At 46.1% G+C, this 68,720-nt stretch overlaps 7 protein-coding genes across 7 annotated transcripts; 5 read left to right on the forward strand and 2 right to left on the reverse strand.

Moving 5' to 3' along the window:
• Window positions 1-14,615: 14,615 nt before the first annotated feature.
• On the reverse strand, window positions 14,616-17,645 carry LOC147099562 (ferritin heavy chain, oocyte isoform-like). Its single transcript, XM_085969321.1, has 4 exons — window positions 17,474-17,645; window positions 16,605-16,751; window positions 15,742-15,867; window positions 14,616-14,907 (listed from the first exon to the last, which is right to left on the reverse strand). The coding sequence occupies exons 1-4, from the start codon at window positions 17,573-17,575 to the stop codon at window positions 14,761-14,763; spliced, it is 522 nt and encodes a 173-aa protein (XP_085825447.1). The 5' UTR covers window positions 17,576-17,645; the 3' UTR covers window positions 14,616-14,760.
• Window positions 17,646-24,311: 6,666 nt separating this feature from the next.
• On the reverse strand, window positions 24,312-25,605 carry LOC147099563 (ferritin heavy chain, oocyte isoform-like). The gene is made up of 2 exons (XM_085969323.1): window positions 25,389-25,605; window positions 24,312-24,581 (listed from the first exon to the last, which is right to left on the reverse strand). The coding sequence occupies exons 1-2, from the start codon at window positions 25,545-25,547 to the stop codon at window positions 24,435-24,437; spliced, it is 306 nt and encodes a 101-aa protein (XP_085825449.1). The 5' UTR covers window positions 25,548-25,605; the 3' UTR covers window positions 24,312-24,434.
• A 5,244-nt stretch (window positions 25,606-30,849) lies between these two features.
• On the forward strand, window positions 30,850-33,675 carry LOC147099564 (ferritin heavy chain, oocyte isoform-like). Its single transcript, XM_085969814.1, has 4 exons — window positions 30,850-31,009; window positions 32,345-32,491; window positions 32,873-32,998; window positions 33,347-33,675. The coding sequence occupies exons 1-4, from the start codon at window positions 30,908-30,910 to the stop codon at window positions 33,497-33,499; spliced, it is 528 nt and encodes a 175-aa protein (XP_085825940.1). The 5' UTR covers window positions 30,850-30,907; the 3' UTR covers window positions 33,500-33,675.
• A 3,553-nt stretch (window positions 33,676-37,228) lies between these two features.
• LOC147099565 (ferritin heavy chain, oocyte isoform-like) lies at window positions 37,229-39,774 on the forward strand. Its single transcript, XM_085969809.1, has 4 exons — window positions 37,229-37,386; window positions 38,588-38,734; window positions 38,976-39,101; window positions 39,483-39,774. The coding sequence occupies exons 1-4, from the start codon at window positions 37,285-37,287 to the stop codon at window positions 39,636-39,638; spliced, it is 531 nt and encodes a 176-aa protein (XP_085825935.1). The 5' UTR covers window positions 37,229-37,284; the 3' UTR covers window positions 39,639-39,774.
• Window positions 39,775-44,969: 5,195 nt separating this feature from the next.
• LOC147099566 (ferritin heavy chain B-like) lies at window positions 44,970-47,822 on the forward strand. Its single transcript, XM_085969815.1, has 4 exons — window positions 44,970-45,157; window positions 46,479-46,625; window positions 47,022-47,147; window positions 47,494-47,822. Exons 1-4 carry the CDS (start codon window positions 45,056-45,058, stop codon window positions 47,644-47,646), a joined length of 528 nt encoding a protein of 175 aa, XP_085825941.1. The 5' UTR covers window positions 44,970-45,055; the 3' UTR covers window positions 47,647-47,822.
• Window positions 47,823-57,140: 9,318 nt separating this feature from the next.
• On the forward strand, window positions 57,141-60,209 carry LOC147099567 (ferritin heavy chain B-like). Its single transcript, XM_085969810.1, has 4 exons — window positions 57,141-57,302; window positions 58,373-58,519; window positions 58,764-58,889; window positions 59,272-60,209. Exons 1-4 carry the CDS (start codon window positions 57,201-57,203, stop codon window positions 59,425-59,427), a joined length of 531 nt encoding a protein of 176 aa, XP_085825936.1. The 5' UTR covers window positions 57,141-57,200; the 3' UTR covers window positions 59,428-60,209.
• A 5,252-nt stretch (window positions 60,210-65,461) lies between these two features.
• Window positions 65,462-68,639, forward strand: LOC147099568 (ferritin heavy chain, oocyte isoform-like). The gene is made up of 4 exons (XM_085969817.1): window positions 65,462-65,648; window positions 66,409-66,555; window positions 67,830-67,955; window positions 68,352-68,639. Exons 1-4 carry the CDS (start codon window positions 65,547-65,549, stop codon window positions 68,496-68,498), a joined length of 522 nt encoding a protein of 173 aa, XP_085825943.1. The 5' UTR covers window positions 65,462-65,546; the 3' UTR covers window positions 68,499-68,639.
• Window positions 68,640-68,720: the final 81 nt, after the last annotated feature.

Below are 68,720 nucleotides of genomic sequence, written 5' to 3' on the forward strand. Positions count from 1 at the left end.
TGATCTTCCCTTGACAAAGCCATGTTGACTATCCCTGATTAATCCTTGCCTCTCCAAGTGGAGACAAATTTTGTCCCTCAGAATTTTTTCCAATAATTTTCCTACCACTGATGTTAGGCTCACTGGCCTGTAGTTCCCCGGTTTTTCCCTACTACCCTTCTTGAATAATGGTACTACATTAGCGGTTCTCCAGTCCTCTGGCACATCCCCTGTGGCCAGAGAGGTCCTGAATATATGTGTTAGAGCCCCCGCAATCTCTTCCTTTGCCTCACCCAGCAGCCTGGGATACATTTCATTCGGGCCTGGGGATTTATCCATTTTTAGGCCAGCTAAAACCGCCAATACCTCCTCCCTCTCGATGTTAATATGTTCGAGCATATCACAGTCCCCCCGCCCTATTTCTATGTCTACATCGTCCTTCTCCATCGTGAAAACAGATGCAAAAAATTCATTTAGAACCCCTCCTACATCTTCCGGCTCCACACACAGATTGCCACTTTTGTCCCTAATGGGCCCTATTTTTTCCCTAGTTATCCTCTTACCCTTAATATACTTACAAAACATCTTAGGATTTTCCTTTATTTTGCTCGCCAGTGTTATTTCATGGCCCCTCCTTGATCTCCTAATTTCTTTTTTAAGTATCCCCCTGCACTTTTTGCACTCCTCTAGGGCTTCCTCCGTCTTTAGCCTTTTGTATCTACCAAAAGCCCTCCTTTTTTTCCTAATCCATTCTCGTATATCCCCTGACATCCAAGGTTCCCTGTGGTTTTTGGAACCACTCTTGACCTTTACGGGAACATGTTGCCATTGTATGATCTCAATCTCCCTTCTGAAAGCCTCACATTGCTCCGATGCGGATTTTCCTACAAGTAGCTGATCCCAGTCCATTTTGGCCAGATCCTGCCTTATCCTATTAAAATCGGCCTTCCCCCAATTTAGAACCTTTATTTCCGGCCCATCCCTGTCCTTTTCCATGACCACCTTAAATCTTACCATATTATGGTCACTATCACCAAAGTGCTCACCTACTAGCACTTTTTCCACTTGGCCGGCCACATTCCCTAGAATTAGGTCCAGTACCGCCCCCTCTCTTGTAGGACTTTCTACATGCTGGCTCAAAAAGCTCTCCTGGATGCACTTTAAGAATTCTACACCCTCTGAGCCTTTCACACTCTGACTATCCCAGTTAATATTGGGGAAGTTGAAATCCCCCATTATTATTACCCTATTATTTGCACATTTCTCTGAGATTTGCCTACATATCTGTTCCTCTATCTCCCCCTGACTGTTTGGAGGCCTATAGTACACTCCCAGCAAAGTGCTTGCCCCCTTTTTGTTTTTAAGCTCCACCCATATGGCCTCATTAGAGGAACCTGCTAATATATCATCCCTCCTTACTGCAGTAATTGACTTCTTAATTAATATTGCGACACCCCCTCCTCTTATACCTCCCCCTCTGTCTCGCCTGAAGATTCTGTACCCCGGAATATTGAGCTGCCAGTCTTGCCCCTCCCTCAGCCATGTCTCCGTGATAGCAATGATATCATACTCCCATGTGTTTATCAACACCTTCAGTTCATCCACCTTATTTGCAAGACTCCTTGCATTAAAATAGATGCCATCCAGCCTTGCCCTCATATATTTGCCCTGTCTACCAAGCTGACTTGTTTTTTTCTCTATAATTGGCAGCACATCACCCCCTATTTCAGCTCCCCTCTGTATCCCATCCCCCTGCCAAGTTAGTTTAAACCCCCCCCAACAGTGCTAGCAAACCTCCCCGCAAGGATATTTGTCCCGTTCTGGTTCAGGTGCAACCCGTCCGACTTGTACAAGTCCCACCTTTCCCAGAAGCAGGCCCAGTGATCCAGGAAAGTAAAACCCTCCCCCCTACACCAACTCTTTAGCCACGCATTCATCTGCTCTATCCTCCCATTCCTATACTTACTAGCACGTGGCACTGGGAGTAATCCAGAGATTACAACCTTCGAGGTCCTGCTCTTTAATCTGTTACCTAGCTCCCTAAATTCTTGATGCAGGACCTCCTCCCCCTTCCTTCCTATGTCGTTGGTCCCAATGTGGACCACGACCTCTGCCTGCTCACCCTCTCCCTTAAGAATGCCCTGTAGCCGCTCAGTGACATCCCAGACCCTGGCCCCAGGGAGGCAACAAACCATCCTGGAGTCACGTTTGCGGCCACAGAAATGCCTATCTGTTCCCCTTACGATAGAATCCCCTACCACTATTGCTCTCCCACTCTTTTTCCTCCCTTTCTGAGCAGCAGAAGCGTCCCTGGTGCCAGGAAGCTGGCTGCTGCTGCCTTCCCCTGGTGAGTCATCCCCCTCAACAGTGTCCAACTTGGTATACTTGTTTGAAAGGGGGATGTCCGCAGGGGTTCCCTGCACTTCCTGCCTGTCTCTGTTGCTCCGCCTGATGGTCACCCGCTGTGCAGCCCTACCCTGAGGCGTGAACAACTCGCTAAATGTGCTATCCATGACCCTCTCAGCATCGCGCATGCTCCAAAATTCATCCACCCGCAGCTCGAGCGCCGCAATGCGGTCTACAAGTAGCTGCAGCTGGATGCATTTCTCGCACACATGGTCGTCAGGGACACTGGCAGCGTCCCTGATTTCCCACATGGAGCAAGAGGAGCAGAACACGGGTCTGAACTCTCCTGCCATGACATACTCCTTTAATTAATCTAAAAAATTATTCAATACCCCAGTTACAGGTATACTCTAGGGCGCTTTATTTACCAACTGTCCCCACTACACCAGAGACCCTAGAAATTTAACACCACACAAGTCAAGCTTGTATTGAAAAGAAATACTCACCAACCAATCACTTACCTGCTCCCTGGTGACGTCACACTCTGATTACTTTTTACCTCTCTCCTCTGCTGTTGCTTTGGTATGCCTCAGTATCTGCAGTATTTTGGTTTGTGTTCCTATCCTGTTGTAACTCTGGTCCAACTGCCAGGCATTTAATAGGACCACAAAACTGTTATGTTCATTAATAACTAGTCGTTTGTATTAAGAGCAGCTAGCTTTTGCTAGACACTTTATTGAGCACATGTGGACTAGGTACAGTATCTGTAGAGGCCTCCATCTTGACTGCTGCCTTGTGGGTGGCCTAGTGCATTCTGGGTAGCCCACTCTTATATACATACAGCACCACCTAGTGTATCATTCCAGAATGACAGGTTACTGATCATTACATCCCCCTTTCTTTGAGGTTAAACCAAATCAGTATCAATCAATATCAATCAATAACAACATAAACATCTTCAACAGTCAATACATTTTCAATGTAGTTTTCTTTGTACTCAAAGATTAAGTCTATCAGGCTTTTTCACTTCACGTGTGGATCTTCTCAGCACAGGTAAGTCTGATGTTTTTTCATGAGAGCCTGTATGTGTATTTGTGTTAGATTGTTCTGGTGGTGAGTGACAAGATTCAGTTGCGGCATTGTCATCGATTTGCTCTTCGATAGTCTCTTGTGTTTTTAGGAGGGAACGGCGGTTCCTCCTGAGAATATGTCCTTCCTCAGTTCTAACAGTGTATGACCTTGGTCCTACTTCCTCAAGAACTGTAGCTTTCCTGTTCCATGCATCTGGATCCTCAATCCTGACAACATCATCCCTTGTCAATGGTTTCAGAGTTTTGGATGACTTGTCATAGTATGATTTCTGTTTCAGCTTTAACAGTTGAAGTCTCTGTCTCAGTTCCTTACTCTGCTTTTCTTTTGCACAGCAGGGTAGCGTGGTACGCAACTTGCGACCCATTAGGAGTTCAGCAGGCGAAGAACCAGAGTCTAAAGGCGAGGCTCGGTAGCTCAGCAGGGCGAGATAAGGATCAGACTTGCTTTCTGTCGCTTTCTTCAGTAGCTGATCGAGAACTTGAACACCTTTCTCTGCCTTACCATTCGACTGAGCGTACAAAGGACTGGATGTGATGTGTTGAAAGTCATAATGTGCTGCAAACTGTTGCCACTCCTTACAGTTGAAGCACGGACCATTGTCGCTAACGGCAATCCTGGGAATTCCATGTCTGGCGAAGATGGATTTCACATGCATTATGACACTGCTTGCTGTGGTGCTTGAGAGCAGCGCCATCTCAGGATAGTTAGAATAGTAGTCAACCACTAGTCGATAGTCTTTACCATTTAAATGAAAAAGGTCCATACCAACCTTTTGCCATGGGGCTGTTGATATGTCAGCTACTACCATTGGTTCCTTTGCTTGTTTGTTTTGGTGTTTCTGACATGTCTCACATTTGCCTATCATGTTCTCAATGTCCTTATTTATACCAGGCCAATAAACAGTGTCTCTTGCTCTCCTTTTGCATTTTTCAATTCCGAGGTGTCCCTCATGAATCCTTTTGAGCATGTCTTGACGTAGAGCCTGTGGAATGACTATTCTGTCCTGTTTTAGTAATAGTCCACTTGCGACACTCAATTCTGACCGTATGTGAAAATATTTTGGACAGGAACCTTTTGGCCAACCATGATGAATGTTCTCTATTACTATTTGTAATACTGTATCTTTTACTGTTTCTTCTGCTATTTGCTTTGATTTTGTGTCTGACACGGGCAGCGCAGCAGTGACCATACTCACATGAACATCCATGTCTTCTTCAGTACAGCTCACATGACTCATTGTGGGTGCTCGGGATAGTGCATCTGCTAACACTATGTATTTGCCTGGTGTGCAGATCAGTTCAAAGTCATATCTTTGCAGCTTCATCATGAGTCGTTGAATCCTTGGAGACATCTCATTCAGGTTCTTTTTCATGACGGCAACCAGTGGGCTGTGGTCTGTCTCAACTGTGAAGGTGGGAAGTCCATATATGTAGCCATGAAACTTTTCTAGTCCAACTACCAAGCCTAGACATTCCTTTTCAATCTGGGCGTATCGACACTCAGTATCAGTCATAGACCTGGAGGCATAGGCAACAGGCTTCCAATCTTCACCCTCTGCTTGTAGCAAGACCGCACCTAGGCCATCTTTTGATGCATCTGTTGACACTTTGATTCTTTTTGTTGGGTCAAAGAAGGTGAGTACAGGTGTGGTTGTCAGCACTGTTCTGAGGTTGATCCACTCTCGTTCATGTCTTTCTGTCCATGCGAACTCATTTGTTTTACGTAGCAGGTCTCGCAGACAGGCTGTCTTGGCTGACAAGTTAGGAATGAACTTTCCAATGAAGTTTATCATCCCCGTGATGCGTAGCACTCCTTTTTTGTCAGTGGGTCAGTGCATTTTGAGTACGGCGTTTACTTTTTCCATATCTGGCTCTATTCCTTTACCAGATAGATTATCTCCTAGGAAAGTGACTTCCTGGACGCCAAACTGACACTTGGCTTTGTTGAGCTTCAGTCCATTCCGGCATATGCTCTGTAGCACTTTAGTCAGTCTCTCATTGTGTTCTTTCAGTGTGGAGCCCCAGATGATGATGTCATCAACATAGACCCGAACTCCTTCCAGACCTTCAATTATGTGTTCCATCGCTCTATGAAAGATTTCAGATGCAGATATTATCCCGAAAGGCATTCTGAGGAAACAATACCTGCCAAATGGTGCGTTGAAGGTACAGTATTTGGTGCTCTCTTCATCCAATTTTAGTTGCCAAAATCCTTGTGAGGCATCGAGCTTTGTAAAGTATCTGGCACCTGACATTTCACTGGTGATTTCTTCTCGCTTGGGAATCTGGTAGTGTTCACATTTTATGTTTGCATTTAAGTCCTTTGGATCCATGCATATTCTTAGATCATTGTTCTTTTTCTTGACACATACCATGGAGTTAACCCAGTCTGTTGGCTCTTCGACTTTCCTGATGACTCCTAGTGTGGTCATTCTGTCCAATTCATTCTTGAGCCGGTCATGCAGGGGTGCTGGAACTCTTCGTGGAGCATGTACCACTGGCTGAGCATCCTCCTTTAGCTGGATCTTGTAAGTGAATGGTAGAACTGCAAATCCTTTAAACACATCCTGGAAATTATTCACTACAGAATCCACCGAGTCATCTGGTCTGCTTATGGCACAGTTTATACGGTAGACTCTCTTGACCAGTTCTAAGTCCTCACAAGCTTTGTCACCCAGTAGTGAATCAAGTCCTTCAGCCACAACAGAAAACATGAGATGATGCACTTTGTCTTTGACTGTCACTTTAAGTCTGCATACACCTAAGCTATCTATTTCTGTCCATTATAGTCCTTCAGTAGTACTGACTTTTCCTGTATTTTGGGCTTTTCTTTCATATTGTTAATGTCACTCATACTGATTAAGTTTGCTTTTGCCCCAGTGTCTAGTTTCAATGTAACTAATGCTCCATTTACCTGCAGTGTGTGTAGTGTCCGTGTGCAGATAAAGACAATGAAGACAGGAGTTGGTTCATAGGTATTTACTAAGCAAGTCGGGGGGGGGTTCTAAAGGATATACACAATACACAGGCTTATATAGCCAAAGTGGCAATTACCGGCATTACGCACACCTGGGGCTCTTAAAGGCACATACACCATAATTGCTCTTAAAGGCACATACACCACAATTCCTCCCCTTCTAGCTAACTAGTGCATCATATTTTAAGTAATTATTAATTACATGTTATATGCAAAATAATATACATTGCTGTATTAATTAATTATAAGTTAGTCTCTCAGGAGGCTTCCTGACTCGGTCCGGATAACGCCTTGGGGGTGTAGTAGTTTGTGGTAGTGTAGTAGGTTCTTCTGGCAAGGATGATTCGGCTTGAAGGCCAGTGTCGGGTTCATCGGGCTCCAGTATCACCGGATCGGAGGTAGATATGGGTATCTCTACTTCATCGTAAGATGTATAGAGTGGTGGTGTAGGTTGTCCCTTTTCGGATGACTTGATGATTTGGTCAGCATGGCGCCTTATTATGCTGTCTCCGATGTCCACGGTATACATCAGTGGTCCTAATCGTGTGCAGATAGTTCCAGGCTGCCATTTCTCGGTACGGTAGTCCCGGGCCAAAACCGGTTGGCCTATCTGGAAGGCCTTAGTTGGCCTTTCATTCATGCCCTGAAACTGCCGGTTCTCCACGTCCCTTTGGATGTTGGGCTTGACCAAATCCAGCCGGCATCTTAGGTTTCTATTGTAGAACATCATGGCGGGAGTTTGGTTAGTAACCATATGCGTTGCATTCCTATATGCAAATAAGAAGTTATCCACCTTGTGCTGAAGTTTTATGTCTTCATTACCCATGGCCTTGATGGCCTTCTTGAAGGTCTGGACAAACCTTTCAGCCAATCCATTGGTGGCGGGATGGTATGGAGCGGACGTGTAGTGCTTTACCCCATTGTTCTTTAAGATCTTTCTGAATTCTTCGGACACAAATTGCGGTCCATTATCAGAACATAGCTGCTCCAGCAGCCCATTCCTGGCAAATATGATCCTTAATACTGTGATGGTTTTTTCCGTGGTGGTGGAGGACATCTTTATTACCTCCGGCCACTTGGAGTGTGCATCAACTGCGATTAAGAACATTGAGTCCATAAATGGACCAGCAAAGTCGATGTGCACCCTTTGCCAGGGAGATGAGGGCCACTCCCATGGATGTAGAGGGGCCTGTGGCGGAGCATTTTGGACCTTCTGGCATCCTAGGCAGCTCTTGGTCATGTCTTCGATGTCTCCATCGATACCTGGCCACCATACAAACGCCCTAGCTAGGTTCTTCATTTTCACTCCACCCAGATGCCCCTCGTGAAGCTCCTTTAGCACTTTATCCTGGAGTTTGGGTGGAATCACCACTCTGGATCCACACATCAAGGTTCCTCGGCACACTTACAGCTGTTCTCTTCTTTGCGAGAATGCTGGCAACAGTGGTTCACCATGTGCTGGCCATCCCTTCACTGTTAAATCGTAGACCCGTGAGAGAGTAGGGTCATTTCTTGTCTCCCTTTCAATGGCAGAATTTGTCACCGGTAGACATTCCACTATGGTAGAGTGGAATATCTCTACTGGGTCTACTGTAGGTGCCTCTTCTATCGTTGGCAACGGTAGGCGTGATAACCCGTCAGCATTCCCATGCTGTTTTGACCCTTTGTATTCAATGTTGTATTGGTGTGCCCCTAGAAAAAGGGACCACCTCTGTAGTCTTTGTGCCGTCATAATGGGGACACCTTTTTTGGGTTGAATATGGAGATGAGGGGTTGATGGTCAGTCAGCAAGGTAAATTTTTGTCCGTGTAGGTAATGGTTGAATTTCTTCACTCCCCATACCAGGCTGAGTGCTTCCCTGTCTATCTGGGCATAGTTACGCTCAGCTGAGTTCAATGAGCGTGACGCAAAAGCTATCGGCCGTTCCGAGCCATCAGGGAATCTATGGGACAATACCGCTCCTATGCCGTAAGGGGATGCATCGCACGCCAGTCTGATTGGTAGTGATGGGTTGTAATGAGCCAAAATTTTCTCGGATGTGATTAAGTCTTTACATTTGTGGAAGGCACGTTTACAGTCTTCGTTCCATTTCCAAATCACTCCTGCCTGTAGAAGATCATTAAGAGGGTGTAGAATAGTTGATAAGTTCGGTAAAAATTTATGATAGTAATTTATTAATCCCAGGAATGACCTTAATTGTGAAACATTTTCAGGTGCTGGGGCTTTTATAACTGCTTCAATTTTTTCAGGTGACTTATGCAACCCTTCCTTATTAATTATGTGGCCACAATATGATATCTGATTTTTGAAAAATTCGCACTTGGGGCGATTTGCTCGTAGGCCCCGATCTTTCAGCCTAGTGAGCACCTGCTCCAAATTGGCAAGGTGCTCGTTGTCGTTTTCTCCTGTTATAAGGATGTCGTCTAGGTAGCATTGAGTCCCCGGAATCCCTTGCAGGACTTGCTCCATAGCTCTTTGCCAGATAGCTGGAGCTGATGCTATTCCAAAAACCAGTCGATTGTACTGGTACAGGCCTTTGTGTGTGTTTATTGTGAGATACTTTTTAGAGGTCTCCTCAACCTCCATCTGTAGATATGCCTGTGCCAAGTCAATTTTTGTGAAACGTTTCCCTCCGGATAGTGAGGCGAAAATATTTTCTATCCTCGGAAGAGGATACTGTACCATGTGAAGGACCGGGTTTACAGTCACCTTAAAGTCCCCACAGATGCGAATTTTTTTCTGTTCCTCAGAGTTATTTTTCAATGTTTTTTTCATGACTGGAACGATGGGTGTTGCCCATTCGCTCCAATCTATTTTGGATAATACGCCTGCCTTTTCCAAATTCTTCAGCTCTGCCTCGACTGCCGGATGTATTGCGTATGGCACCGGTCTTGCCTTAAAAAATTTTGGAATTGCTGTATCTTCCACTTTTATTGAGGCGGTGATGCCTTTCAAGGTTCCTAGTTTCTCTTGAAACACTTCTTTGGCGTTGGCCAAGATGTCTTTTAATCGTTCAGGTATGATGTCATCATTGTTTTTTTCCTTACTGGTCACCATCAGTGCCTGAATGGAGTGCCAGTCTAAATGTATCTTCCTTATCCATTCACGTCCCAACAACGGTGGACCACCATCTTGTAGAATGTATAAATACAACTTTTGTATTTATTTGCCGTTGTATACCACAGGCACCCTTATTTTTCCTTTGGGGTAGACTTTCTGCCCCGTATATGTTTTTAAGATAATGGATGTCTTTTAGAGGTATATGCGAAAATAGCCTCTCGTAATCTCGTCGATTTATTACAGTTAGAGCTGATCCTGTATCTAGCTCCATTTTAACTGGGGACCCTGCTATTGTGAGGGTAACCCAAATGGTTTGGTAATCCTCTTTGGCAAGTACATTATGTAATTTGAGACAGCTTAGTCTCTTGTTTCCGGAGTCGCTATCGCTATTCTGGTCTTCGGAGCTACTGTCCGCCATCATTTGTACCTTCCTGTACTTTTCTTTATTGATTTTTTGTTTTCTGTCAGTGGATTTATTTTGTCCAGGTTGGCATACCTGTGCAATGTGTCCAATCTTACCACATTGCCTGCATGCTTTGCCCTTGAACCAGCAGTCCCTCTGGTTATGGGTGGATCTGCCGCAGCGATAACATCTTCCGAACTCCTGTGTCATTTTATGGGTGCCGAAGTCCTGTGTCTCTTGTTGTATCTCTGCAGCTCCTTTTGCTGCTGCTTCGTATGATACAGCCATACTGAAAGCTTTGTCCAATGTTAAATCTTTTTCAGAAAGCAGTCTTTTTTGTGTTCCTTCACTTAAGAGACCGCAAACAAATTTGTCTCGAAGATAATCCGATAGTCCTGCTCCGAATTGGCAGTACTTTGATAGCTTTCTTAATTCGGTTCGGTAATCAGCGTTACTTTCATTCTTGTGTTGATTTCTCTTGAAGAACTTGAATCGTTCCGCTATCAGCAGCGGTGTTGGGTTTAAATGCTCCTGCAGGGTATCAACAATTTCTTTAAAAGTCTTGTCCATTGGTTTGGCTGGAGTGATTAAATTTCGTAACAGCCCGTATGTCTTCGCGCCCATTAAGTTCAGAAGTACTGAAGCTTTTTTTTCATCTGTTATTCCAGTTGCAGTGCAATAAACCTCTACTCTTTCCACGTATGTGGTCCAATCTTCTATTTCGCCATCAAAGGCCTCAATATTACCAGATTTAGGCATTTCAGAAAAGATATAGCGCTTCCCGCGCTTTAAAAAAAAAAAAATTTTCTCTCTCTGTAGCAACGATATGGCGCTTCCCGCGCTTTCCCGCCGCTGCTACCGATAACAACGCTGTTTTACTGTGGTTTCCGTTTATTCACTGTTGGAGACTCGTTCCCGACGGAGGTCTAAACGCTGACCTGCTTGCCGCGCCGGCCGTCTCTCCAGTGCACCCTCCCAGGCCGTTATTGCTTGCCTCCGATTTCGCTGCCTGTCTCAGCTGTAGAGCCCGCCGCTGGAGCTCCAGCCTGACGCCCAGGAAGGATTAGCGCAGTAACTGTCACCAGCTTGGCCAGCTGGTGAAACCACAGTTTCTCTTACTTCCTTGAGTCTTCTGGACGCTGAAGGAATCGATGTCCTTGAGGTGCTGCCGAATTGCAGGTAAGTCCGTTTCCACTTCGTCGCCACTGTAGTGTCCGTGTGTAGATAAAGACACTGAAGACAGGAGTTGGTTCATAGGTATTTACTAAGCAAGTCTGCTGGGGGTTTCTAAAGGATATACACAATACACAGGCTTAAATAGCCCAAGTGGCATTACCGAAATTACGCACACCTGGGGCTCTTAAAGGCACAGACATCATAATTGCTCTTAAAGGCACATACACCACAGTGGGATCATCCATTTGTCCTCCTTTACTGCATTGACGTTATGTTCAGCATTGTTTATTCCTGAGGGCTGCACATTTTCTGTATCCTTTTCTATATTGTCACATGACACCATTCCTACGAAAAATGTCTCACTTAAATCAGTGTCCTCAATCACATTAACTCGGACTTGTTGCCCTTTCTTTGCCAAACAATGCTTTTCAAAAGTAAAAACAAAGTGATTCTTTCCATGACATTTTGTGCACATTTTCCCAAACGCTGCACATTGTTTTAACTGGTGTTTGTAACCACAGCGTTTACAATTAAAAATTCCTTCCTCCGATTGCTCTTTCACTTCTGTTCTGCCCATGTTTCTTCCCCTTGTAGGACACAGCACCGACAGCAGCACTTACTGCAATCGCATCATCATTGATTTCACTGAAAGTCTTGGCATGCTTTTGAGCGAGCTCGCTAGCTTGGCATGTTTTCACAGCAATTTCCAATGTCAGTTCGGTTTCTCTCAACAGACGTTCCCTGACTTTTTTTTATCATGAATACCAAACACAATCTGGTCACGAATCATGGATGCTTTCCGCTCAGAGAAATTACATGTCTGTGCTTTCAGTTTCAGATCAGTCAAAAAGCTATCAAAAGTCTCATTTTGCTGCTGTGTCCGAGAACGGAAGATGTACCTCTCGTAGGTTTCATTCTTTTTGGGAGAACAATGTGTATCAAACTTCTTTAGCACATCATCTAATTTTTCTCTGTTCTCCTCTGGATTAAATACAAATGTATTAAATACCTCTATCGCCTGTGGGCCTGCAACCGTGAGCAGCAACGCCATTTTCCTTGTGCCTGGCTTCGTACCGTACCCGATGGCAGCAATGTAGAGTTCGAATTGTTGTTTAAAAGTCTGCCAATTGTAGCCGACATTTACTGTGAGTTTCAAACGCTCTAGTGGCTTCAAATTCTCCATGTCGCATTGCACAATATTCAGCAGATCTTACCAATCCTGGTACCATGTTATGTTCATTAATAACTAGTCGTTTTTATTAAGAACAGCTAGCTTTTGCTAGACACTTTATTGAGCACATGTGGACTAGGTACAGTATCTGTAGAGGCCTCCATCTTGACTGCTGCCTTGTGGGTAGCCGAGTGCATCGTGGGTTGCCCACTCTTATATAGAGACAGCACCACCTAGAGTACCATTCCAGAATGACAGGTTACTGATCATTACAAAAACCTCCAGAATAGAGAAGAGTGAATTACATAAACCATACAACACAGAAATAGGATGTTTGGCCCAACTCTCTTCCGCAAACAGCAGTTGATGCTCGGTCAAGTGTTAATTTTAAATCCGAGATTAATAGATTTTTGTTAACCAAAGGTATTAAGGGATATGGGGCAAAGGCGGGTATATGGAGTGAGGTCACAGATCAGCCATGATCTCAATGAATGGAGGAACATGTTCGAGGGGCTCAATGGCCACCTCCTGTTCCTATCCAGCTCATGTTGTTTATTCTCTACACAAGCAGTGGTCCCTAATCCCATGTGGCTGCCCTGTTCCTATACCATAGCATCTAATCTCGTTTAGGTACATCATCGGAGAGAGGTTCAGTTGTAACTACAGTGGTGTTTGAACTTGGCTCCCACCAGCAGTAAAAGTGAAGGTGGTCTCCCCAGAGTGTCAGAACAATCATGGGTGTGCAAGACATGTGACGCATCAATCAGCTGAGCCATTACAAATGTCCAACGAGCTTTCATTTCCCTTGTGGTGTGGAAAACCAATGTATTTTCCAGTTTAACTCCTAGAAACAGCCCAGCCAACATTTTATTATGAATCAGTCTATCCATGTATACTCGCTCAGTGCTGGAGAGAATATTTAAAGTGCCCTTGTCGCTTGGTATTTTCAAATGGAGTTCATTCATTCCCTTTAGATGAACTATTTTTGAACAGCTTTAATGGATGTTTAATTTGTGGATTCTTCAGGAACACTCAGAAACCACCGCACACTTTGTGGGTTAAGGGCAGTCTTTTGGAACAGTTGTGGCCATTAGCAATATACCGAATGAATTATCGAAAATAATCTAGCTACTATTTGATCAGAATTAGCTAGTGGATCCCTACTGTCTTGTTTTGCACACTTTGTACAAAAATAATAAATTGCAGGACAACGGATTATTACAATTTAAACTCTTTTAATGAAGCATCAAGTCTGTAAGTTTTCTCAATCAATACAGCACCGTGTGGACAAGATGGAGTTCGGACCCCTGGGTCTTCGGAACAATAGCAGTCCTTACAGATGCCTGCAGGCCAATAACAACGCAACATGTGATCACGTGAATACAATAGGTATTGCTTCGATGCCTGCGGGCCAATGATAATTCAGTATGCAAATGTTACACCTACAACAATGCTGCTGCAATAGAAAGTAAGCTCGTTTTTGGTAGGATTGATATGATTGTGGCAGAGAGCACATAGGGACAGTCACACAATTCACTATGTATAGGCAATGTTATCGCTCCACGTTATGTACGGAACTTGGTTGGGTTATCGGAGCAGGGTCCCTTTAAGAGTCGTCGATTGTGTGTCGATGTCGTAGCCCTGCGACGAGGCCGAGTCCCTCAGTCCATGCGGAGAGTTAATAAAGCTAACACGTGTTTTTCTTTGCTGCTATGAAAGTCTCGCACTATTTCCAGTGACTCCTACATGATTACTGATTTAGCTTCACTTTACCCAACACCAACAAACTCCCCGTAGGACACACTACTGCTCGATTCAGACTAGTGCTTTACTTAATCCCAGACATCAAGTATTGCCGTCGGTGGGGCTAGAAAAAGAAAGTAACCTGGGAAAGAAAGAGAATGATAAACAGAAATGATCCTGCCCAAATGGAAGTTTCTAAGATGGCCAACGCTGTACTGTGTACACATGTCACACAGCTTTGGCAATCTAGTGCGTGACTTGTGCCATCAGTCAAATGTAAAGACAGCTCAATAGCAGATCATTCCCCCACCTTTACAGGTAAAAGTCTGAAGCAAGACACCAGGCATGTACTCTCCCTTCTCCTGACTGAAGAGTCACTACTGTCAGCACTAATTCAACCCCCTTCACCCTTCCCCATTTCTTTGTTTTAAACCACCACAGCTTAATGACTGTTTGCTGGCAGATGTTATAAAAAACCCTTTTCAGCAGGAACTGTTACCGAGAGCTCAGAAAACCATTAGAATCCTCTCCAGTGATGATTTGAAGATGTGGGCACAGCCATCCTGGGAGTGACTTCTGTATTTTGAACTTGGATCATATTACACAGCTGTGTATTGTGCAGTGGGATCTTAACCAGATCAGCTATTTAATTAAACAAAGACAAACCAGTTCAATGATGAATAACCTTTATTTCCATGTACTGTGACAGTTAGATGAGAAAACTGGGAAATAATGACAACCAAAGTATTCACCACCAGAAGTTGGTCACACTTCATTTGCAACCTGTATAGAACTAATGGTTCAAGAATCCCATTCAACTCAGGCTGTGCTTGTCAAACAGGTACTCTCCCATGCCATTCTCAGGGGCTCCCAGTCTCTTCAAGTTGGTGATGTGATCTCCAAGCTTCTTGATCATCTTCACTTGCTCATCCAAGTAGTGGGTCTCCAGGAAGTCACACAACTGAAAGTGAAAAACAAAGCACAATTAGCTCAGAGGAGACATCATCAAAGGCCTTCTGAGCTTCACCGCCCATGGAGATGGTCCTTTATCTTCTACTGGATGGGGTAACTGGTACAAGTGCTGCAGAGAAATAGGTGGATTGGACGTCAGATTAGATTTACTCCAGGAGTAATGCATTTACCAATTTAAAATTGGAAAGCAGAACCCCCTTCAGTTACAACTTCTCCTTTGCTGTCCCAATTTCAATCTGCTTTATGCACTGGCCTCATCTCAGTGAGATCCTGATGTTGAAGTCTTTTGTGAAAGATCATCAGAAACCTATTGGGCATGGAGATATTGCTAAAGATCAGTGATCAGATTAAGCTCCCCAGATAGCCTTCAACTCACCCAAAACATGGCAAGTGTCAGCCATGGCTTACTGGTACCACTGCCAGTCAGAAGGCCCTGGGTTGTCCCATTTCAGAGAATGGAGTAAAAACCAACACTTCACTGCAGTACTGAGGGAGAGCTGCAATGTCAGAGGTATTGTCTTTTGGATAAAACAGTACACAAGGTCTTGTCTGCCCACATGGTACTATTTCAAAGAAAACAAACTGGAATGTCAGTGTCCTGGCCAATATTGATCACTAACCAACTTAATAAAACAGACTATCTGGTGATTTCTCTCATTTCTGCAGCAGGATCTTGGTGTGCAGATTGACTGCCATGTTGCAAACATTACAATAATGACACTTCAAGAAGTACTGAATTGGCTGTAGTGTTTTTGGACACCGACGACAAGGAAGGCACTGTAGATATGCAAATCTTTCTTTAAATGAGACATTAGGAACTTACATGAGGGTCAGTGTTCCCAGTGGAGAGTTGGTGTAGATCCAACAGACTCTGGTTGACATCCTTCTCCAGCTGCAGAGCTCTCTGCATCACCACTAGGCCATTGCTCCACTCATCCTGCTCTGGTTTCTGAGAGTTTGTAGGGGTGGGGTATAGAGTAACATTGGAAGAAATTAGTTAACAGACTTGAACATTTCAGGAGTTAGTCAGATCACAACTCAATGTCATTCTTGATATTCTAAGCCAGGATTTTAACCAGACAGTTCATCAAGAATTCTCTTTGGAATGAGTTATTTGACTTGAAATCACAGCACTATAGGCTCTAAAGTGAGATCACCTAAAATGGAGCACAATATTCCAAATGAGGTCTATCTAGCAGTAATTGCAGTAACACTTCCTTGCTTTCTATTCTATGCCAGAACATGAAGCCCACCTTTCAATCAGCCTTTTGTCTCTGCAAGCTAGCTTCTAAATGACATCTGTACTGGGACACACCCCAAATCCCTACACTCTTACATCTGATGTGAACATCAACCACTTCCTTCCAGTCAACCCCCTAGCCAGTCTCCAATTTTGCCCTGGAGCTCACTATAGACCCTAGCTCAGCAGATCACTATTTGCACATTTAGATCATATGCACTAGTCACCATCCAGTGGTCTATTTTATACCAACTGCCTCCTACTCCACCCAGTTTTATTGGGGTCACAAGGTTGCTTCTAATGCACTTCCAATTTCTGCCAGCAATCTCCTGCCTTCTGAAAATCCATGCATACAACAACTTCCATGACTCAGATAATCTAGTATGAGGTAACTAGCCTACTTTTCACAAAACCATGGCAATTCTTCAAAGTTTGCTGAATCTAACCTTGACATCCTCCAGGACAACACGCCCCCCACGCATATTCTGGAATTTCAGCAGTTTCTCAGCATGCTCACGTTCCTCATGTGACTGCTCCTTGAAGAACTCGGCAAAGTGACGCAGGGCAACATCATCCCGGTCAAAGTAATACGACTGCAGGTAGAGAGAAAAATGGAAAAGAGACAATTGAAATCTAGATCTGATCCATGGCCAACTCAAATGGTAGCAACACCAATACTTTCCAAATCCTTTTTGAATATGTTGGAAGCTCCTCATTGAAGTAGCTCAACAGAATAGGAGGTTATGTTACTAGAAAATATTAGCGAGCTTTAATGCTTTTTGGAATAAAGCTCTCAACTACACTTGGTCAAAATATCTGTGGTATCTTCTTTTGTTCCCAGATGAAAGTCTAAAAGCAGAGAAGGAAAAGAGCCAAATCTTTAAAATTAAATAGTTTAACACCATCCTCAGGTGAGAAAGACTAACAGGATTCACTCAATTAGAGGGGGATAAAAACTGGCCAGAACCAGCCAATGTTTCACTAACTAGTCACCCAATTCAATCTAATTGTTGCCATCCAAGTTGGAAGTTGACTAGTTTTAGTGAATCTTCAAGATGAACCCTCCATTACAAACTTGATGAAACCCTGGAGTTAGTTTCAAATATAAACACATCAGAATAGGACAGAGCTATTACAGAGCAGGAAAGAGTCCTTCTGCAAGATCACTGTCTTAAGAGCATTCACTGGATTAAGACTGGGGAGGGCTATAGAGAGACCCTCTAAAGCCCATTCATTGACCTAGAGAAATTCTACCTGCTTAGAATAAAATAACAGCCTTAATTTTGAAATAGGACCCCAAAAATACAAAACTCACCATGGAGAGATAAACATAGGAGGAATAGAGCTCCATGTTGATCTGCTTGTTGACAGCATCTTCACAGTCCTTGTGATAGTTCTGACGCACTTGGGAGGCCATCTTAACTCTTCCTGTTGCAAAGCACTGAGCTCAAACTCCACTGTAGTAACAACCTAACCTCTACCCTCACAAGCTCCTGCATTTCAACAGGGTCTGGCATGATCAATGATGATTGACAATCCCTGTGAGCCAGTCAGGATCTTCCATCAATCCAGGCACCAATTAACAAAGGAGAGGGGGCGGTGTGTGATACCCAGAGCCAATCAGAGCTTTGGAATACAGAGGTTTGGATGATTATTCTGTGATGTCATTGCTGTTGGTTTCTTTGACTTTCCTCAAACTGAATTTGAAAGCGTCTCTGTTCTCAGAATCAGAGTTTCACAACATATCTCAAAGAGCTCGATGAAATTCCACCCTACAGATGGTGTCGAGCACAGCCGGCTCTAAGTTAACCCGTCTCTCGGAGAATTGATGGGCATCTCGGTGGCTCCAGAATGAGTCCGTGATACCAAGGTTCACAATGTTGACCACAATAGATTGAAAGAGACTGACCTACACCAGTCAGTCTGCAGTGGATCTGCAAAGCAGCCCACAACGAGTTGGGGAAATGGAAAGTGGATCAGTGGGGAGCTTCAGACAGAATCTGTTGCTCCGTCACTGTAAAGTGCGATGTGGACTTTTATCCCCATGAAATTTAAGAGCTGTAAAGTCCTGTGGTTAGTTTGCACTGTTTCCTCATCTCCTGCAAACCCCGGGTCTGTTTTGAGGAATGGTTTTATACCAGAAAGGTCAAGTGTCTCGTGTTTTCTCGACCGATGCTGCCTGACCTGCTGAGTGTCTCCAGCGTTTTCTGTTTTTCTTTGAGATTTCCAGTATCATAGAGTCATAGAGTAATACAGCACGGATAGAGGCCCTCGGCCCATCGTGTCCGCGCCGGCCATCAAGCCCTGTCTAATCTAATCCCATATTCCAGCATTTGTTCCGTAGCCTTGTATGCTATGGCATTTCAAGTGCTCATCCAAATGCTTCTTAAATGTTGTGAGGGTTTCTGCCTCCACAACCCTTTCAGGCAGTGAGTTCCAGACTCCAACCACCCTCTGGGTGAAAAAGTTCTTTCTCAAATCCCCTCTAAACCTCCCGCCCTTTACCTTGAATCTATGCCCCCTAGTTATTGACCCCTCTACTAAGGGAAAAAGCTCCTCAGCACCCATCCTATCTATGCCCCTCATCATTTTGTACACCTCAATCATGTCCCCCCTCAGCCTCCTCTGCTCCAAGGAAAACAAACCCAATCTGCCCAGTCTCTCTTCATAGCTGAAGCGCTCCAGCCCTGGTAACATCCTGGTGAACCTCCTCTGCTCCCTCTCTAACGCGATCACATCCTTCCTGTAGTGTGGCGACCAGAACTGCACACAGTATTCCAGCTGTGGCCTAACCAGTGTTTTATACAGCTCCATCATAACCTCCTTGCTCTTATATTCAATGCCTCGGCTAATGAAGGCAAGTATCCCATATGCCTTTTTTACCACCTTATCCACCTGTTCCGCCGCCTTCAGGGATCTGTGTACTTGCACACCCAGATCCCTCTGACCCTCCGTCTTGCCTAGGGTCTTTCCATTCATTGTGTATTCCCTTGCCTTGTTAGTCCCCCCAAAGTGCATCACCTCGCACTTTTCCGGGTTAAATTCCATTTGCCACTGTTCCGCCCATCTGACCAACCCATCTATATCGTCCTGCAGACTGAGGCTACCCTCCTCGCTATTTACCACCCTACCAATTTTTGTATCGTCCGCGAACTTACCGATCATACCCTTTACATTCATATCCAAGTCATTAATGTAGACCACAAACAGCAAGGGACCCAGCACCGATCCCTGTGGTACCCCACTGGCCACAGGCTTCCAGTCACAAAAACAACCTTCGACCATCACCCTCTGCCTTCTGCCACTAAGCCAGTTTTGTATCCAATGTGCCAAGGCACCCTGGATTCCATGGGCTCTTACCTTCTTGACCAGTCTCCTGTGCGGGACTTTATCGAAGGCCTTACTGAAATCCATCTATACCACATCCACTGCGTTACCCTCATCCACACACCTAGTCACCCCCTCAAAAAATTCAATCAAATTAGTCAGACATGATCTTCCCTTGACAAAGCCATGTTGACTATCCCTGATTAATCCTTGCCTCTCCAAGTGGAGACAAATTTTGTCCCTCAGAATTTTTTCCAATAATTTTCCTACCACTGATGTTAGGCTCACTGGCCTGTAGTTCCCCGGTTTTTCCCTACTACCCTTCTTGAATAATGGTACTACATTAGCGGTTCTCCAGTCCTCTGGCACATCCCCTGTGGCCAGAGAGGTCCTGAATATATGTGTTAGAGCCCCCGCAATCTCTTCCTTTGCCTCACCCAGCAGCCTGGGATACATTTCATTCGGGCCTGGGGATTTATCCATTTTTAGGCCAGCTAAAACCGCCAATACCTCCTCCCTCTCGATGTTAATATGTTCGAGCATATCACAGTCCCCCCGCCCTATTTCTATGTCTACATCGTCCTTCTCCATCGTGAAAACAGATGCAAAAAATTCATTTAGAACCCCTCCTACATCTTCCGGCTCCACACACAGATTGCCACTTTTGTCCCTAATGGGCCCTATTTTTTCCCTAGTTATCCTCTTACCCTTAATATACTTACAAAACATCTTAGGATTTTCCTTTATTTTGCTCGCCAGTGTTATTTCATGGCCCCTCCTTGATCTCCTAATTTCTTTTTTAAGTATCCCCCTGCACTTTTTGCACTCCTCTAGGGCTTCCTCCGTCTTTAGCCTTTTGTATCTACCAAAAGCCCTCCTTTTTTTCCTAATCCATTCTCGTATATCCCCTGACATCCAAGGTTCCCTGTGGTTTTTGGAACCACTCTTGACCTTTACGGGAACATGTTGCCATTGTATGATCTCAATCTCCCATTGCTCCGATGCGGATTTTCCTACAAGTAGCTGATCCCAGTCCATTTTGGCCAGATCCTGCCTTATCCTATTAAAATCGGCCTTCCCCCAATTTAGAACCTTTATTTCCGGCCCATCCCTGTCCTTTTCCATGACCACCTTAAATCTTACCATATTATGGTCACTATCACCAAAGTGCTCACCTACTAGCACTTTTTCCACTTGGCCGGCCACATTCCTTGGAATTAGGTCCAGTACCGCCCCCTCTCTTGTAGGACTTTCTACATGCTGGCTCAAAAAGCTCTCCTGGATGCACTTTAAGAATTCTACACCCTCTGAGCCTTTCACACTCTGACTATCCCAGTTAATATTGGGGAAGTTGAAATCCCCCATTATTATTACCCTATTATTTGCACATTTCCCTGAGATTTGCCTACATATCTGTTCCTCTATCTCCCCCTGACTGTTTGGAGGCCTATAGTACACTCCCAGCAAAGTGCTTGCCCCCTTTTTGTTTTTAAGCTCCACCCATATGGCCTCTTTAGAGGAACCTGCTAATATATCACCCCTCCTTACTGCAGTAATTGACTCCTTAATTAATATTGCGACACCCCCTCCTCTTATACCTCCCCCTCTGTCTCGCCTGAAGATTCTGTACCCCGGAATATTGAGCTGCCAGTCTTGCCCCTCCCTCAACCATGTCTCCGTGATAGCAACAATATCATACTCCCATGTGTTTATCAACACCTTCAGTTCATCCACCTTATTTGCAAGACTCCTTGCATTAAAATAGATGCCATCCAGCCTTGCCCTCATATATTTGCCCTGTGATGTAAGAAAAAGGAGACTTACCATCAAGTAACTTTAAAGTAAGCTTTAAGTAACTTATAAACACACTATATACACAAGAGAGGTCTTTACCATGCCTCTGGTAGAAGCCTCTTACAATACTGAACAGACCAGTATTTATACCAGTCCAACAGGAAGTGACATATGACAGGAAGTGAGGTATGTACACAGTTCATAGTTCATAGTTCACAGGAAGTGATGACATAACTTCCCGGATGTTATCATTTTTATCACATTCTTCCCTCCTGCAGGATTAGGAGGCTGTGGTCTACCTTTTGGTCCGCAGCCGCCGAACAAGGAAGAGTCGCACCCGTTTGGATTCCCGTCGTAGAGGGTTGCTGGTCCGCTTACATGCGGTTGGCCATTGGTCAGAGTCTGTGTGGCCTGGATTGCCCTGTGAAGGGTCGGGGAGATCATGGCTTCGAGTACGAGCCCCAATAGGTTCAAAGTCGGACTGCCTCTGTTCAGAGGGAGGTGCAGAGCTGGTCTGTGGCGGATCAGTACTTTCATGCGCGGTACTGGGAGGGTCGCAACCTTGAGCACGGGGTTCTACCGGCACCAAGCTAGTTGGTGTCCGATCAGGATCCTGGAGAGGGGTACCCGATAGGTCCCAAGAGTTTTCTGGTGAAATGCCATCACCCGATGTCCCACTAGGTCCTGGTGGGCAGGGAGCCAGATCCCGTAATGATACGGTAGATTCTCGGCCGTCGGAATATCGTATGTTTGCATAGGTGGGGTTGGCATCGGTTAGTTCGACCTCGTCTACAAGAGGGTCATTTTTAGACGTCCGAACGTATCTTCGGAGTAATACAGGTCCAGGAGTAATTAGCCATGACGGGAGTGATGTCCCATGAGATGAGCGACGCTGGAATCCAAAGAACCGCTCATGAGGTGTAGTATTTGTGGCTGTAGAAAGCAGGGACCGTATAGAGTGCAATGCATCCGGAAGCACTGTTTCCCATTGCTGGTCTGGTAGGCCCCGAGATCTTAAAGCGAGACGTACGGAATTCCAGATGATACCGTTATACCTCTCTACCTGCCCATTTCCGATGGGATGGTATGGTGTTGTTTTGCTTGTAGCAATTCCCCGTTCTGAGAGGTAGTCCTTGAGTTCCCTTGACATAAAGGATGGACCCCGATCTGAGTGAATATAAGCCGGCATGCCACAGAGAGAAAATACCTGCTCAAGGCAGCAGATTACTGTGGACGCCAGCATATTGGAGCAGGGGAAGGCAAACGGAAAACGTGAATATTCGTCGATCATGGTGAGCAAATATGTGTTCCGAGTTGAAGAGGGCACTGGGCCCTTAAAATCGATGCTAAGTCATTGCATCGGTTGGGTTGCATGTATGAGTGTACCATCTGAGGGGCGGAAGAACTGAGGTTTTAATTCCGCACAAAGCCGGCATTCTGAGCATATTTTCTTTACATCTCCAGTGGAAAAAGGGAGATTCCGTGATCGTACGAAATGTAGCATGCGCGTAACGCCAGGATGACACAAACCATTGTGGACATCCATGAGAGTGGAGGATGACATAGTGGAGCAGAATGCCCGTGTGAGGGTGTCCGGGGCCACATTCTCCTTGCCAGGCCGATAGAGAATGGTATAACCAAAAGAGGCCAGTTCCATCCTCCAAAGTTGTATTTTATTATTCTTAATTTTGGTTCGTTTTCGATTATCGAGCATGAAGGCGACTGATCGTTGGTCCGTGATCAATGTAAAGTGCTGGCGAGCTAGAAAATGGTTCCACTTCCGTACTGCCTCTATGATGGCTGTGGCTTCTTTCTCAACCGGAGGATAATGTAGCTCGGCACCTTGTAAGGTCCTGGACATAAATGCTACAGGACGACCTTCCTGATTCAGAGTAGCCGAGATCGCCACCTCCGAGGCATCACATTCAACCACGAAAGGGAGATTCTCATCAATGGAGTAAAGAGCCGCTTTCTCCAACTGTTTTTTGAGAAGGTTAAAGGCTGCAACAGCCGCTGTTCCCAGTGGAAATGATCTAGCATGCAGCAAGGGTTGGATTTTGTCCGAAAAATGAGGAATCCATTTAGCGTAGGATTGATATGATTGTGGCAGAGACCACATCGGGACAGTAACACAATTCACTATGTATAGGCAATGTTATCGCTCCACGTTATGTACGGAACTTGGTTGGGTTATCGGAGCAGGGTCCCTTTAAGAGTCGTCGATTGTGTGTCGATGTCATAGCCCTGCGACGAGGCCGAGTCCCTCAGTCCATGCGGAGAGTTAATAAAGCTAACACGTGTTTTTCTTTGCTGCTATGAAAGTCTCGCACTCTATTTCCAGTGACTCCTACATGATTACTGATTTAGCTTCACTTTACCCAACACCAACAAACTCCCCGTAGGACACACTACTGCTTGATTCAGACTAGTGCTTTACTTAATCCCAGACATCAAGTATTGCCGTCGGTGGGGCTAGAAAAAGAAAGTAACCTGGGAAAGAAAGAGAATGATAAACAGAAATGATCCTGCCCAAATGGAAGTTTCTAAGATGGCCAACGCTGTACTGTGTACACATGTCACACAGCTTTGGCAATCTAGTGCGTGACTTGTGCCATCAGTCAAATGTAAAGACAGCTCAATAGCAGATCATTCCCCCACCTTTACAGGTAAAAGTCTGAAGCAAGACACCAGGCATGTACTCTCCCTTCTCCTGACTGAAGAGTCACTACTGTCAGCACTAATTCAACCCCCTTCACCATTTCTTTGTTTTAAACCACCACAGCTTAATGACTGTTTGCTGGCAGATGTTATAAAAAACCCTTTTCAGCAGGAACTGTTACCGAGAGCTCAGAAAACCATTAGAATCCTCTCCAGTGATGATTTGAAGATGTGGGCACCGCCATCCTGGGAGTGACTTCTGTATTTTTAACTTGGATCATATTACACAGCTGTGTATTGTGCAGTGGGATCTTAACCAGATCAGCTATTTAATTAAACAAAGACAAACCAGTTCAATGATGAATAACCTTTATTTCCATGTACTGTGACAGTTCGATGAGAAAACTGGGAAATAATGACAACCAAAGTATTCACCACTAGAAGTTGGTCACACTTCATTTCCAACCTGTATAGAACTAATGGTTCAAGAATCCAATTCAACTCAGGCTGTGCTTGTCAAACAGGTACTCTCCCATGCCATTCTCAGGGGCTCCCAGTCTCTTCAAGTTGGTGATGTGATCTCCAAGCTTCTTGACCATCTTCACTTGCTCAGCCAAGTAGTGGGTCTCCAGGAAGTCACACAACTGAAAGTGAAAAACAATCTACAATTAGCTCAGAGGAGACATCATCAAAGGCCTGCTGAGCTTCACCACCCATGGAGATGGTGCTTTATCCTCTAATGGATGGGGTAACTGGTACAAGTGCTGCAGAGAGATTGGGCATCAGATTCGATTTACTCCAGGAGTAATGCATTTAACAATTTAGAATTGGAAAGCGGAACCCCCTTCAGTTACATCTTAATCCTTTGGTGCCCCAATTTCAATCTGCTTTATGCAATGGCCTCATCTCAGCAAGATCATGATGTTGAAGTCTTTTGTGAAGCCTACTGGGCAGAGAGATATTTCTAAAGAGATGACACTGCCCCCATAGCCTTCAGCTCACAAAACAAGGCAAATATCAGCAGTGGCTCACTGGTACCACTGCCAGAGTCAGAAGGCCCTGGGTTGTCCCATTTCAGAGAATGGAGTGAAGGCCAACATTTTACAGCAGTACTGAGGGAGAGCTGCAATGTCAGAGGTATTGTCTTTGGGATAAAACAGTACGCAAGGTCTTGTCTGCCCACATGGTACTATTTCAAAGCAAAAAACTGGAATGTCAGTGTCCTGGCCAATATTTATCCTCAACCAACTTAATAATACAGACTATCTGGTGATTTCTCTCATATCTGCATGTGGGATCTTGGTGTGCAGATTGACTGCCATGTTGCCTACATTACAATAATGATACTTCAAGAAGCACTGAATTGGCTGTAAAGTGTTTTTGGACACCAAGGACAGGGAAGGCTCTTTAGATATGCAAGTCTTTCTTTAAAGAAGTCATTAGAACCTTACATGAGGGTCAGTGTTCCCAGTGGAGAGTTTGTGCAGATCCAGCAGACTCTGGTTGACATCCTTCTCCAGCTGCAGAGCTCTCAGCATCACCTCCAGACCATTGCTCCACTCATCCTGCTCTGGTTTCTGAGTGTTTGTTGGGTGGGTGGTGGGGGTCATAAGAGGAAAAAAAAAGTTAGTTATCTAGTCAGCAAATAGAGTAACATTGGAAGAAATTAATTAACAGACTTGAGCATTTCAGGAGTTAGTCAGATCACAACTCAATGTAACTCTTGATATTCTAATCCAGGAGACTCCCTCTCCAGATTTTAACCAGACTGTTCATCCCAAGAATGGTCTTGAAGGCGACGCGGGACGACCCGACGAGCAGCGCCAGCCCCGACCATCTGTCGAGGGCCAGCCGGGTCCTGTGACGACCCTGGCACTTGGCCACAAAATCCCGGAGTTCCCTGACGGAAATGAGGGGGGTCCCGGCGAGGGACGGGAGGTCACCCATCGCCTCATCGGCAACGGAATCCCAGTCATCCTCCGCCCCCACCACCGAGTCCCCATCCTCCTCCGGGGGGTCGCCATCGGCGGCCGTCCCGTCCGTCACGCAGTGCTCAGCGAACGGCTCGGCCGCGACGGCCGGCCCCGCCTCCGCCCGGATCCCACCCCCAGGATCGGTAGCGGAGGATTCCTCCCTGGGCTCCTCTAGGGGCGCCGGGCCAGAAGACGGCGGCAGTTCGGAGCCCCCCTCTGCCCGGGCGTCGGAACGACCGGAGAGATCGGAGAGTATGTAAAAACAAACTCCTCCAAGTCGCCCGGCGCCGGGGACACAGACAGAGGGCCTTCCTCTTCCGTGCCACCGGCCTCCGACCCAGCAGATGGGGTAATTTCAGTTAAACCCTCGACGATGTCGAGCAGCACCTGGGAAATGTCCGGGTCGCTTTGGGCGAGCTCATTTTCCGAGGACTCGCCCGACCCGGACCCCAGGTCGCCCAACCCGTAGAGGGGTAACGGCACTGAAAGGGGATCGACTTCGGCCGCGGGTTGTTCCGCGACCCCCCCCCACTGGCAGGGTCTCGTCCCCATCCCCGGAAGGCACGAGCCGGGCAGACACCTCTGCCTCAGCCTCCCTAGGGACAGGCGACGCCTGCCGTTCGCCCATGATGGTGACAGCGGTGGGGTGGGGCGCAGTACCCGCGGCAGGCGACGACTCCCCCTGACCGGAGGGACCTTCCTCCTCCCGGTCCTCCTCCTCATCTAGGGGGTCGTGCCTTCTTTTAAGTGCGAAGGGGCAGAGGGAGACCTCCATTTCTGCAGGGGCCTCCCCTGCTCCCTCCGGTGGAGCAGGCTCGTCGGGTCCCCCGGGCCCAAGCCCGGCCGCAGGTCTTAACACTCCCGCCTCAGCGGTCACGGCCACATGCTCGGGCACGAGGTCCCCCCACTGTCGCCCTCCGTGATCAATGCGGTAATGCTCTCGGGTGTCAGGGGCTCCATGTCATGGGGCACGCCCTCCATGGGGGGACCCGCCTTACGGTGTTTATTTTTCCCCCGCGCCTTCTTCCCGGCCGGACGCACTCCCTCCACCCCGCCGGAGGCCTCAATGACATCGACGACCGCGCCTCGTTAGTATTTGTTTGGGGCGGGGCGCAGCCAGACCCGGGGGGAGGAGTGGCGACGGCACCAGCTTCAGCCACGCCAGACGATCTGGCGGCCTTGGAGGCGGGGCAGTTCTTACAAATATGCCCCACCTCCTTGCAGGCGTGGCACCGCACACCGTCCGTCATCCAGAAGACGCGGTGAAGGGTCCCCTCGTGGAGGACGGAAAAAAAGCCCCGTCGGTATCCTCCTCCCGCGCCAGCTAAACAAACGCCTGGCGCCGGAAGGAGAAGACATGGCGAAGGCTGGCCTCCCGGAATCCGAGCGGGATCGGCGTGATCCCCGACCTCACCTCCCCAAGTCGGTGCAAGTGGGGGAGGAGGAGCTCACCAGAGATAAAGGGCGGGACGTTAGATAATACGACCCTCTGCGCGGTGGCCTCGAGAGGGTCCACCGGCAGGAAGGTCCCGCCCACGGTGAGCCCCTCGGTGACGGCCAGGGACACCGCCCGCTCTGACTCCAGGAAGAACACAGCCTTCCCATACATCTTCGAGGCGGCGAGGATGGCTGAAGGGCCGACAACACCAGCCACGGCCTTCACACACGCCTCGATCGTCATGTTGGGCTGGGTGTAGCTCTTCACCCCAAGCTTCTTCGTGATAAGTCGGAACGGTGACAGGGCAGCAGAAGGAGCGGGAGCAGCCGTGGCTTTGGCTGTCACCGCCGCATAGGTTCTTGCTGGCTCCGTCACCGCCGAAGATGTCGAAGCCATACTGGGGTGGTTTTTTAGGAGCCACACACACCCCAAGTCACAGGCCCTACGGTGTTAAATGGCCTCGGTAAAGGTTTAAGGTCTTCCACTGAGCAGAGGGAGTTTAAAGCTAATGGCCCGCCTCTCCCCTTGGTGGAATTGATCCTCTTTTTGTGAACCCATAAATTTAGACAAATAAAAACTAAATAAACTATAAAACTGTAAATAAAACAATAAAACTTCAAATAAACTTTAATAATCAAATTAAAATTTGGTTCTCCAGCCCAATTATGCACTCCAGTCCCCACGGCGCCCACCGATCACGAAAGTAATCGAGCGCGCCGGCGGACACCGCGTGCTCCAGCTCCAGGGCCACCCGGGCGCGAACATGGCCACGGAAGAGAGGGAGGCAATCCGGCCGGACGACCCCCTTGACCGCCCGCAGCCTGGACCAATTAATGGCTTTCTTGGCCAGGCCCAGGAGCAGACCCACGAGGAGGTCCTCCAGCCTGTCCGCTCCCCTTCGCACCGGGTGACCGTAGATCAAGAGCGTGGGACTGAAGTGCAACCAAAACTTGAGGAGCAGCCCCTTCAAACAATGGAAGAGGGGCTGCAACCTCTCACAATCGATATAAATATGAAATACGGACTCCTCCAGACCGCAGAACAAACATGCGGTCTGGGAGTCCGTGAACCCACTTAAATACCTATTGCACGGGACCGCCCTGTGCAACACCCTCCAGGCCAAGTCCCCAATAGAACAAGGGAGGACTCCCGCATAGAGAGCCCCCCATTGGGGACCTCCGCCTCCGTCGGAAGGTAAAACGGCACGCCATGGCGTGTCCGGACGGCAGGCGAAGATGGCAAAGTTGAAGGTGTGAAGGAGCAGCCCGTACAGGAAACCTCTCCGTGCGGAATGAAAAGGCACGGAGGGTATTTCCTCGAGACGGCTCAAGTTGTGAGGCGCCGGCACCCGAGGGGGGGGTCGGGGCTGGGCGCCGACAAGGAATTCCGTCCGAATGGGGGAAAGCTCAGAAGGGATTGCCCCACACGCTTGAGCCGCCTCGATACACCTCGTGGTGCCGGGGCGCACTTTCACCTTTATCGACTCGATGGCATCGGCCGCGAGCTGGACGTTGACCCAGGACATGCGCCTCACCAACTCCTCCGGCGCCATCCAGCCCGCTCCTCCGCCATCGAGCAGGTCCCCGACTCGAGTCACCTTGCCAGCCACAGCTCTGCGCTCCGCCAGCCACCCGAAACTGCGGACGTGGAGGTGCGGATTCCTGAACAGTGGCTCCCGAAGGACAGCCACCATTCCTGTCGGGGGAGAGCTGTGCCTGGAAGCGACCTGGTTCCAAACCCATAGCAGTTCCTGGTAAAAGACAGGCAGCTCTCGCAGGCTGGCACGCGTGCCACCCACTTTCACAAACAGGAGCTGCGTGTCATAATTGAGGCCGCGCAGCTGGCGGAAAAAATACGTCGCCAGCGCACACCATCTTGGAGGATTCTCAACGTACAGGTATCTCTGCAGCGTCTGAAGACGGAAAGTCGCAGCCTGGGTGTGAAGGCACACCAGCGCCTGACCGCCCTCCCTAAGCGGGAGAGACAGAACCGCGGCAGCGACCCAGTGCATCCTGTTGTTCCAGAAGAAATCGACGAGCTTCTTCTGTATCTTGGCGACAAACGCAGGGGGAGGGATCAGAGTAACCAACCGGTACCACAACATGGCGGCCACCAGTTGGTTTATGACCAACGCCCGACCCCTGTAGGACAACACTCGGAGCAATCCTGTCCAGCGTCCTAAGCGAGTGACGACTTTGGCCTCCAACTCGTGCCAGTTCGCCGGCCAGGCGTCCTCGGCCGGGCAGAGGTAGACTCCCAAGTAGAGGAGGTGCGTAGTGCTCCAGGCGAAGGGCCTGAACTCCTTCGGCAGGGAGTCCACCTGCCACTGACCCACCAGGAGTCCAGAACATTTCCCCCAGTTGATCCTGGCGGAGGATGCGTCCGAGTAAATCTGCTGGCATTCCCGCATCCTCCGCAAGTCAACGGGATCCGTGACCATGAGGAGCACGTCATCGGCGTAAGCCGAAAGGACCACCTCCACGCCCGGCCCTTGCAGAGCCAGTCCCGTCAACCTCTTCCACAAGAGGCGCAGGAAAGGCTCCACGCAAATGGCATATAACTGGCCGGACATGGGGCATCCCTGACGCACCCCCCTCCCGAAGCGAAGGGGCGCCGTCAAGGACCTGTTAACTTTAATCAGACACTCCGTGGCAGCGTACAGAAGTCGGATCCGGGCGACAAAATGCGTCCCGAACCCGAATGCGCGCAGAGTCCCGAAAAGATACTCGTGATCCACCCTGTCGAACGCCTTCTCCTGATCCAGGGAAAGGAAGGCGACCGACAGACCAGCCCTCTGGGAATGGTGGACCAGGTCCCAGACCAGATGGATGTTATCATGGATAGACCGGCCCGGGACCGTGTAGGACTGGTCGGGGTGGATCATGCGGGCCAGCACGGTGCCAAGGCGAGCAGACATGGCCCTGGCAAAAAATTTATAATCCGTGCTGAGGAGGGAGACCGGGCGCCAGTTCTTAAGAAGGCGGAGATCGCCCCTCTTAGGCAGCAGGACAATCACCGCCCTGCGCCAAGAGAGGGGCATCTCCCCGGTCGCCAAACTTTCCCCCAGGACCCGCGCGTAGTCGCCCCCCAGGACGTCCCAGAACGCCCTGTGGAACTCCACGGTCAGCCCGTCCAGCCCCGGGGACTTCCCCCTAGAGAGCTGGCGGAGGGCGCCGGTCAGCTCCTCCAGACACAGGAGCATCCAATTTTTCGGCGCCCTCCAGGCCGACCTTCAGCAGGTCCTCCCACAAAACTCTGTGCGCATCCTCGCTGGACGGATCCGGAGAGAACAGAGCCCCGTAATAGGCGCGGGTCTCCGCACGGATTCCCTTCAAAGTTCTGATTGGCTCTGGGAGTCATCTCCCCTCCTCCCTTTACTTGATTGGTGCTCAGAGAGGCTGCCACTTCTGATTGGGTATTGAGGAATGTCACTCATCATCTAGGCGGCCACACCCTGGATTATCCAGCCGTATAAATACTAGGAGTTTAGGAGGTTGGTTAAATCTCAGTTTCTTACTTCAACAAAGCTTAGATTTTTAAAATAAAACTAATAATTAGGATGGCTTCTCAAGTGTGTCAGAACTACCACAAGGACTGTGAGGATGCTGTCAACAAGCAGATCAACATGGAGCTCTATTCCTCCTATGTTTATCTCTCCATGGTGACTCTTGTATTTCTGACCACTTCATAGTGGAGTCTATGTAATGTTACTTTACTAAATTCTGTGCTGTATCTAGCCCACCCCTCAATCTATGCACAGTAAATTCATTTTTAAAGCTATAATTAATATAATGCAATTGATCATCTTGTGCATTAATTAAAAAACTGCCTCTCTGGTCCTTGCAGTAACTGAACCATATTCTGAGTATCTTAATGACTCTCTCTTTCCTGGGCTCTTGTGAGTGTGGTGTTGAAGTTTATATTTGGAATACACTCTGCATTCAAAGTGTGTAAATCAGAATTGTTATCCTCACTTCTAAATCACTCCATGGCCTTTCCCTACTTCACTTTTGCAATGAGGGGATGTAATCTTAAAATTAGAAGTAGCCCATTTAGGAGGGAAGTCAGGAGGTACTTTTTCACAAGGGTGGTGGAAATCTGGAACACTTTCTTTACCTGCTTTCTCCTCCCCCCACCTCCTAGCTGTGGATGCTGGGACAATTGGAGCTTTCAAGACAGATGGTTTTGTTGGGTAAGGGTCTCGAGGGGGATGGAGTAAAGCTACAGGTCAGCCATGATCAAATTGAATGGTGAAGTAGGCTTGAGTGGCTGAATGGCCTACTCCTGTTCCTAATATTCTTAATCTCCTAGTTTTAAGTATCAGTTTGTGCCCTTCTGTCTTTTCTCTAACTAACTCCCTTTGCTTTAATGGTGGTAAATCCTTCAGCCACTTTGACCCTACTCAGGGGAACTCTCCCTTAACTCCTCTGCTTTCCTACTTCTTGACCTTGACCAAGCACTTCAAATTCTGAAGGCTTATGAACCTTTATTCCTTGGTATCTGGTTCTCCTCTGAAATGCCTTGATTAGTGTTGAAGGTGCCAAATTAATGCTGCTTGTGGTAATTTTAGTTCCATGGGATGAATGTAGCCAGTAAGACTCAGACCAGTGTCTCCTCTTTGATGTACTACATGATCTGTGCACTGTGACTAGACTTTAATGGGTTTGCTTCTAATGCCCCTTGGCAATAGCTCTGGGCCAATAATTGTAAGTTACTATTTAATCTGCTCCCACCACCCTTTCAGGCAGTTCATGCACTTGAGTTTGCTCATGTTGCCTCTTTTTTTTGCCATTTCCATTGGCCAGTTTCCCTATTGCTAGGGGTCAGATTGTCCACTCTACCAGGTTAGTGAAGTAAGTAGGCCTGTGCTAATGTACAACAAGTTCAGTGAGACTTGAACCCTTTGAAAGAAAGCAAAATCCAGGTTGGCTTTATGTACAATAACAATGATAGGTCTGCTATGAGATACACAACGACTTTTCTGATCTCTCCATAGTCCTTCCACTTTGACCGGGATGATGTTGCCCTGCGTCACTTTGCTGAGTTCTTCAAGGAGCAGTCACACGAGGAACTGGAGCACGCGGAGAAACTGATGAAATTCCAGAATCGGCGTGGAGGCCGAATCATCTTGGCGGACATCAAGGTTTGGCTCAATAAACGAGTGACCTTCTGTCTGGAACCCCTCGGACTGATTGTTTCAAATACTTTCTAAAGCAATTGGTTCCAATTTATAACAGGCCAAGTGGGTCCATGACAGAGTTTATACTCCACGAACCAGTTCCCACCGTGTGTCATCTAACCCTATCTGCATATCCTTTTATACACCTCTCCCTAGTACATATCTAGCTTCCCCTTAAATACATCTGTTATTTGACTCCGGTAGTTGTGTTGGCTTAATGCAGTAGTTCTATTTTCTTCTAACACATTGATTCATGGTAAGAGTAGACATTTGCACCCCTAATTTCCTTCAATACTAGTTTGTTTAATCCATTGTACAGTGAACTGTCTGTATTTCCCTTTCCAGAAACCAGAGCAGGATGAGTGGAGCAATGGTCTGGAGGCGATGCAGAGAGCTCTGCAGCTGGAGAAGAATGTCAACCAGAGTCTGCTGGATCTGCACAAACTCTCCACTGAGAGGACTGACGCTCATGTAAGTTCTTGATGCTGTAATGTGGGCATTTGTTAAATTGGAGGTGGTGGAACCTTGAGCCTATTCAAAAGATCTCCATGCCCAATAGCTTTTGTGTTGGTGCTTCTTAGGTTTTTGATTGGTGGGAGCTTGGCCTACTGTGGACATTGACTAGTAAATGTGTCCCAGTGATTCTAGGATCTATGCCCCTATTGTGCAGGAAGTTTAATCTAATGATGCAGTAATTCCATTAATCTCAATTGCACCACTAGACTGTCCTGCAGTCCAAGAGGATTAAACACTCAGGGGAAAGCTAGGATGTTCCTTCAAATCTGCTGCTGGACATAACTAGTTTCCCTCTTTTTCCAGTTGTGTGACTTCCTGGAGACCCACTACTTGGATGAGCAAGTGAAGATGATCAAGAAGCTTGGCGATCACATCACCAACTTGAAGAGACTGGGAGCCGCTGAGAATGGCATGGGAGAGTACCTGTTTGACAAACACAGCCTGGCGGAAGAGTGACTGAAGTGACTGCAGGGATGAAGCCTATTGTGTTTAGTACTTGTATTTATAATTGTGTGCGAGACTCCTGTCCTGTAGGGAATGATGGCTTGTGACTTTGTACAAGAGCTGAGAGACCTGGGCTCTTAATGTGAAATGTCACTAACTGTAAATAAACTGTTCAATATTGGACTGGATTTTGACTCTTTGTAAATTTTAGTAGTTTTTGTTCCAGTTAGCATAACTTGGTGACATTTCCAGTATTACACTAGGCTGTGCAGCAGTGTTGTCATGGGATTCGGTCATAGAATGGTTATAGCACAGGAGGCCATTCGGCCCGTTGAGCCCGTACGGCTCTCTGCAGGACACATTTCAGCTCATCCCACTCCCCCACCCTTTCTTCCTGTAGTCCTGCAATTTTTTTCTTTCTGGTATTTTCTAGTTCCCTTTTGAAAGCCACGATTGAATCAGCCTCCACCACCCTCGGGTAGTGCATTCTAGATCCTAACCACTCCCTGCATAAAAATGTTTTTCCTCATGTTGCCTTTGGGCCTCCTGCCAATCACCTTCAATTGGTGGCCTCTGGTTCTTGAACCTTCTGCCAATGGGAACAGTCATATGAATTTTTTTTTTGCTGCTGTAATTTGACTATATTTAACTTGGATATTCAGACACAGGTTGAAAGATCTCCTTTCAATTGTAGGTATTTCTTGCAAATACTTCAATCTTGTGTTGCAAACGAAGGGCAATGATTCAGCATCCACAGTGCTCTGGGGTAGAGAATTCCAAAGATATCTTACTAGGAAAGTGTGAATACCCTATTGGGCTTTGTTCTGGGACCCCTCTCCTCCCCCACCATGGTTGACCGACCTGCCAACACTCATGGTCTTGGGTAAGGTATTGAAGGATGAGGAATCCATGTGGAACTGTATTCCCACAAAATATAATCCTTCTGGAAAGAGTAAATGTATTTCATTAAATGAACAAAGTACAACCCCCAAGTTAAATAGATACTTTTCCTGAAACTCTCTTTCCCCCCTCCCTGCCTGTTCCATCAATGTATAAACCCAATACCAGCAGCTCCTCCATAAATGTATTGATTGGTATTCAGGCCCATTGTGCAGTTCGCACCAAATAGCAATCATCCTTTCCAAATCCTACTGCATCTCCATTTGTGTCCTTCACCCCCAGGAATGGATTCAACCGTTGATGCTGAAGCTACAACACGCCAGTGTTTACACGCTAATTTAGGAACTTAGCTGAGAACTGCAGCGGGTGCAATGAAATTGCCGTCTTCAGCCATTCCACGTTGATGTCTTTGCAGCTCTCGGGGGCATTTCTGGGGTATCTGAGTCCCCACATTTCACACGACGATGAGCCGCAATTCTACGAGTCGGGATGGGTTTGCGTGCTGACGGGTTTGATGGCTTCATGTTTCAGACAAAACAAAGTCTTCAGCTCACTCGATGTGAAAAACTTTACAGGCGCCCGTGTTTTAAGAATTACATCAAATTTACAGCACAGAAACAGGCCATTCGGCCCGACTGCTCCGTGCCAGGGTTTATGCTCCACACGAGTCTCCTCCCGCCCTTCTTCATCTAATCCGATCAGCATATTCTTCTATTCCTTTCTTACCAAACTTCCCCTTAAATGCATCTCTGCTCTTCGCCTCAACTACTCCTATGTGATAGCGAGTTCCACATTCTAACCACTGAAGAAGTTGCTCCTGAATCCCCTGTTAGATTTATTAGTGACTATCTTATATTTATGGCCCTGAGTTCTGGACTCCCCCACAAGCGAAAGCATTGCCTGCCTCCGTTCCGCGGCTATGTTCACGCCCGGGTGGCCCTGGAGATGGAGCACGCGGCACGCTCGAGGCCTTCCGAGACCGGTGGGCGCCACGGGGACTGGAGTGCATCATCACCCCGGCCGATGTCATTCTAATCTAAGTTGATAAGCCTTATTTGACGTTTTCCTTAAATTTGCAGATAAATTGTACAACCAAAAGGAGGGACAACTGATCCCTGGCCGATGTTACTTTAATTTAAGTTGATAAATTTATTTGACATTTTCTTAAGCTGCAGATAAATTGTGCAACCACAAAAGACCACAAGTGAAAGCATTTTCTTTCCATCTACCTTATCAAAACACCTTCATAATTTTAAAGACCTCTATTAGGTCACCCTTCAGCCTTCTTATTTCTAGAGAAAAGAGCCCCAGCCTGTTCAGTCATTCCTGATCGATATAACCTCTCAGTTCTGCTGTCATTCTTGTAAATCAAATGTGCACCTTCTCCAGTGCCTCGAAATCCTTTTTGTAATATTCTCCTTAGAGCAGAGAAGGCTAAGGGGAGATTTGACAGAGGTGTTTAAAATCATGAAGGGTTTCGATAGAGTAAATAAAGAGAAACTGTTTCCAATGGCTGAAGGGTCAATAACCAGAGGACACAGATTTAAGATGATTAGCAAAAGAACCAGAGGCGACAGGAGGAAAAACTTTGTTACACAAGGAGTGGTTAGGATTGGGAATGTGCTGCCTGATGGGGCGGTGGATACAGATTCAATAGTGGCCTTCAAAAGGGAATTGGATAAATACTTGAAGTAGAAAAAAGTTCCAGGTTCCTGGGGAAAGAGCGGAGGAGTGGGACTAACCGGATTGCTCTTTGAACGAGCCGGGACAGACTCGATGGGCCGAATGGCCTCCTTCTGTGCTGCACTATTCTATGATTCTATGGAGGCCAGAACCGTGCACCGTACTCCAAGTGTAGTCTAACCGAGGTTCTATACCAATTTAACATGTTGAACTCGGGTACGGTTCAGCTGCAAGCACTCCCCGCACTGAGGTCAGAATGGCACTAATGGTAACTGTTTGCATCTCACAAAATCTATGAGGTCGATGTTCACCCCGCTCCGTGCCGATACATTTCCTACAGTCTGACTACAAAGAAGTACAGCCCTGGTAGCAGCTCCCCGAGTGACGGGCTAGAAAATACACCCCTGTCTTTCTGTGAGAAATTCCTGTCTTTACATCCGAAGGGATTGTGTGATGGGGAGAAATATTTAATGGAAAGTCAAGCCTCATGGGTCCCGGTTCTACAGAATCTGAAAATGTGAATGAATAATACTCTGGTGTAGGTTCCATAACACACAAAGGTGTTTCCAATCAATTTATTCCATTTTTTGAATATTAATTCATGGGATGTGGGCGTCGCTGTCAACGGCCAGAATTTATTGCCCGGCGCGAGTCTCCCTGGAGAAGGTGGTGGTGAGCCGCCTTCTTGAACCGCTGCAGTCCGAGCGGTGAAGGTACTCCCACAATGCTGTTAGGGAGGGAGTTCCAGGATTTTGACCCAGCGATGACGAAGGAACAATTGTGGGAAAATACATCGATAGCGAAGGATGATTCTCAGCGCCTTGAGCTTTTCGAAAGCAGCAAATTGTCATTTAATTCAAATGAGAGCATCAAACAACGAGAGACTTTCCGATTTGAATAAGGTCAAGGACCCCAAAAGCAGTGACATCACCGAGACTGATCTCCCAAACCTGCCGGTTTTCCATAGCTCTGATTGGCTCTGGGTCTCACCCCCTCCTCCCCCACACCCCCTCTCCTTTGTTAATTGGTGCCTGGATTCAGGAAAGATTCCTGATTGGCTCTCAGCGATTGTCAATCATCATTGGTGATGTCATTCCTTGTTTGAATGCAGGCTGCCCCACTAGTATAAATACAAGAGCTTGGGTTAAAAAGAGTCAGTTCTTGAATTGTCTAGGTGATAGTGAGCAGTAATAGTAGAACAGATAATAGTGAAGATGGCCTCCCAAGTGTGTCAGAACTACCACAAGGACTGTGAGGATGCTGTCAACAAGCAGATCAACATGGAGCTCGATTCCTCCTATGTTTATCTCTCCATGGTGGGTCTTGTATTCCTTGTTGCTGTATTCTGAAAAGTTGGAAATTCTGCAGTTCCATGAACTGGTTTTAAACTATATTTCTCTTGACTTCCTTACCTGGGGAAGCAATCTTTGGGCAGTGAGTACTTCAGGGTGATCTTGTTGAGTTAATGGCTTGCTCCTTGTAGCAGCTGCACTCTGTTGACCAGGTTTAATATATGGAACTAGCTCAGCTGCTGCCTGAGTTTGTAACAGAAGAGCACAAACCTAGTCAAGTGACTGTTGGTGCTTGTTGACATGAAACAAAGTTCAGTTTCAGTGGGGTGACTGTAGTGAGTGACATGATGGCAGGTCCTCACTGGCTTTCTCTTTAACTGGAAGTGAAGTCCTGGGAATCCTGGTGTTGAAGTCTTGTTCACTGAGCCTAGATCTTTTGCACTACATTGTAGTGTAAAACTACTGGAATTGAGGAAGTTTCTCCTTCCATGCCCAATGTTAGTTTAGATTTGGAAAAATAAGCATTTATATAGTGCCTTTTGACTACCTCCCAAAGTGCTTTGTAGCCACCTGTTATGTGGGAAATGGAGCAGCCAATTTGTGCACAGTAAGCTCCCACAAACAATGAGAATGATCAGATCATCTGTTTTAGTGGTGTTGGTTGAGGGATAAATATTGTCCTGGGAAACTGGAGAGAACTCCCCTGTTCTCTGAAGTAGTGCCTTGAGATCTTTCACATCCACCTGAGGACAGACAGGGCCTCTGTTTAACATCTCATCTGAATGACAGGAAGTGGAGGAGGTGCTACTTACCCAGCAGTAGAGTTTAGTTTGACTGGACATGAAATATAATCCTCAACATTAGCTTATAGTTTTGTGTTTTTTGCTAGTTGAATCTTTCATCCTGGTTTTTTTATTGGGAGGAGAAGCTGTCCAACATGTTCAGATTAGTGAAGTGAATTGTATTTTGCTAGTTAACCAATGGCATCTTGAGGCTTAAGGGATATGGGGAGAAAGCAGGGACAGGGTACTGAATTTGGATGATCAGCCATGATCTCATTAAATGGCGGAACATGCTCGAGGGGCCGAATGGCCGACTACTGCTCCTATCTTTTTTTATATCTCTTTTTGCAAGATTAAGAACTCTCTAACTAGATAAACATAATAATCTTGCATTGTATTTGAAGATCTAGGTCTGATGAAGCTGTTTAAAATTCTCTCCACAGTCCTATTACTTTGACCGGGATGATGTTGCCCTGCGTCACTTTGCCGAGTTCCTCAAGGAGCAGTCACATGAGAAACACGAGGATGCTGAGAAATTGATGAAATTCCAGAATCGGCGTGGAGGCCGAATCATCTTGGAGGACATCAAGGTTGGATTCAATAAATGAGTGGCCTTCTGTTGGGATCCCCTTGTTTCCAATACTTTCTAAAGCAATTGGTTCCAATTTGATTCCATGGTTCTGGTGGCTTAATGCAGTAATTCTATATTCCTGTGACACATTGGTTCATGGTAACATGGAATTCTGGCTGCATTTCACCCCTGTTTTCCTTGTGCTGTCTTGTGTATTTTTGTTTAATTCATTGTAAGTGAACTGTGACTCTCCCCTTCAGAAACCAGAGCAGGATGAGTGGAGCAATGGTCTGGAGGCGATGCAGAGAGCTCTACAGATGGAGAAGAATGTCAACCAGAGTCTGCTGGATCTGCACAAACTCTCCACTGGGCACACCGACCCTCATGTAAGTTCTTAATGTGGGTTTTTGGGTGTGTTGGAGGTGGTGGAACCTTGCTGTCCTTGAGCCTATTCAATATTCCCCATGCCCAATCGTTTTGTGTTGGTGTTTCTCCTGGGTCCTTAAGTGGGTTGGGGAGAGGACTGGACAGTTGGCCTAATGTGGACATTGAGAATAAAGCTGTTGGTGTTCTTAGCATCTATTGTACAGGAATTACTGGTTCATTGGAGCAAATTTACATCATCTCAATTACACCACTTGACTATCCTCCAGTCCAAGAGGATTAAAATCCCAACTCTAGGGTGGGGGGAGTGGTTGGGGGGGAGATCATGTTCCTTGATATCTGCTACTGGCCATAACTAGTTTCACTTTGTTTCTTTCTTTCAGTTGTGTGACTTCCTGGAGACCCACTACTTGGATGAGCAAGTGAAGATGATCAAGAAGCTTGGAGATCACATCACCAACTTGAAGAGACTGGGAGCCCCTGAGAATGGCATGGGAGAGTACCTGTTTGACAAGCACAGCCTGGGGGAGAGTGACTGAAGCTTATTGTGTTCAGTACTTGTGTTTATATAATTGTGGGGGAGACCCTGTCCTTCAGGGATGGGTTGTGTGACTTTGTACAAAGAGCTGTGAGACTGTCACTAACTATAAATAAACTGTTCAACATTGGACTGGATTTTGTGTCCTTGTAAATTTGAGTGGTTGCTTATTTTCTGATTAACATTTGGTTGTCTTCAGACAAGAGCTATGCTGGGCTGTGTTTACACAGAATGCGAGAGGTTGCAGCCCCTCTTTCATTATTTGAAGGTGCTGCTCAATTTTTGGCTGCACTTCAGTCCCACGCTCTTGATCTTCGGTCACCCGGTGCGGAGGGAGCAGGCAGATTGGAGCACCTCCTCGTAGGACTGTTCCTGGGCCTTCCCAAAAAGGCCATTAACTGGTCCAAGCAGCGGGCGGTCGAGGGAGTTCTTCGGCTCACCTGCCTTCCGCTCTCTTCTGTGGCCATGTTTGTGCCCGGTTCTCCCTGGAGATGGAGCACGCGGTGTCTGCCAGCGCGCTCGAGCCCTTCCATGACCGGTAGGGACTGGAGTGCATCATCACGCCCAACAACCAAATTTTAATTAAGTTTCATTTGATGTTTTAAGTTGCAGACAATTTGTTTAAACACCCAATCTAGTCTAGCGGCATTGTCCTAATTCAAATCGGAGTTCCAACTGGCCTTTATGCGATTCCTTTCTTGTAGAAAATTTGTGGGGGTGGGGGGGGGAAGAGATGAATACTCTCTTCATGGAGTCCCATTGGCCTAGAACCACACTGGACTAGGTTCCAACTGCCAAAGCTGCCACTTCTAAGCCTAATGGAGAGTTGGAGAATAGAGCAAGGTAACTACAGGATAACCAATTAGAGACTTGGTCACAGTGTTAGAGCTTTGAGTTTTGACCTACCTTGGGTGAAAATCCAAGGTTATTCTCAACATGCCTGTATCACATGAACACGTGTCAGTCCACTAGTCCCACTTTTCCTTATTTCATCTTTAATTCAACAGTATTCCACCTTTGATGCACTTTCTTAGCCTGTTCTTTGCTGTTGATCCCACAGTGTTTTGATCCTAGCGGGAGCACGAGGTATCCACGGAATCCCAGCACTGTCCTTCCCTCGCCAGATTTAGGGAAATGCCAGTAACTCTCATCGCAATGATTTACTGGACTTCCTGTTCCACCAGAGAAGATTCAACAGTCTCCTCGCCTCTTTGCATTTGTACTTACCTCCTGGACAGTCAAACATCGAGAGATTAATCACTGAAACAAGTCTATACCAGATAGTCTCTTCTCACAAGTGGGACAATATCTACACAACCAGCACTAAACACAGTGGTTGCCAGCAACTGGGTCCAGACAGCAGGGGGTCGTTCGGCCCGACTGCCTGTCTCTTGTTCGTGCCCGGGTGGCCCTGGAGATGGAGCACGTAGTGTCCCCGGCACGCTTGAGGCCTCCCGCGACCAGTGGGCGCCGCGGGGACTGGAGTGCATCGTCACCCCCCGGCAACCAAATTTCAATTTAATTTAAGTTTCACTTATTGTTTTGAGTTTAGTTACAGTCTGTTTGTTTATGGGTTGCTCAAAAAGAGTACACCCAGTGATTGCCTCTCTTCCTGCAATCCCCCCAATCCCGTCAGCTTAACTCAAACATCCTTTCCCCGGCGGATAGACCAGACTTACCCCAGTACATGTCAAATACATGGAATGTACTCGTGCAAAAGGTAATATTTAAAACATTACAAAAACACACATACGCAGTTAACCATCATTTAAAGCTGGCATAAATCTAATAATGGGGGTGAGGCGGACCTACAAATACAAAGGGATCGGGATAGGTGGGTGGAAAATGGCATATAATGTGGGAAAATACAAAAGAATGAGACTAGGGAAAAGAAAGACTTGAATTTCTATAGCGCCTTTCACGACCACCGGATGTCTCAAAGCACTTGACAGCCCATGAAGTACTTTTTGAAGTGTAGTCACTGTTGCAATGTAGGAAGCATAGCAGCCAATTTGCACACAGCAAGCTCCCACAAACAACAATGTGATAATGACTGGATCATCTGTTTTTGTTATGTTGGTTGAGGGATTAATATTAAAAGAAAGCACAATTTACACTTCATCTAGAGCCATCCTTTGTTTCTTAACCTGTCCCATTACCATCTCCCTTTGCCTTGAATATCTCTCAATGTCTCTTAATCTCTCCTGCCGTCCATCCTATCACAGACCGTCCCTTTTGTTCTTTCCTCCCCTCCCCCCTTTCCCAGCCTCTTCACTTGCTTAAGAATCTGTTCCATTTCCGGCTTTTTTCCAGTTCTGACGAAAGGTCATCGACCTGAAACGTTGACTCTGTTTCTCTCTTCACAGACGCTGCCTGACCTGCCGAGTGTCTCCGGCATTTTCTGTTTTTATTTGAGGGATAAATAGGACAACCCAGCCTATCCAATCTTCCCTCATAGCTAAAATTCTTCAGCCCAGGCAACATCCTCGTAAATCTCCTCTGTACCCTCTCTAGTGCAATCACATCCTTCCTGTAATGTGGTGACCAGGACTGCACGCAGTACTCTAGCTGCGGCCTAACCAGTGTTTTATACATTTCAAGCATAACCTCCCTGCTCTTATATTCTATGCCTCGGCTAATAAAGCAAGTATCCCGTATGCCTTCTTAACCACCTTATCTACCTGTCCAGCTAACTTCAGAGATCTGTGGACATGCACTCCAAGGTCCCTCTGATCTTCTGCACTTCTCAGTGTCCTACCATTTAACCCTTGCCTTGTTAGCCCTCCACAAATGCATGACCTCACACTTCTCCAGATTGAATTCCATTTGCCACTGTTCTGCCCACCTGACCAGTCCATTGATATCTTCCTGCAGTCTTCAGCTTTCTTCATTATCAACCACACAGCCAATTTTTGTATCATCTGCAAACTTCTTAATCATACTTCCTACATTCAAGTCTAAATCATTGATATATACCACAAAAAGCAAAGGACCCATTACTGAGCCCTGCGGAGCCCCACTGGAAACAGCCTTCCAGTCACAAAAACACCCTTCGACCATTACCCTTTGTTTCCTGCCTCTGAGCCAATTTTGGATCCAACTTGCCCCTTTGCCTTGGATCTCATGGGCTTTTACTTTTGTGACCAGTCTGCCTTGCAGGACCTTATCAAAAGCCTTACTAAAATCCATATAGACTACAACAAACGCACTACTCTCATCGACCCTCCTTGTTACCTCCTCAAACAATTCAATGAAGTTAGTCAGACATGACCTTCCCTTAACATATCCATGCTGACTGTCCCTGATTAATCTGTGTCTTTCTAAATGAAGATTTATCCGGTCGCTCAGAAATGTTTCCAATAATTTTCCCAACACCGAGGTTAAGCTGACTGACCTGTAATTATTCAGTCTATCCCATTCTCCATTTTTAAACTTCTTCTTCTTCTTCTTCGGCAGTCCCTCCGAACCGAGGATGACTTGCTTCCACATTAAAAACGAGTTCTCAGGTGACTGATGAGTCCAATGCGGGACCTACAGTCTCTGTCACAGGTGGGGCAGACGGTGGTCGAAGGGGCGGGTGGGTGGGGTGCTTGGGTTGACGTGCGCTCCTTGCGCTGCCTGTGCTTGGCTTCCACTTGTTCCCGGCGAAGAGACTCGATGTGTTCGGCGCCTTCCCGGATTCTTCGACTCCACTTTGTGCGGTCTTGGGCCAGGGATTCCCAGGTGTCGGTGGGGATGTGACACTTTTTCGAGGAGGCTTTGAGGGTGTCCTTGAAGCCTTTCCTCTGCCCACCTGGGGCTCTCTTGCCGTGCCAGAGCTCCGAGTAGAGCGCTTGTTTTGGGAGTCTCGTATCGGGCATGCGGACAATGTGACCAGTCCATCGGAGCTCATCGAGCGTGGTCAAAGCTTCGATGCTGGGGATGTTGGCCTGAGCGAGATCATTGACGTTGGTGCGCCTCTCCTGCCAATGGATTTGCAGGATCTTGCAGAGGCAGCGTTGGTGGTACCTCTCCCGTGCTTTGAGGTGACTGCTGTACATGGTCCCTTTTCAAACATCGGTACCACGTTAGCAGCCCTCCAGTCCTCTGCCAGAGAAAAGTGGAAAATGATGGTCAGAGCCTCTGCTATTTCCTCTCTTACTTCTGAGCGCTTGTGTTTGTCACATTCATCACACGCTCTTTCAATTCTCCTGACCCGCTTTGCAGACTCACTGATCTGGTTGGATGTTGCCTCAAACCCGCAGATACCTGAAAATGACCAACCCACTGAACCACGCAGAACTATTAAAAAGACACTGACTCGCAAACAACGGAGGATTCAATTAACCCGGGCAAGGTGGCCCTCAACTGGTCCAGGCAGAGTGCGGTCGATGGGGGGGGTGTTCGCTCCAGCTGCCCGCCTCCCTTCCGCGGCTACAACCAATGCCTGGGTGTCCCTGAAGAGGGAGCACGCGGTGTCTGACGGTTCCCTTTGAGGCTTTCCATAACCGGTGGGCACCAGAGGGACTGGAGTGCAGAGTGGATCCAGGGAACTCAATTATAATTTTAAAGGTTTTTATGTTGGTTTTGTCATAATTTGGAACTTATTGTTTGTGCCCCTTTAAAAAGGGGCCACTTATGGTTTAAGTGTTTCTGATTGATGATTTAATCGTGCCAATCGATTAGCCTAAAGATAAGCCTGTGATTCCAGATATTCAAACTGTGTTTGAGAAAAGTCAGGGCGATTGGGATCCTTCTTTTTTTTCTATAAATTTAAATTCCCCAGCTGCTGTGGGAATTTAAACCCAGGTCTTTCAGATCATTAGTTCAAGGCCTCTGGATGACTAGTTCAGTAACTTAACCACTAGGCTACCATCCCCTGCCCTTGGGGTCCTTATTGCCTTGTCAGCCAATGACACTCATTTTTCAAAGTTCTGATCCTCTTTTTTTTTGAACCCTTAAATTTAGACAATAAAAACTGTAAATAAACTATAAAACTGTAAATAAACCAATAAAAACTCCAAATAAACCTTAATAATCAAATTAAAATTTGGTTCTCCAGCCCAATTATGCACTCCAGTCGCCGCGGCGCCCACCGGTCACGAAAGTGATCGAGCGCGCCGGCGGACACCGCGTGCTCCAGCTCCAGGGCCACCCGGGCGCGAACATGGCCACGGAAGAGAGGGAGGCAATCCGGCCGGACGACCCCCTTTCAAAGTTCTGATTGGCTCTGGGAGTCATCTCCCCTCCTCCCTTTACTTGATTGGTGCTCTGAGAGAGGCTGCCACTTCTGATTGGGTATTGAGGAATGTCACTCATCATCTAGGCGGCCACGCCCTGGATTATCCAGCGGTATAAATAGTAGGAGTTTGGGGGGTTGGTTAAATTCCAGCTTCTTACTTCAACAAAGTTTAGATTTAGCAAAAAATAATAATTAGGATGGCTTCTCAAGTGTGTCAGAACTACCACAAGGACTGTGAGGATGCTGTCAACAAGCAGATCAACATGGAGTTCTATTCCTCCTATGTTTATCTCTCCATGGTGAGTCTTGTATTTCTGATCACTTCACAATGGAGACTATGTAATGTTACTTTACTAAATTCTGTGCTGTGTCTAGCCCACCCCTCAATCTATGCACAGTAAATTCATTTTTTAAAGCTAAAATATAATGCAATTTATCATTTTGTGTGTCCATTAACAAACTGCCTCTCTGGTCCTTGCAGTAACTGAACCATATTCTGAGTATCTTAATGACTCTCTTTCCTGGGCTCTTGAGTGTGTTGTTGAAGTTTATATTTGGATGCAGAGTGTATTCCAATGTGTGGAAATCAGAATTGTTATCCTCACTTCTAAATCACTCCATGGCCTTTCCCTACTTTGCTTTTGCAATAAGGGGATGTAATCTTAAAATTAGAAATAGCCCTTTTTAGGAGGGAAGTCAGGAGGCACTTTTTCACAAGGGTGGTGGAGATGTGGAACACTTTTTTTCTTTACCTGCTTTTCCCCCCAGCTGTGGATGCTGGGACAATTGGAGCTTTCAAGACAGATGCTTTTCTTGGGTAAGTGCCTCAAGGGGGATGGAGTAAAGCTACAGGTCAGCCATGATCAAATTGAATGGTGGAGCAGGCTCGAGTGGCTGAATGGCCAACTCCTGTTCCTAATATTAACCTTAGTTTTAACTCAGTTTGTGCCCTTCTGTCTTTTCGCTAACTCCCTTTGCCGTACTGGTGGTAAATCCGTTAGCCACTTTGACCCTACTCGGGAACTCTCCCTTAACTCTGCTTTCCTACTTCTTGACCTTGACCAAGCACTTCAAATTCTGAAGGTTTATGAACCTTTATTCCTTGGTATGTGGTTCTCCTCTGAAATGCCTTGATTAGTGTTGAAGGTGCCAAATTAATGCTGCTTGTGGTAATTTTAGTTCCATGGGATGAATGTAGCCAGTAAGACTCAGACCAGTTTCTCCTCTTTGATGTACTACATGAACTGTGCACTGTGACTAGACTCTACTTTAATGGGTTTGTTTCTAGTGCCCCTTGGCAATAGATCTGGGCCAATATTTGCAAGTTACTATTTAATCTGCTCCCACCATCCTTTCAGGCAGTGCATGCACTTGAGTTTCCTCCTGTAGCCTCTGGTTCTTTTGCCATTTCCATTGGCCAGTTTCCCTATTGCTAGGGGTCAGATTGTCCACTTGCTACCAGGTTAGTGAAGTAAGTAGGCCTGTGCTAGTTTCCATGTACCACAAGTTCAGTGAGAATTGAACCCTTTGAATTAAAGCAAAATCCAGGTTGGCTTTATGTACAATACCCATGATAGATCTGCCATGGGATACCCAACGACTTTTCTGATCTCTCCATAGTCCTTCTACTTTGACCGGGATGATGTTGCCCTGCGTCACTTTGCCGAGTTCTTCAAGGAGCAGTCGCACGAGGAACGGGAGCACGCTGAGAAACTGATGAAATTCCAGAATCGGCGTGGAGGCCGAATCATCTTGGAGGACATCAAGGTTTGGCTCGATGAACAAGTGACCTTCTGTCTGGGACCCGTAGACTGATTGTTTCAAATACTTTCTAAAGCCATTGGTTCCAATTTATAACAAACAGGCCATTTGGCCAAGTGGGTCTATGACCGAGTTTATACTGCACGAGCCACCCCCCACTGTGCTTCATCTAGCCCTATCTGCATATCCTTCTATACACCTCTCCCTAGTACTTATCTAGCTTCCCCTTAACTACATCTGTTATTTGACTCCAGTAGTTGTGTTGGCTTAATGCTGTAGTTCTATTTTCTTCTAACACATTGGTTCATGGTAACATTAGATATTTGCACCCCTAATTTCCTTCAATACTTGTTTGTTTGTTTATTCCATTGTACAGTGAATTGTCTGAATTTCCCTTTCCAGAAACCAGAGCAGGATGAGTGGAGCAATGGTCTGGAGGCGATGCAGAGAGCTCTGCAGCTGGAGAAGAATGTCAACCAGAGTCTGCTGGATCTGCACAAACTCGCCACTGTTAGGACTGACCCTCATGTAAGTTCTTGAAGCTGTAATGTGGGCATTTGTTAAGTTGGAGGTGGTGGTACTGTGAGCCTATTCAAAAGATCTTCACGCCCAATAGCTTTGTGTTGCTGCCTTTTAGGTTTTTGAGTGGTGGGAGGTTGGCCTACTGTGGACATTGACTAGTGAATGTGCCCCAGTGATTTTAGGATCTATGCCCCTATTCTGCAGGAAGTTTAATCTAATGATGCAGTAATTCCATTAATCTCAATTGCACCACAACACTATCCTGCAGTCCAAGTGGATTGAACTCTTTCGGGAAGCTAGGATGTTCCTTGAAATCTGCTGCTGGACATAACTAGTTTCCCTCTTTTTCCAGTTGTGTGACTTCCTGGAGACCCACTACTTGGATGAGCAAGTGAAGATGATCAAGAAGCTTGGAGATCACATCACCAACTTGAAGAGACTGGGAGCCCCTGAGAATGGCATGGGGGAGTACCTGTTTGACAAGCACACCCTGGGGGAAGAGTGACTAAACTGACTGCAGGGATGAAGCCTATTGTGTTTAGTACTTGTATTTGTAATTGTGTGCGAGATGCCTGTCCTGTAGGGAATGATGGTTTGTGACTTTGTGCAAGAGCTGAGAGACCTGGGCTCTTAATGTGAAATGTCACTAACTGTAAATAAACTGTTCTATATTTGACTGGATTTTGTCTCCTTGTAAATTTTAGTGGTTTTTGTTCCAGTTAACATAACTTGGTTACATTTCCAGTATTACACTGGGCTGTGCAGCAGTGTTGTCATGGGATTTGGTCATAGAATGGTTACAGCACAAGAGGCCATTTGGCCTGTCGAGCCCATGCTGGCTCTCTGCAGGAGCACTTTGGCTAGTACTATACCCTACCCTTTCTCTGGAGCCCTGCCATTTTATCCTTCAGGTACTTGTCTAGTTCCCTTTTTGGAAACAGAGATTGAGTCTGCCACCTTCACCCTCTCAGGCAGTGCATTCCACATCCTAACCACTCGCTGCGTTCAGTTTTTCCTCATGTTGTCTTTGGGCCCCCTGCCAATCACCTTAAATCTGTGTCCTCTGGTTCTCGACCCTTCCACCAACGGGAACAGTTATATTTTTTGCCGGGGTAATTTTAATCTATTTAACTTTGATATTCTATGTATTTCTTGGAAATTTGCCAATCTTGTGTTGCAAACAAACTGCAATGCTGTAATACAACAGCTTAATGTACAAAGGTGTGTTCAGCCAAATGAGCTAATGGGACCAGGGACCCCTGAAGCTAGGTAAGAAGTAGGTTTTAGAGTCTTAAAGGAGGCAGAGAGGTTTAGGGAGGGCATTCCAAAGCTTGGGTTCTAGGCAGTTAAATAGAAGTACTTGTTGGCATGGTGATGAATATTCCCCCTGCCCTTGAGAGCTTGGAGAGTTATAATTTAGCCACTACAATGAAATACAAGTTATAATAAACACAAGGATGATTTGCTGTGACTGTGTTCTGTCATTTCAGTCCAATGAAGAGAAAGCTCTGGTTTAGCATTCTCTAAGAATTATATTTTCCCTGGGGAAGAGCAGTTTGTATTCAGTAAACTGCTACAGATCCCCATCAGTCATTAGTGGGGGTAACTCCGTTAACAAACTTGCCACTACTGCTATAGCCTTTCTGGGTAGAGAAACAAATAACTGCTGCACAGACCAGCAATGTTGGAGCTCACTGAACTCATAAGGGGATTACAATTGATGAGGTGGTGGTGGAGGAGAATCAACAATTGCCATATCAGCTTTGTAAAGTCTGTGGGTTGTACTGTTAATAACGACACAGACTTCAGGAGTAACAAACAAACAGGTCTTTACTATTCGAAGGTCAGGGCAAATCTGCCCCAGCAATCCTGCCACAACACTTATATACTGGTGTGGTCACTGTCGGTATTACAGTATACGGAAGCCAAACAAGTAGTGCCACACCTAAAGTAGTTCTCTTAAAGGAGAATGGTTACATACAATAGTTTCCTTAAAGGTAGACGGGTACATACACTACAATCCTCCCTTTTTAGCTTATTACTTAGAGTCCCATTAACATACATATCTTCAACTTCATATAAAACACTACAGATATAATCTCGGTGGGAAACAGTTCACAAAGTCAGTCTCGGCGGGAACAGTTCACAGATTCAGTCTCCGATCTTGACTTGGTCCGAACAACATCTCTTTGGTGTAGCCGGTTCACATGGATAGTGTGACTCCTCCATAGCCTTTTCCTTGACGTAACAGCTTGAACTTTTGTCCTGTTGAACCGGCAGTGCCAACTTTTATAACCAACTGGCTGTCTTGATAATTTCCCACTTTTCAACTAATTTAGCTCCTTTCGTAGGTCCCCTCCTGAGCTGGTAGAAGTGATAATGTTTTAGATAGTTATTGTCTTCTGCCTCTTCTTTTTCTTTTCTGCCTTTTTGAGACTCTCGGGGCTCCTTTCTTGGCTGCCAGCTGTAGCGCCACCAACTCTCTATGTTCCTTAGACCTTAAGTGTTTCATCCTGATTTCAGCACTTTGGGAGTTTTCCTCACAAACTGGGCAGACCAGATCCTCGTAATATTCAGTGTCACTCAACAGGTCATGGTAATATTCGGGGTCGTCCTGAGTTAGGCCAGCGAGAGGGCCTTCTACTTCCTCCTTACCCATCTGGACGTTAGCCGACTGTGGTTCCTTCCCTAGACATCTTTCTTGAAAAGACTTCCTCATACATTCATATTCATCACGCTCTTCCTGGGTTGTCTGCCATTCCTTCACTACTGTCCTCATTTGTGAGTTCAATACCTTCCCTTCCATCGGGGATTGCGTTATCTGGCTATTTACCCCTTCTACTGGAGTAGCTGTTTCCCCATTCTTCTGTTCAATTTGACGTAATTCAGTGTCCTTTTGGCATCCTTGTAAAAGCTGTGTTGCCACCTCAGCTATCTCCATCCCTTTTGGAAGCTCCGAATTCCTTCCCTTTGAAGCCTGAAGCTCGTGTTCCCCTTGTGGAGTCTTGTCACTCCGCCTGTGAAGGAGTTGGCTGGTCGTTAACTCTTCCCCGGGGACACTGTGGATCAGCTTCTTCTCTATTTCATCCACCTTTCCCTCTGGTGCTTGGGTTTTAAGCGCTCGAAGAAGTTGCGCCTTGATGCTCTCTAGCTCCAGTTCAGGGGCCATTCTTCCAGTCTCTGTTTCTCTTCCAGTTGCCTTTCCTTCCACTGCCCGGATTCCCAGTTGACTATGTTCTTCAAGTTGTTGAACCCTGGTCATTTCCGCCTCATATTTGTCTTGGGTTTCCTTCAGTACTTTTATGAGTTCTTGAACCTCTTGGATTCCATGTTCTGCCATGTCTTCCACCTCCAATTTTTCATCGATGGATGGAATCTCTACCGATGAGTCTGTCTTGGCCTGGAGCTCCTCAAACATTTCCTGCATCCTTTGGACTTCTTGCTCATGTTCAACCTTTAGTTGCTCATATGCTTTCACTAAAACTAGCTTTTCGGAGGTTGCCGAGTTAACCCCCTCCAGAATTGTAGCCTGGGCCTGTTCATACTGTTCTTTCAACTTCTTACACTCTGCTTGTAAGGAGTCGTAGAGAGGAACTGGGATAAAATCCTGGCTGCCTGAAGATTCCTCTTCATTTGTTTCGTTCTGCAAATATTCTAACTCTTGAACAGCATCAGGGAGATGTGATCGATACTTAGCCATGATGGCCCTATGGTCGCTCTCAGCTTGAGCTAGCTGCCTCTGTTGTCTTTCCAGGTTCTCCCATTCGGTGTCCCAGAATTGTTCCATTGTTTTCATCTCTTGTACGAGACGGTAACTCAACTGTTCTAATTGTTGTTGTATTTTGCGATACGTTTGAGTCCGGGCTCTGTGTTCTTCCGTCGTGGATAAGTCCTTAACTTGGACAGGCTCAGAATTCTCTGTCAACCTGGAGTTCTGCTCTGAAGCTTTATCCTTCTCGGTAGCATAAGCCTTTATGCCTGTCTTCGTTTTCTCCACCATAGTCGGCAAGTCCATTTCAGCCTTGTCTTCCATATTTGAGTTAGTCTTATCGTCATCCGTTCCAGAATCTGAGCTGATTGCTCGTACCGAGTCCTCACTCGTGATGGCTTTTAGATAGTGCCATTCCATGTCTATTTTCTTAATCCACTCCCGTCCTAGAAGTGGTGGTCCTCCCTCAGGTAATACGTACAAGTTCATTCTTGGGTGTTCTTTACCCCTCTCTCTCACCTTGACTCTTATCTTCCCCATGTGGTATACTTTATGCCCCGTGTATGTCTGTAATACAAACTTGGTATTCCTTAAGGGTATGTGAGAGAATAGCCGGTGGTAGTCCCTTCGATTGATGACTGATAGAGCTGATCCAGTGTCCAACTCCATTCTTACTTGGACTCCAGCTATTCTTAGCATGACCCAGATAGTTTGTAGATCAGCTTCCCTCCCCACATTGTGAATTCTCAGACTACCCAGCTCCTGGTTGTTTGGGTCTGAGTCTGAATTCTGTTCGTCTGAACTCTTCTCAGCCACCTTGTGTACCTTGCTGTACTTTTCTTGTGGTGGCTTCCTTTGGTTGTTGGTCTTCTTCCCTGACTGGCATACCTTTGCGATGTGACCCAGTTTGCCACATTTCCTACATTCTTGGTTCTTAAACCAGCATTGATTCTGGTCGTGCGTTGTCTTCCCACAACGATAGCATTTTGTTATATTCGAGGTAATTTGGTCCACCCCGAGTGCCGCCGCCTTCAGCTGCATTTCTGCCGTTCCTTTCGCTGCGGCTTCGTGCGATGCAGCTATAAGAACAGCCCTGTCTAGTGTGAGGTCGTTCTCTTCCAATAGTCGCTTTTGCGTCCCTTCTTTGGACAATCCACATACGAACTTGTCTCGCAGTGCCTCTGTCAGATTCCCTCCGAACTGGCAGTATTTCGCCAGCCTACGCAGTTCGACCAAGTATTCCGCGTTACTTTCGTCTTTCCTCTGCGTTCTTGCATAGAATTTGAAACGTTCAGCCAGCATCAACGGTGTGGGGTTCAAGTGGTCCTTCAGCACAGCCACAATCTCTTCGAAAGTCTGATCCGCCGGTTTATCTGGTGCTATTAGATGCTTCAAGAGCCCGTATGTTTTTGCCCCCATCGAGTTTAGCAATGTTATCGCCTTGTCGTCTTCCTCTATTTTGTTGGCTTCACAATAAATCTCTATGCGTTCCACGTACGTGGCCCAGTCTTCTATCTCAGAATTAAAATCGTTAATATTCCCTCGCTTAGGCATCTTTCTTTCCTTGGGAGCAGCACAAGTATTTCTTTAAGTATTCTTATTTATTTGTTTATTTCTAAGATGGCGGTTTTTCCCGCGAAAATGGCGGTTTCCCGCTCTTTCCTTCTCTCTCCGCCCACTTCAATGGCAGTTAAGATGGCGGTTTTCCCGCGAAAATGGCGGTTTCCCGCTCTTTCCTTCTCTCCCCGCCCACTTCAATGGCGGTTTCCCGCTTCTGTCGTCTTCTCCGCCTAATGGCGGCTTCCCGTGTTTCTTCCCTGGCGGAAGGGGTACGCTTTCCCCACAGTGGACAGGTTCAGCCGCTGGCTGGCTTCCGCACAGCTCCCCTTACTTGGCTCTGTCTTTCTCTCCCGCTCGCACGGCTCTACCGGCGCTGGGTACACCCCGTTCACGGATAACAGTTCAGCCGCTGGACTGGCTCTCGCGCAGTCTCTCTCCCCTTGCTCGGCTCTGTCTCTCTCTCCCGCTCGCACCGCTCTACCGGCGCTGGGTACACCCCGTTCATGGATAACAGTTCAGCTGCTGGACTGGCTCTCGCGCAGTCTCTCTCCCCTTGCTCGGCTCTGTCTCTCTCTCCCACACGTTCGGCTCTACCGGCGCTGGGTACCCCGTTGGCGGAGAACAGTTCAGCCGCTGGACTGGCTCTCACGCAGTCCCTCTCCCCTTGCTCGGCTCCGTCTCTCTCCCACACGTTCGGCTCTACCGGCGCTGGGTACCCCGTTGGTGGAGAACAGTTCAGCCGCTGGACTGGCTCTCGCGCAGCCTCCTTTGGTCGGCTCTGCCTCTCCCACACGCTCGGCTCCCGTTCGCCTCCCAGCCCTCACGCAGTCCGGTGCTTCCCTCCCCGGCTGCGGCTGAGTTTCTCTCTTCTCGCGCCTGCTCCCGGTCTCAGCGCTTCGTGGCTTCGGTCGCTGCCCGGCTTTTCCCGCCGATCGCGGTCCGGCTATCTCACGACGCCGTTGGACCCGACTTCCTGACCAGCTCTGCTCCCCCTCGACCGTGGTCGAGTGCGCAGCCCTTATCCTCCGGATATTCTCTACACCTTCCCCTACTCACAGTCTCCGCGGCCGCCTTGTTTCTTGCTGATCGGCTCACTCCGCACCGTGGTAGAAGGGTAGTCAGTGCCTGTTGCTGATGGAAGCTTTTGTTGCTAAAGTCTTCCTCCTTTCTATTGCTGCAGCCTCGTGTTTTCTCCCAGCAGAACGACGAGGGCGGTTGCCTCTCTTCGACGCTCTTTAGTTGCTTTGGTAGTCTTGCCGCAGGGTACGATCGGACTCGTCGCCATTGTAAAGTCTGTGGGTTGTACTGTTAATAACGACACAGACTTCGGGAGTAACAAACAAACAGGTCTTTACTATTCGAAGGTCAGGGCGAATCTGCCCCAGCAATCCTGCCACAACACTTATATACTGGTGTGGTCACTGTCGGTATTACAGTATACAGAAGCCAAACAAGTAGTGCCACACCTAAAGTAGTTCTCTTAAAGGTGAACGGTTACATACAATAGTTTCCTTAAAGGTAGACGGGTACATACACTACAAGCTTGCTATCCACATAACCTAATTAGAAGCAGGAGTAGGCCATGCGGCCCTTGAGCCTGCTCCACCATTCAATAAAATCATGGCTGATCTTCAATCTCACCTCTACTTTCCAGCCCGATCTCCATATCCCTTGATCACACTACAATCTAAAAATCTATCTGAGCCTTGAATATAGTTAATGGTTCAGCATCCACAGCCCTTTGGGGTAGAGAATTTGAAAATATCTCACTGGGAAACTGTGAGTACCCTACTGGGCTTTGTTCTGGGACCCCTCTCCTTCCCCCTCCCCCACCATGTTTGACTAACCTGCCAACACTCATGGTCTTGGGTAAGGTATTGAAGGATGAGGAATACGTGCGGAACTGTATTCCCACAAAATATAATCCTTCTGGAAGGAGTAAATGTAGTTCATTAAATGCACAAAGTAAAACCCCCAAGTTAAATAGATACTTCTCCTGAAACTCTTTCCCTCTCCCTGCCTGTTCCATCAATGTATAAACCCAATACCGGCAGCTCCTCCATAAATGTATTGACTGGTATTCAGGCCCATTGTGCAGTTCATACCAAATAGCAATCATCCTTTCCAAATCCGACTGCATCTCCATTTGTGTCCTCCACCCCCAGGAATGGATTCATCCGTTGATGATGCTGCAGCTGCAACACGCCAGTGTTGACAAGCTAATTTAGGAACTTAGCTGAGAACTGCAGCGGGTGCAATGAAATTGCCGTCTTCAGCCATTCCACGTTGATGTCTTTGCATCTCTGGGAGGCATTTCTGGGGTATCTGAGTCCCCACATTTCACACGATGATGAGCCGCAATTCTACGAGTCGGGATGGGTTTGCGTGCTGACGGGTTTGATGGCTTCATGTTTCAGACAAAACAAAGTCTTCAGCTCACTCGATATGAAAAACTTTACAGGCGCCCGTGTTTTAAGAATTACATCGAATTTACAGCACAGAAACAGGCCATTTGGCCCGACTGCTCCGTGCCAGTGTTTATCGTCCACACGAGCCTCCTCCCGCCCTTCTTCATCTAATCCGATCAGCATATCCTTCTATTCCCTTCTTACCAAACTTCCCCTTAAATGCATCTCTGCTCTTCGCCTCAACTACTCCTATGTGGTAGCGAGTTCCACATTCTCACCACTGAAGAAGTTGCTCCTGAATCCCTTGTTAGATTTATTAGTGACTATCTTAGATTTATGGCCCTGAGTTCTGGACTCCCCCACAAGTGAAAGCATTATCTTTCCATCTACCTTATCAAAACACCTTCATAATTTTAAAGACCTCTATTAGGTCACCCTTCAGCCTTCTTATTTCTAGAGAAAAGCGCCCCAGCCTGTTCAGTCATTCCTGATCGATATAACCTCTCAGTTCTGCTATCATCCTTGTAAATCAACTGTGCACCTTCTCCAGTGCCTCTATATCCTTTTTGTAATATTCTCCTTAGAGCAGAGAAGGCTAAGAGGAGATTTGATAGAGGTGTTTAAAATCATGAAGGGTTTCGATAGAGTAAATAAAGTGAAACTGTTTCCAATGGCTGAAGGGTCGATAACCAGAGGACACAGATTTAAGATGATTAGCAAAAGAACCAGAGGCGACAGGAGGAAAAACTTTGTTACACAAGGAGTGGTTAGGATTGGGAATGCGCTGCCTGATGGGGCGGTGGATACAGATTCAATAGTGGCCTTCAAAAGGGAATTGGATAAATACTTGAAGTAGAAAAAGTTCCAGGTTCCTGGGGAAAGAGCGGGGGAGTGGGACTAACTGGATTGCTCTTTGAACGAGCCGGGACAGACTCGATGGGCCGAATGGCCTCCTTCTGTGCTGCACTATTCTATGATTCTATGGAGACCAGAACCGTGCACCGTACTCCAAGTGTAGTCTAACCGAGGTTCTATACCAATTTAACACGTTGAACTCGGGTGCGGTTCAGCTGCAAGCACTCCCCGCACTGAGGTCAGAACGGCACTAATGGTAACTGTTTGCATCTCACAAAATCTATGAGGTCGACGTTCACCCCGCTCTGTGCCGATACATTTCCTACAGTCTGACTACAAAGAAGCACAGCCCTGGGAGCAGCTCCCCGAGTGACGGGCTAGAAAATACACAGAGAAACATAGAAGATTGGAGCATCAGTCGGCCATTCGGCAACTCGAGCCTGTTCAGCCATTTAATGAGATCGTGGCTGATCATCCAAATTCAGTACCCTGTCCCTGCTTTCTCCCCATATCCCTTGATCCCTTTAGCCTCAAGAAATATATCCAACTCCTTCTTGAATATATTTAATGAATTTTCCTCAACTGCCCTGTGTGGCAGAGAATTTCACAGCTTCACCACTCTCTGGGTGAAGAAATTCCTCCTCATCTCAGTCCTAAATGGCTTCCCACTTATCCTTAGACTGTGACCCCTGGTTCTGGACTCCCCGCCATCGGGAACATGCCTGTTTTTCTGGAAGAGAAATTCCTGTCTTTACATTCGAAGGGATTGTGTGATGGGGAGAAATATTTAATGGAAAGTCAAGCCTCATGGGTCCCGGTTCTACAGAATCTGAAAATGTGAAATGAATAATACTCTGGTGTATGTTCCATAACACACAAAGATGTTTCCAATCAATTTATTCCATTTTTAGAATATTAATTAATGGGATGTGGGCGTCGCTGTCAACGGCCAGAATGTATTGCCCGGCGCGAGTCGCCCTGGAGAAGGTGGGGGTGAGCCGCCTTCTTGAACTCCGTGCGGTGAAGGTACTCCCACAATGCTGTTAGGCAGGGAGTTCCAGGATTTTGACCCAGCGACGATGAAGGAACAATTGCAGGAAAATTCATCGATAGCGAAGGATGATTCTCAGCACCTTGAGCTTTTCGAAAGCAGCAAACTGTCATTTAATTCAAATGAGAGCATCAAACAACGAGAGACTTTCCGATTTGAAGAAGGCCGAGGACCCCAAAAGCAGTGACATCACCGAGACTGATCGCCCAAACCTGCCGGTTTTCCATAGCTCTGATTGGCTCTGGGTCTCACCCCCTCCTCCCCCACACCCCCTCTCCTTTGTTAATTGGTGCCTGGATTCAGGAAAGATTCCTGATTGGCTCTCAGGCATTGTCAATCATCGTTGGTGATCTCATTCCTTGTTTGAATGCAGGCTGTCCCAGTGGTATAAATACAAGAGCTTGGGTTAAAAAGCATCAGTTTTTGAACTTTCTAGGTGATAGTGAGCAGTAATAGTATAACAGATAATAGTGAAGATGGCCTCCCAAGTGTGTCAGAACTACCACAAGGACTGTGAGGATGCTGTCAACAAGCAGATCAACATGGAGCTCTATTCCTCCTATGTTTATCTCTCCATGGTGAGTCTTGTATTCCTTGTTGCTGTATTCTGAAAAGTTGGAAATTCTGCAGTTCCATGAACTGGTTTTAAACTGTATTTCTCTTGACTTCTTACCTGGGGAAGCAATCTTTGGGCAGTGAGTACTTCAGGGTGATCTTGTTGAGTTAATGGCCTGCTCCTTGTAGCAGCTGCACTCTGTTGACCAGGTTTAATATATGGAACGAGCTCAGCTGCTGCCTGAGTTTGTAACAGAAGAACACAAACCTGGTCAAGTGACTGTTGGTGCTTGTTGATATGAGACAAAGTTCAGTTTCAGTGGGGTGACTGTAGTGAGTGACATGTTGGCAGGTCCTCACTAGCTTTCTCTTTAACTGGAAGTGAAGTTCTGGGAATCCTGGTGTTGAAGCCTTGTTCACTGAGCCTAGATCTCTTGCACTACATTGTAGTGTAAAACTACTGGTATTGAGGAATTTTCTCATTCCATGCCCAACTTTAGTTTAGAATGGACAGAATAAGCATTTATGTAGTGCCTTTGGCTACAAAGCACTTTGGGAGGTAGTTCATGAAGTCACCTGTTATGTGGGAAATGCAGCAGGCAATTTGTGCACAGTAAGCTCCCACAAACAATGAGAATGATCAGATCATCTGTTTTAGTGGTGTTGGTTGAGGGATAAATATTGGCCTGGGAAACTGGAGAGAACTCCCCTGTTCTCCTGAAGTAGTGTCTTGAGATCTTTCACATCCACCTGAGGACAGACAGGGCCTCTGTTTAACATCTCATCTGAATGACGGGAGGCTGAGGAGGTGCTACTTACCCAGCAGTAGAGTTTAGTTTGACTGGACATGAAATATAATCCTGAACAATAGTTTATAGTTTTTTTTTTTTGCTAGTTGAATCTTTCATCCTGGTTTTTATTGGGTGGAGAAGCTGTCCAACATGTTCAGATTAGTGAAGTGAATTGCATTTTGCTAGTTAACCAATGGTATCTATTTTTGCAAGATTAAGAACTCTCCTAATTAGGAGTCACAATAAACTCATTGTATATGAAGATCTAGGTCTGATGAAGCTGTTTAAATTTCTCTCCACAGTCCTATTACTTTGACCGGGATGATGTTGCCCTGCGCCACTTTGCCGAGTTCCTCAAGGAGCAGTCACATGAGAAACACGAGGATGCGGAGAAACTGATGAAATTCCAGAATCGGCGTGGAGGCCGGATCATCTTGGAGGACATCAAGGTTGGATTCAATAAATGAGTGGCTCTCTGTTGGGATCCCATTGTTTCCAATACTTTCTAAAGCAGTTAATTACAATTTGATTCCATGGTTCTGGTGGTTTAATGCAGTAATTCTATATTTCTGTGACACATTCCTTTCATGGTAACATGGACTTCTGGCTGCTTTTCACCCTTGTTTTCCTTGTCCTGTCTCGTGTATTTTTTTGTTTAATTCATTATAAGTGAACTGTGACTTTCCCCTTCAGAAACCAGAGCAGGATGAGTGGAGCAATGGTCTGGAGGTGATGCAGAGAGCTCTGCAGATGGAGAAGAATGTCAACCAGAGTCTGCTGGATCTGCACAAACTCTCCACTGGGAACACTGACCCTCATGTAAGTTCTTTATGTTGGGTGTTTGGGTATGTTTGAGGTGGTAGAACCTTGCTGTCCTTGAGCCTATTCAATATTCTTCAAGCCCAATTGACTTGTGTTGGGGTGTCTCTCCTGGGTCCTTAAGGGGGTTGGGGGGAGGACTGGACGTTTGGCCTAATGTGGACATTGAGAATAAATGTGTCGCAGTGTTTCCAGGATCTAAGCATCTATTGTACAGGAATTACTGAATCATTTGAGCAAATTTACATCATCTCAATTACACCCCTTGACTATCCTCCAGTCCAAGAGGGTTAAAATCCCAACTCGAGGGGGTGGGGAAAGCTCAGCTGTTCCTTGATATCATCTGCTACTGGCCATAACTAGTTTTGCTTTTTTCTTTCAGTTGTGTGACTTCTTGGAGACCCAGTACTTGGATGAACAAGTGAAGATGATCAAGAAGCTGGGAGATCACATCACCAACTTGAAGAGACTGGGAGCCCCTGAGAATGGCATGGGAGAGTACCTGTTTGACAAACACAGCCTGGGGGAGAGTGATTGAAGCTTATTGTGTTCAGTACTCGTGTTTATATAATTGTGTGGGAGACCCTGTCCTTCAGGGAATGATGGGTTGTGTGACTTTGTACAAAGAGCTGTGAGACCTGGGCTCTGTAATATCAACTGTCACTAACTGTCAATAAACTGTTCAGCATTGGACTGGATTTTGTCTCCTTGTAAATTTGAGTGGTTGCTTATTTTCTGATTAACATTTGTCTTACTTCAGACAAGAGCTACACTGGGCTGTGTAACTGGGTTATTTTCCTCTTCTAGTTTACTCTTGGGTATGAACAAATAAACTGTAAATTAATAAATACACTAACTTATTAAATTGCAAGTTTGGTTGTTCGCGGTGATTAAGCACTCCAGTCCCTGTGGTGCCCACTGTTTGCGGAAGGTCTCGAGCGTGTCGGCGGACCCCTCGTGCTCCCTCTCCAGGGCCGCCCGGCTATGAACGTAGCCACGGAAGAGAGGCATTTTCTTCTAGTGTAATTCTGATGTATTGAGCTGGATATTCAGGCTCTAACTTCAATTCTGTGTAAACCTGGAGAGCAAATTGTATTCATGCATTTCCATGATTGTGTTGCACCTGATGTAAAGAGAAATGCTGTAGTATGACTTGCCTTTTATATAGCTCCTTTTTAATGTAGTAAATTGTCCCAAGGCATTTTCTAGTGAGTGTTACCATACACAACTTGACACCAAGCCACCTGAGACAGGACAGGTGCCCAGAAGCTTAGTGAGGGGTAAGTTTTAAGGAACGTCTTGGTGGAGAGGGAAGCTTGGGGAGGGAACTCTAGAGCTTGGGGCCAAGGTAGCGGGAATACAAGTAACTGCTCCCACTGGTGATGAATATTCTCTCTGCCCTTTGTGTCAATGGCAGCTCTCTCTAACTCTACAGCAGCTGATATTTGGTTGTATTGAAATGTTAAAGTGCAAGGAATGTTTTGCAGTCAATCAGTCTTGCAACATTTCAGTCCAAGGCTCAGTCCTATTTAACAATGGTCTCTGTAATGATATCAGCAAATAGTGATGTTATTTGCCTGTTTGATTATCATCCCTTACCAGCATAATTGCAGGTATTGATTGCTTGTGCCTGACCAGCAGAGGTCATGTGACCGAGACAAGCAAGGCAGGAGTTTGAGTTTCACTTTCATTCTAGATGCATCACTAGCTTGATGTCTCCTGTAAAAGCTGTATAAAAGAGTTGAACAGACTTTAGATTAAAACTCATTCTCTTTCATGAATGTCTCGTCATTGAACCCACAAAGCAATCAATACATGGTGTCAGAAGTGATTGAAAGAGATGAAGAGAAAAAGTCTGAAGTTAAATCAGCTCTCCACATATTAGCAAGCCAAGAGAGAACATCGTTGCTTACCATTGGAGACTAGCTAACGAAGTGAAAAAGTGGAAGGTTTAATTCCTCCGGCGATGCTTCAGTTGACCGGTAATGTGGCTGAAAATTGGAGGAGATTCAAACAACGTGTGGGGTTGTATTTAGCGGCAATCGGAGCTGACGAGAAAAGTAATAAAAATAAATCGTCGCTGTTCTTACATGTCTTGGGTGATGAAGCGCTGGAGGTGTATAATAACTTCACATTCGCTGTTGATGGAGACAAAATGAAGCTAGATAAAATAATGGAACAGTGTGAGGCCTACTGCATACCTAAACGTAACGTGACATTTGAGAGGCACAGATTTTTCACGTGTACAGAAAACGGGAGAGTCTATTGATCAGTATGTGACTGAACTGAGAAACAGAAGCAAATCGTGTGAATTTGGGGGACTGACAGACTCGCTGATAAGACAGACTGGTGTGTGGTATTCCGAATAATGGTCTAAGGGAAAGACTGCTAAGAGAGCAAGATCTAGACCTGGGAAAAGCCATAGCACTGTGTAGGGCTACAGAGACTGTGAAGTTGCAGGCAAAGGAGCTGTTCAGTGACAATAGCTGCAACGTGGATGCAGTGAGAAAGAACGGATACAAACCGTTTAACAAAAAGAGCGCCAATGTGAAAAAAGAGGCGTGGCCAGCGAACGAAAATGAAAGGGACAATCGAAAGTCATGTAGTCGATGCGGTACACAGCATCCACCAAAAAAGTGTCCAGCATATGGTAAAACATGCAATAGTTGCAACAAGAACAACCATTATGCCCGTTGCTGTAAGAACCAAATGCAACAAAGCAAGGTCCATGCAGTAGATGAAAGCGAGATAGAGGAGTTCAATGTAGATGTTGTGTCTGAAAACAAAGAAGAAGAAAGAGACTGGATGTTGACACTAAAAGTGAATGACATACACATTCCATTTAAATTGGATACTGGAACACAAGTTAATGTGATATCAGAGACTGATTTTAAGAAAATTAGACCCAGACCAAAGATACATGGAATCAAAGTGAAAGTGACAGGATACTCAGGTACTGAAATACCAGTGAAAGGAAGATGCATTGTCAAAGTAACACACAAGGACAGAGAGCACACACTAGCATTAATCGTGGTGCCAAAGGATGTGCAAGCCATACTAGGTTTAAAAGCCTGTGAGAGACTGAACCTGGTAAAGAGAGTCCTCATTGTAGAAAGCGAAGGAGAGACAGTCTATGATGAACTGAATGTTGTGTACACACCGGGTAAGCTGATGTATACAGCAGACACGTTGTCCAGAGCTGTTGACCCAGGAGAGCCCGCAAACACAGTGAAAAGACTGATGTACAAGGCAAAAGACAGTGGAACTGACTTCTACCAGAGCATGCTTGTATACCGCACAATGCCGCTCGAGTGTGGTAAGTCACCAGCCCAACTCCTTATGGGACGTCGGCTAAGGTCAAACCTACCCATCCCGGAGAACCTCCTGAAAACAAAAGAGGGGGAGAAAGTGAGGAAGTTCAAAGAACAACAGAAAGAAAAGCAAAAGTACTACTATGACAGAGGAACACAAAACCTACCTGAACTCCACACTGGTGACCAAGTAAGGTTCAAAGACAAAACAAACACATAGACTCAGAAGGGAACTGTCCTGAGTGAAGTTCAACCAAGATCATACACCATTCAGACAGATGAGGGTGCTGTTCTGAGAAGAAATCATCGAGATCTTCTCATGGGACCAGCCACAGCAGGTCAAGAGACTGATACTGTTGAACAGCCTGATCACACAGCTGAGAACCAATCACCTGAGGCAACAACTCAGATTCAAGGACAATCAATCAGAAAATCCTCAAGACACGTGAAGCCTCCTGAGAGACTCATTGAGCAAATTTAAGGACTATTGTTATAGAAGGAAGTAATGTTATCTTATTCTTTCTTCAAGTTCTAGTGTATTTACATATTTCATGTGAACACACAAAGCAAGGTTAAAAAACCTTGATCATGATAATGATAATGTAAGTTCATTAAGTGTTACAGTTAAAATGCAGATTAATACAAAGAAAACATGTTAGTTAAAAGTAAAATACTTTTGTTTTAAGAAAGGGAGATGTAATGATATCAGCAAATAGTGATGTTATTTGCCTGTTTGATTATCATCCCTTACCAGCATAATTGCAGGTATTGATTGCTTGTGCCTGACCCGCAGAGGTCATGTGACCGAGACAAGCAAGGCAGGAGTTTGAGTTTCAGTTTCATTCTAGATGCATCACTAGCTTGATGTCTCCTGTAAAAGCTGTATAAAAGAGTTGAACAGACTTTAGATTAAAACTCATTCTCTTTCATGAATGTCTCGTCATTGAACCCACAAAGAAATCAATACAGTCTCTGCCCTGCAAAGAGAGGTTTGGGTGTGGATTTGTTAGTCAGCTTGTGCCCGTACCAATCCCATTCTGAGTTATCACTGCGGGTCGCTCACTAAACCAAATTAATCACTGATGCTATAGACTTTCTGATAAGCTATGTGGCCAAAGTAGCACAAAGGCTGTGGACACCAGCACTGCCTGAGCTCCCTGAACCCATGGTACTAAAGGGGACTACAATTGGGAAATCTACCCGAAATGTCATATTTACTCACTAGCCACTAGCCTCTTGGTGAAAAAGGTGTGGATTCTGTTTCAGGAGAGAATTGAACTTGGTTTTGTAACAGAGCTCTCTCTCTCTCTTTCTCTCCATTGATTAACATTTCTATCTAGGCTCCCACTTGAATAAGGAATTGGGTAAGGCATTAAAGGAAAGAGTTACACCTCTGGAGCTGCACTCCAACAAAATGTAATCTTTTGGGAAGGAGGAAATACATTTAATTAAATGCACAAAGCAAATAACTTAAAACACCAAACAAGTTAAATAGATATTTCTCCTGCCCTACACCCCTCAACACTTTCTGTTCCATCAAGTAATAAACCCAATACCAGCAGCTCCTCCATAAATCTATCCATTTGTGTTTAGACCCACTGTGCATTTCAAATAGCAATCATCCTTTCCAAACCCAATTGGATCGCCATTTGTCTCCGTAACCCCTAGGAATGGATTCAAATGTTGAGGTGCTGCAGCACACCAGTGTTTACAAGTTAATTTAGGAACTTAGTTGAGAACTGCAGTCAGTGCAGTGAAATTGCAGTCTTCAGTCATTCCACGTTAATGTCTTTGCTTCGATGAAAGGCATTTCCAGTCACATTCCATCTTTGCTGTTGTGTGAAAATTCATAAATGGCAAAGGATGCTTCTCACCACCCTGGGATTTTTGTACCTATCGACATTCCTACTCCCTCGAGGTAGTGATACTGAGCTTAAAGCGGTCCTGTGGAACGGATCAATCAAAAGCCCCCTCAGAACCAGTAACCACAGGCCTCAATTGAAGTGTCTGGTGCCCACCTGGGTGGCCATTGAGTGTGACCGTGTGATGTCCATCAGTCTGGTCAAAGCAATTCGCCACTGCAGGACATTCACCGCATCTCGGATCCCCTTTGGCCAGTACCGGTGTAAATACCCAGATACAATTTAGGTTCAAGTGGGTCAACTGTGCTCATTGGTGGCATCTCTCCCATCAGTGTAGTGCCTGTGGCGTGATGGGTGGTTCCAGATCTGAATCACTGCCACCCTGTCCGGCCCATCTAAAACTGAGTTTTAATCCAAGAGAACGGCTCTCGTCACCTAATGCAGGACTGAACCACTTCTGCAATGAAACCAGATGTCAAGGCTTTGGATCACAGAGAAACGCCAACATGAATCGCAAAAGAAGCAGAGGGGAGAGATGAGAATTATGTTTACGCCGCAAGTTGTGATCTGGAATGCACTGCCTGAAAGGCTGGTGGAAGCAGAGTCAATAGTAACTTTGAAGAGGGAATTGGATATATACTGGAAAAGGAAAAGATTTGCAGGGCTCTGGGGAAAGAGCAGGGGAGTGGGACTAATTGGGTGGCTCTTTCAAAGAGCCGGCACAGGCACGATGGGCCGAATGGCCTCCTTCTGTGCCGTATGTATCTATAATGAGCCACAGTTAGAGCACATCTGAGTCTCATCATTTCAATCAGATATTCTTTCGCCTCATTCAACGCTGGCTGTAAAAGGACTCGTCTAACGTACCAAATTGACAGGCTGGAAAAGACCAGCTGGCCCATCAAGCCTGTCCCAAAACACGCTGGAGCAAATGGAGACGTGTCTGTGGGTGACACTGTGTTCAGTAACGTTCACTCCCTCTCATTCTCTCATTCCCATTTCTCTCTCCAAATGTTGGTTTGCAAATTCACTCAAGACGACTTGATTGCTTTGAGTATTGTCTCGGCACCACAGTTCCTCGCAAGCAACAAACTTGGCCAGATTGTGAAAAGCCCCTTCGGCAAAAGCAGCAAATTGTCATTTAATTCAAACGAGAGACTTTCAGATTTGAAGAAGGTCGAAGAACCCAAAACAGTGACATCACCGAGACTGATCTCCCAAACCTGCCGGTTTTGCAAAGCTCTGATTGGCTCTGGGTCTCACCCACCTCCCCACACCCCCTCTCCTTTGTTAATTGGTGCCTGGATTCAGGAAAGAATCCCGACTGGTTATCGGGGATTGTCAATCATTATTGGTGATGTCATTCCTGGTTTGAACACAGTCTGTCCCAGTAGTATAAATACAAGAGCTTGTGTTTGAAAGAGTCAGTTCTAGAACTTTGTAGGTGATAGTGAGCAGTAATAATAAAACAGAAAATAGTGAAGATGGCCTCCCAAGTGCGTCAGAACTACCACAAGGACTGTGAGGATGCTGTCAACAAGCAGATCAACATGGAGCTCTATTCCTCCTATGTTTATCTCTCCATGGTGAGTCTTGTATTCCTTGTTGCTGTATTCTGAAAAGTTGGAAATTCTCCAGTTCAATGAACTGGCTTTAAACTATATTTCTCTTGTCTTCCTTATCTGGGGAAAAATCTTTGGGCGGTGAGTACTTCAGGTGTGTAGTACAGGGTGATCTTGTTGAGTTAATTGCCTGCTCCTTGTAGTACTGTCGCTGCACTCTATTGACAGGTTTAATATATGAATCTTGCTCGGCTGTTGCCCGAGTTTAACAGAAGAGCACAAACCTGGTCAAGTGCTTGTTGACATGAAACAAAGTTCAGTTTCAGTGGGGTGACTGTAGTGAGTGAAATGTTGGCAGGTGCTCACTAGCTTTCTCTCTCTTTAATTGGACTTGAAGTACTTTGAGAATTATTGAATCCTTCCACACTGTATTTCGATCTCTCTTGTACTAAATTGCAGATTGTAAAACTACTAGAATGAAGAATTTTTCTTTCTCCACCAATTTTAGATTTGAATAGAAAGTAAGATGTTACTTGCCCAGGTGTTTAATTTGAGTTGTAATTTTGCTTTCTGTTTCTAGTTTAATTTTTTTTTATATACGGAGGGGATGCTATACATTTTCAAAGATTAGTGAAGTGAATTAATTTTGCTAGTTAACAATGGTATTGTTCCCAAAGAAATTGTGAACTCACTAACTGGAGGGGAGGAAGGAAGTGGTGTGTGTGTGAATTTTATGTAGGTGAGATCTGGGTCAGGCATAATGCGTTAAAAATGTTCTTTACAGTCTGATTTCTTTGCCCGGGATGATGTTGCCCTGCGTCACTTTGCCGAGTTCTTCAAGGAGCAGTCACACGAGGAACGTGAGCACGCTGAGAAACTGCTGAAATTCCAGAATCGGCGTGGAGGTCGTGTCATCCTGGAGGACATCAAGGTTGGATTTTAACTAAAGTCTTCTGTGATGCAACTTTGATTGCTTAAAAGAAGTTTTCTCTATTTTAAATAGTTTAGTTTCTTGTCATTACACCCTTAAGTTCTTAAAAGCCAGTGAGATTTAATGAGTAAAATTGCTACTGTTGAGGGAGTTTAGGATGTGTGGGTATGGCTTTGATGATCTTTGGGTCACCTGAGCTAGTGGATATAGGAGGATCAATATATATGGCTGTTAAGAAAGAATTTGTGTTCCTACCCAGTAAACTACTAGTTAAAACTTTGAGGTGCCTGAAACTGGAAGAAAACTGGTAACTTGGATAGGAAACTGGCGTGGTAAGAGGAAGAATTTGGGTTGAAGGACAATAGTAAGTATTTTTGTTAACCACACTCTTTCCCTTTTGTTGAGGCCTCTGGGATAAATTACCTGGATTTGGGAGATGGGGAGAACAAGTCAAAGCTCCTAAAATGGGATGTTGTCTTCTATTCTCCATGCACTGCTAAAGGGTGCCACATTGGCAGATGTTTGTGCTTCCCAGTACAATGGAAGAACCTTCTAAAGGCAGAATCTTGTGGTGATGGGTAGATTTTAAAGTGCCATGAGGATCTAGGTACATCACATTGATGGTGCAAAATGCAGTTGCTGGTAAATTGGATGCTGGCTGGCCTGTCATGAGTGGAGATAATACCAGAAGTTTTACTGCAATTGGTGCTGCTCATTGCACTTGGTGTGTTGCATTCCAGTTTATTTTTTCTGCCCCACCTTTTTGACCAATTGGTCCAATCTCATTGTAGCATCACCAAAATGTCATTCTCCTTGATGGTGTTTAGAGTAATCCAAGTAAACAGGCTGGAGAATTTATGGGGTAAATAGGGACATGAGGATAATCTTAGAATGTGGGAGAGAAGCTTCAAGTTGAGGAGAATGTGGGCCACAGCTGTAGACCTCATGGATGAAAAGTCAATTGAGGTTTTAAAAAGGAGAGCTAGCTACTTGGAGTGTATTTGGGATTAGATCAAAAAGGCAGGTACTTGTGATTGGACCTTCTTTGGCTAACACACTGGCAGAGCAGAATCCATGAACTGATCTAGTGTCCAGTAATGGTCTCCAACGCCATCCAGTGATTTATGACTTCACAATCCTCCCTCGTATTTTTAGTCTTGAGCTGCACCGATTAACTTCTGTTGCTTCTAACCCTGTTGTCCTTGAACATAACATCCCTTGGACTTTCACTTCCAGTAGCTGAACCTGCTGACCAGATTGTTCTTCCCTTTCAGAAACCAGAGCAGGCTGAGTGGAGCAATGGTCTGGAGGCGATGCAGAGAGCTCTGCAGATGGAGAAGAATGTCAACCAGAGTCTGCTGGATCTGCACAAACTCTCCACTGGGAACACCAACCCTCATGTAAGGTTCTAATGTTTCAAATGTGTTGAGGGTGATCTTGGAATCTGCCACTTAAGTCTACATTGGTAGAAAGCATTTCCATATAGGTTTGTGTTTCTCACTTGTACAGTTTATTTTGGGCACCAGACCATCTGCACTGTAGACTTTGATCACCAAACTGCCCCCAGGGCACTTGGCATCTGAGGCATCAAAAGAATTCTTGCCGTTCACTCTTGGTTTAATGGCGTTGATGACTTTCCACTTGTGGGTAATTTTGGTCTTGTCTGGCTAAATGCACAAATTCCCTGTGTGCACAACTTTTACCATTATCCCAGTCCAAAAAAATCAACAATCTCTTGATCCTGAGGAGCATCTGTTTGAGTTAACTATACCCATTAGTTTCTTTTCATGTTCCAGTTGTGTGACTTCCTGAAGACCCACTACTTGGCTGAACAAGTGAAGATGATCAAGAAGCTTGGAGATCACATCACCAACTTGAAGAGACTGGGAGCCCCTGAGAATGGCATGGGAGAGTACCTGTTTGATAAGCACAGCCTGAGTTGATGGGGATTCTTGAACCATTAGTTCTATACATGGTGGAAATGAAGTGTGACCAACTTCTGGTGGTGAATGCTTTGGCTGTGGTTCATTCCCAGTTTCCTCATCAATTACTGTACATGGAAATAAAAGTTATTTATCATTGAACTGGTTTATTTGTATAATTAAGTAGCTGATTTGATTATTTCAGATCCCCCAAGATGCCTTGCTGGATAATGCCTGATCCCA

This window comes from Somniosus microcephalus, chromosome 28, assembly GCF_052327205.1.
Source record: "Somniosus microcephalus isolate GS21.2 chromosome 28, FLI_Smic_1.0, whole genome shotgun sequence".
NCBI lineage: Eukaryota > Metazoa > Chordata > Chondrichthyes > Squaliformes > Somniosidae > Somniosus > Somniosus microcephalus.

Excerpts from the sequence above, each read along its gene's own strand:
- LOC147099568 (XM_085969817.1), top strand. The coding sequence starts at position 65,547 with ATGGCCTCCCAAGTGCGTCAGAACTACCACAAGGACTGTGAGGATGCT. Across the intron at positions 66,556-67,829 it reads TCATCCTGGAGGACATCAAG|AAACCAGAGCAGGCTGAGTG; the intron begins GTTGGATTTTAA and ends CTTCCCTTTCAG. Across the intron at positions 67,956-68,351 it reads CTGGGAACACCAACCCTCAT|TTGTGTGACTTCCTGAAGAC; the intron begins GTAAGGTTCTAA and ends TTCATGTTCCAG.
- LOC147099564 (XM_085969814.1), top strand. The coding sequence starts at position 30,908 with ATGGCTTCTCAAGTGTGTCAGAACTACCACAAGGACTGTGAGGATGCT. Across the intron at positions 31,010-32,344 it reads CCTATGTTTATCTCTCCATG|TCCTTCCACTTTGACCGGGA; the intron begins GTGACTCTTGTA and ends ATCTCTCCATAG. Across the intron at positions 32,999-33,346 it reads CTGAGAGGACTGACGCTCAT|TTGTGTGACTTCCTGGAGAC; the intron begins GTAAGTTCTTGA and ends CTCTTTTTCCAG.
- LOC147099566 (XM_085969815.1), top strand. The coding sequence starts at position 45,056 with ATGGCTTCTCAAGTGTGTCAGAACTACCACAAGGACTGTGAGGATGCT. Across the intron at positions 45,158-46,478 it reads CCTATGTTTATCTCTCCATG|TCCTTCTACTTTGACCGGGA; the intron begins GTGAGTCTTGTA and ends ATCTCTCCATAG. Across the intron at positions 46,626-47,021 it reads TCATCTTGGAGGACATCAAG|AAACCAGAGCAGGATGAGTG; the intron begins GTTTGGCTCGAT and ends TTCCCTTTCCAG.
- LOC147099567 (XM_085969810.1), top strand. The coding sequence starts at position 57,201 with ATGGCCTCCCAAGTGTGTCAGAACTACCACAAGGACTGTGAGGATGCT. Across the intron at positions 57,303-58,372 it reads CCTATGTTTATCTCTCCATG|TCCTATTACTTTGACCGGGA; the intron begins GTGAGTCTTGTA and ends TTCTCTCCACAG. Across the intron at positions 58,890-59,271 it reads CTGGGAACACTGACCCTCAT|TTGTGTGACTTCTTGGAGAC; the intron begins GTAAGTTCTTTA and ends TTTTTCTTTCAG.
- LOC147099562 (XM_085969321.1), bottom strand. The coding sequence starts at position 17,575 with ATGGCCTCCCAAGTGCGTCAGAACTATCACAAGGACTGTGAAGATGCT. Across the intron at positions 16,752-17,473 it reads CCTATGTTTATCTCTCCATG|TCGTATTACTTTGACCGGGA; the intron begins GTGAGTTTTGTA and ends CTCTACCTGCAG. Across the intron at positions 14,908-15,741 it reads CTGGGAACACTGACCCTCAT|TTGTGTGACTTCCTGGAGAC; the intron begins GTAAGTTCCTAA and ends TTTCACTTTCAG.
- LOC147099565 (XM_085969809.1), top strand. The coding sequence starts at position 37,285 with ATGGCCTCCCAAGTGTGTCAGAACTACCACAAGGACTGTGAGGATGCT. Across the intron at positions 37,387-38,587 it reads CCTATGTTTATCTCTCCATG|TCCTATTACTTTGACCGGGA; the intron begins GTGGGTCTTGTA and ends TTCTCTCCACAG. Across the intron at positions 39,102-39,482 it reads CTGGGCACACCGACCCTCAT|TTGTGTGACTTCCTGGAGAC; the intron begins GTAAGTTCTTAA and ends TCTTTCTTTCAG.
- LOC147099563 (XM_085969323.1), bottom strand. The coding sequence starts at position 25,547 with ATGACCCCCACCACCCACCCAACAAACACTCAGAAACCAGAGCAGGAT. Across the intron at positions 24,582-25,388 it reads CTGGGAACACTGACCCTCAT|TTGTGTGACTTCCTGGAGAC; the intron begins GTAAGGTTCTAA and ends TTTCACTTTCAG.